Source organism: Homo sapiens, chromosome 18 (assembly GCF_000001405.40).
Source record: "Homo sapiens chromosome 18, GRCh38.p14 Primary Assembly".
NCBI classification, from domain to species: Eukaryota; Metazoa; Chordata; class Mammalia; order Primates; family Hominidae; genus Homo; species Homo sapiens.
In genome coordinates this window covers 8,993,279-9,064,147 of record NC_000018.10, presented here as the reverse complement: position 1 = coordinate 9,064,147, position 70,869 = coordinate 8,993,279, and the positions used below count along the sequence as shown (strand labels likewise).

Genomic DNA, 70,869 nt, shown 5'->3' with positions numbered 1-70,869 from the left:
TGCCAGGCTAGTCTTGAGCTGCCGACCTCAGGTTATCTGCCCATCTCGGCCTCCCAAAGTGCTGGGATTACAGGTGTGAGCCACAGCGCCTGGCCCGAGGCTATTATTTTTGATAAGAAAATGTTTTGTGATTTTGCATTTGCCTAGGAAGGCAATGACTGACACATCTGACACATTTATAATCACAAATTAAAACAAAAGCACCAGAACTCCCCAGGTCAGATAGGATGCTGGGTATGCCAAATTGGAGCATGCAGGATGTCAGACGACTTCTCTGAGGGCACTTATATTTCCTTATTTCTTTATTCGCATCTGGTTCTCCTTTGTTACTCTGTAATGCCCTATACTTCTCCAAATACAGCACTTACCCACTGTATTATAAGTACCTGTTGATTTGTCTCTCTCTCCCCCTTGAACTGCAATTGAAAAAAGTAAATGATAAATATGAGTAGAATTAATGAATTCAACAACAATTTATTAGATACCTAGTGTATGACAGACAGCTTTTAGGCATTGGGGTTTGGAGCACAGTGGCAAATAGAATCCCTGACTTCATGGAGTTTTTATTGTAGTCAGAGGAAACAGATCATAACAAGGAAATAGACATCTTCACTACCTCAGATAGTGATAAGTGCTATGGATAAAAATAACACAGGGGGCTGGGCATGGTGGCTCACGCCTGTAATCCCAGCACTTTGGGAGGCCTAGGTGGGAAGATTACTTGAGCTCAGGAGTTCGAGACCAGCCTGGGCAACATGGCGAAACCCCATCTCTACTAAAAATACAAAAATTAGCCAGGCACGGTGGTGGGCGCTTGTAATCCCAGCTACTAAGAAGCCTGAGGTGGGAGAATCGCTTGAACCCGGGAGGTGGAGGTTGTAGTGAGCCAAGATTGCATCATTGTACTCCAGCCTGGGCGACAGAGTGAGACTCTGTCTCAAAACAAACAAACAAATAAAGCAATGGGGAATGCTGGGGTAGGGGAGCCCTGAAGAAGCAGCAGGAATAAGCCCCGTGGACAGCTGGTGGAGGGGGCATCCGGGCGGAGGGAGGGGTTGTGCATATGCCAAGGGCCAGGCATGGGCATTTGTGTTCCAGGTATTGGGGGGTGGGGCATGGGGAGGCCGTGAGAGGACAGTAATCAGATCAAAGAGATGTAGGACCTTGCACGTCACTACAAGGAGTTAGCTTTCTTCTCTTCTTCCTCCTCCTCCTCCTCCTCCTCCTTCTTCTTTCTTTGGCTAAAGCTGTCCTCCCCTCAGCCTCTTGAGTAGCTGGGACTACAAGTGTTCACCACCACACCTGGCTGGCCTTCTATTCTGAATGAGTTAGGAGTCAATGGGAGGTTTTGAGTAGGAAGAGATATGATGTGGTTTTCCATTTGGAAAGGACCCTGTGGCTGCTGAATTGAGAATGGTGTGAGAAAGTAAAGACTGAAGCAGAAAAACAGTTTGGAGGCTACTGCAACAATCCAGGCAAGAAGTGATGGTGGCTTCATCATGGAGGAAGGGAGCCACTCAGGTTCTGGATAGCCTGGGAGGTTGAGCAAGCCATGAAATGGGAGAGAAAAAGAGGAATCAAGCCTGATTCCGAGACTGCTGGCAGGAGCGCCTGGAAGGATGATGGTTACCTTCTCTATGGAGGGGAAGGTATGGGAGAAGACAGCATGGTGTGTGAAGAAGTCCAGAAGTTTGGTTTTGGACATATTAAGTTTCAGTTGCTTAGTAGATATATCTTTCTTATTTATGTTGAATTCTCCATCCAACTTAGAGGGTAGACAGGGTTTCTTTTTCAGTATTACAATCTAACAGGAACTGAGAACTTACAGAACAGACCAGTAGGAACTGAAACAGTAGAAGGGTTGGGGAAGAGGGTTTTGAGTGTTTTTGTTTAAATATAAGGAGACAAATTTACATCCCACAATCCGTTTTCCTTCAGCAACTAGTAGTACTTTTCTCGCAGTCTTTAACAGCTAGCCAGGGCCACTAGCTCTCAGTGTTGTACTCCCTTGGACTAGGTAATTCTGAAGGAAAGATCAGAATAATGAGAAGTATGTGGGTCCTATTGGGAAAGGCAGCCCACCATGGACCCTGAAGGTCCCTGCCTGTTCTTGCTGAGTGTGCTGGATTTTTTTTTTTTTTTTTTTTTGAGACGGAGTCTCACTCACTCTGTCGCTCAGGCTGGAGTGCAGTGGCGTGATCTCAACTCACTGCAACCTCCGTTTTCTGGGTTCAAGCTATTCTCTTGCCTCAGCCTCCCGAGTAGCTGGGATTACAGGCATCCACCACCACGCCTGACTAATTTTTGTATTTTTAGTGGAGACATGTTGGCCAGGCTAGTTTTGAAACCCTGACCTCAGGTGATCCGCCCTCGTTGGCCTCCCAAAGTGCTGGCATTACAGGTGTGAGCCACTGCGTCCAGCCGAGTGTACTGGATTTTAAGACTGATCTGTCTCCTGATACTGAATGGTTTCTCTGGTTAGTCACACAGGCAATTAAGCAGGTCAAAGTGGAGAAAGACTGGCTTATTTGCTGCTTGCTCAAGGGCTGGGCCCTTAGCCCTGGGTTCCTCTCCTGTAATGCAACCCACTGCATGCGCAGGTATCATCTAGGACTATCATGTCATCCCTGTGTTGTGTATGGGGAAGGGAACTAGTGCAAATATGCTCATGTTGTTTGCTGTGCTGTGCTGTTAGTAATAAAATCCTTTGTCTCTGACCCAAGAGTCTTATGTCTTCTGCCAGCATCAATGAAACAGTTAACAGTGTAAGTTGGAGAAAGTTCCAGAGCTTTTACAGTTCTTGACAGGCCTCATCTCTCTCAAAGGAGTCTAAAGCTCCATCTGGGATTAAGGGGTAGCTTGGGGTGAAACATGATGGGGATCTGGCCAGATGCCCCAGGTCCAGCTAGGAAGGAATCCATTTTCTCTTGGGGACTTTGGTACTGAATGAAATATTTGGAGATGGGAGCAAAATGAAGGAAACAGATTATATGAAGTTTAAGGGATTAGGCTAATTTCCAATTTGTTGATACTCCTTGATTCAACATATAGTGGTAAACATGAGTCCTTTTGTAATCCCTTAGGCTTAAGTAGAAGATGGGGACAGGTGGAAAGTGCATTTTTAGAGTAAAGGTAGCAGATAATGATTGCTGAAACAAAAGAAATCCAAGTCCACTTTTGCCTAGGGAGGGACAGTTGGCCAGGCCACAAAAAAAAAAAAAAAAAAAAAAAAAAGAAAGAAAGAAAGAAAGAAAAAGAGCAGGGCCTGAATTTTTACAAAGAAAATCAGTTCGCCATTTCCTTTTAAGAAATTTTAGCCTGGCTAGACCACTGGTGTGCTGACTCTCCTCATTCACATTAATTACTATGGAGACCACCTCCCTTCTGTGTGGTGCTGATGCCCAGTGAGGGACCATCCAGCAGATGCCTATGGAAGTGCTGGGGGAAGTACAAGGCCTAGAAGAGTTTATTTATTGTCTATGGGAACACCAGAAGGAGATATCATTTCAGTAAGCATCACCTTTTAAAAATGGACAGTACTGGCTGGGCGCGGTGGCTCAGGCCTGTAATCCCAGCACTTTGGGAGGCCGAGGCGGGTGGATCACGAGGTCAGGAGATCGAGACCATCCTGGCTAAAACCGTGAAACCCTGTATCTACTAAAAACACACACACACACACACACACACACACACACACACACACACACACACTCACAAATTAGCCGGGCTTGGTGGTGGGTGCCTGTGGTCCCAGCTACTCAGCAGGCTGAGGCAGGAGAATGGCGCGAACCCGGGAGGCGGAGCTTGCAGTGAGCGGAGATCGCACCACTGCACTCCAGCCTGGGTGGCTGAGCAAGACTCCGTCTCAAAAAAAGAAAAAAAAAAGGACAGTTCTAATTTAGAAACGTGCTAAATACCTGAAGATCTGCAAATTTATTATTATTATCATTATCATTATTATTATTATTTTGAGACAGAGTCTTGCTCTGTTGCCCAGGCTGGAGTGCAGTGGTGCAATCTCGGCTCACTGCAACTTCTGCCTCCCAGGTTCAAGGGATTCTCCTGCCTCAGCCTCCCGAGTAGCTGAGATCACAGGCACGTGCCATCACACCTGGCTAATTTTTGTATTTTTAGCAGAGATAGGGTTTCACTGTCTTGGTCAGGCTGGTCTCGAACTCCTCAGCTCAAGCAATCTGCTCGCCTCGGCCTCCCAAAGTGCTGGGATTACAGGTGTGAGCCACCACACCTGGCCCCAAATTTATTGTTTATACTATATGCGGTGTAATCCTTCTTCCTTCTATTGGAGCCCATCTTTTTTGAGTTGATATCAATGATGAAAAAGGGAGAGAGTGCATGATGGCGCTTGTCTGGAACCATTGACACAAAAAGCACACGGATTAATCAATACTGCAGCAATAGGCTTGAGTGAGATACAGGGAAATCTCATTTTCCCACCAGTGATTTCATCAGTGGTTTATCCTGTGGCCCCTCTAGCTTCTTCAGCCCTCTGGCTTGCCAAGTCTGTTCCTAGAGGGATGAGGAGAGGGTTAGTTTGACACACTGTGACAAATGTTACATAAGTACCTGATGTTGATAGACATACTCTGTCTTTCCCTTGCCCCCTTAAGAAAGTAGAAGGGTCCCTGTGGCTCATGCCTGTAATCCCAGCACTTTGGGATGCTGAGGTGAGAAGATCACTTACGCCTGGGAGTTTGAGACCTGGGCAACAAAGTAAGATCCCATCTGCGGAAAAAAAAAAAAATTAGCCTGGCCTGGCATGGTGGTGCACGCCTGTGGTCCCAGCTCCTTGAGAGGCTGAAGTGGGAGGATTGCTTGAGACAGGAGGTTGAGGCTGCAGTAAGCCCTGATCATGCCACTGTACTCCAGCCTGGGTAACAGAGCAAGAACCTGTCTCAAAAAGAAAGTAGGAAATACTTAATTCCAATATTTTTTATCCCTTTGAACTACACTGCCATCCCCAATAGGAAAAGATAAGAAAATGGAAAGATGATGAAATTGAAAGATGCCAGAAGCCATTTTGATAAGAAGTAGGAAGCTCTGTACTTCTATACATATATAATACTCTTATTTCACAGAGTGTATTGGCTGAATTTTTAAAAATCTTTATCTTCCCCCATACAAAATAGCCTGTCTTATTTTAATGTGCAAAATTTCTTATTACTCCTCTTACTCACTGTTCCAAGCATTTCTATAAAAGGACAAACATGATATCTCAAACTGAAGTCTACATCACTGACTTCCAAATTAGATTCTCATTATTTCTATCCTCTTCTGCTCTCATGTCTTACAACAAAAAATGCATTAATTGCAGACAGTCTCTGAATCAGGCTCCTGCAATAGGGTTGGTGAATTAATGGAAGTTTCCGCATCATTTAAAAAACGAAGAGCACTAGTACAAATTCATTGTTTCTACAGCAGGGATTTTTGTGGGTAATCATTATCTGCCTGAGTCCAAAGACAGAGATATAATTACATTCTTCTCCGGGGAATGGTCTGTTGAGAAAAACACTTCCAGCTTTGTTGCTGAGAAGCAGCATTAGGGCTGGAAAAAAAAAAGAAAGAAAGAAATACCGATTATCATGTGTTCTGGAAGGGAGGGACTGATGGTCTGAGAAGGAGGCATGTACACTGCAGGTTTTTGAGTAGAGAAATGTTTCCTCTAGGTCCTGAGCTTTTTCTATGCATTCCAGACCATCCCTAGGTTGTGATACTGGGTAACCAAACAGGCCTATTTTTCAGGGTACCCGAACAGCCACGTATCAGCTCTCCAACTATAGGGTTGTCACTGTGCTGTCCACTACAGGACATAGGAACTTCCCACATCAGCCATGTGTTGTTTCCCATACAATGGGTGGGTTTGGTAGCTTGGTGAATGACAGTCCAATGACCAGAACCAAAGAGGATTGTTAACAAGGGGATTTTCTTACTTGCAACAGATAAGAACACCTGGTCCCAAAGCAGTACCTCCCGGGACTGGGAGCTGGATCTAGTTTTTATAAGCAAAGGGTAATGAGGCATGATCTCACTGGATCCTGCCATGGGGTGACGCCACAGCTAGATCTGATTGGATCCTGGATCCTGCCATGGGGTAACGCCACAGCTAGATTTGATTGGATCCTGGATCCTGCCATGGGGTGACGCCACAGCTAGATCTGATTGGATCCTGGATCCTGCCATGTGGTGTCCACTTCTTAATCCAGTCCCCTGCCCTCAGCCTGAGCACTTAGGTTCCCCCTGTGATTCTTGGTTCATCTGGGCATGCCCAGGTCACGTGACCCAAGGGTCCAGGGCAACTGAAAAACAACCCACAACTTTGTTACATAAAAGATGAATCAGATGGGTCTGGTGCTATAATGTGACTATGGAACCTGAAATATGGCTACTTTGAATTGGAATGTGTTGTAAATGTAAAATACATTTTGGATTTCTAAGACTTAGTACAAAAAATATATATAAACCATCTCATTAATTTTTACATTGATTACATGTTGAAATCAGAATATTTTGGATATATTTGGCTAAATAAAATATATAATTAAAATGAGCTTCACCCATGTCTTTTTGCTTTTAAAACTGTGGCTACTATAATTTTTTATTTTTTTGGGGGGACAGTCTCACTCTGTTGCCCAGGAGTGCAGTGGCACAATCTCAGTTCATTGCAACCTCCACCTCCTGGATTTGAGCGATTCTCCTGCCTTGGCTTCCTGAGTAGCTGGGACTACAGATGCTCACCCTCACGGCTGGCTAAGTTTTGTATTTTTAGTGGAGACAGGGTTTCGCCATGTTGGCCAGGCTGGTCTTGAACTCCTGACCTCGAGTGATCCCCCTGCCCTGGCCTCCCAAAGTGCTGGGGTTACAGGCATGAGCCACTGCGCCTGGCCTGGAAAATTTTAAGTTAAATGTATTTCTGTGGGAAAGCACTGCTCTAGAAATTCAGAACAATAGAATAATTGCATGTCAGGGAGAAGGAAAACAAGAAAAAAATAAGTATGCTGACTTTTCTTCCTCTTCTGGGTCCTGAGGGAATTAGAGAAGAAAAATATATCTTATATCTTAGAATTTTCGAGCTAGCAAAGCCATTAGAAATGACTGAGTCTGATACTTCTCAAAGCAGAGAACCTATCAGCTTCTGAAAATAATTCATAGATGGGGAGGAGTCCTCAGAACTCAGCTTGAGAAGCTATGGTGGCATCCAGCGAACTTACTTTGTAGATGAGGAAACCAAGACTCAGGGAGTCTAAGTGGCATAAGGGCAGCCTGCTAGTCAGTGGAGACCTACGACTAGAAACCAGGTCCTCCCTTCGCCCGCTCTCCTCTCTGGTACCCTATGAAAATGTTTACTTATTTATCTTCTTAATAAGAATAACAAATAACAAAAATTTCGTGCTTTTATTTTTAAAAACATATCAGTACTGCGCATATAGAAAAGTGATATTATCCAAATAAATGTCAAGTTCAGTTCACTTCCTTTCACTCAACTGCCATGACACTTCCATATTTCCCTTTTATTCCAAATATCTTAAGATCCCCTTCGGGGCTTTATATTCTATTTTCTGCCACCCTGATGAGCCTTAAAAAAACCTCATTTGGATAGCTGCTTCTCTGGATCTAGACAGGATTTGAGGGGATTATATTTCCTTTCCAGATTCTTCTCCTTTTCAAATTAATGTTTCCTCTTTAAAATATATACCCTCAACCTATTCAAAGTCTTTTCTTCAGGATGGCTGTTAATAAAACGTGTCTTGTAACAACAGTGTCTATGGCCTCCCTGCAGCCAACTCAGCTCACTGAGAGGCGGCCCTCTATAGTACACTCTGATAAACTTCTTTAGTTTCCTTCTATTGTAGTACCATATTTCCTTAAAAAAAAATCAGCCGGGCGCAGAGGCTCACGCCTGTAATCCCAGCACTTTGAGAGGCCGAGGCGGGCAGATGACCTGAGGTCAGGAGTTCGAGACCAGCCTGGCCAACATGGCAAAACCCTATCTCTACCAAAAATACGAAAATTAGCCGGGCGTGGTGGCGGGTGACTGTACACCCAGCTACTCAGGAGGCTGAGGCAGGAGAATTGCTTGATCCCAGGAAGGGGAGGTTGCAGTGAGCTGAGATTGTGCCACCGCACTCCAGTCTAGGTGACACAGCAAGACTCTGTTCTCACAAGAAAAAAAAAAAAAAAAAGAAAAGAAAAAGAAAGAACATTCCAGGAATGCTCCAATTGTGTTTTTGCTGTACTTTTTGTCTTGCTTGGTGTAGATGAAGCCCTGTAGTGGATACCTGGCAGGCTTTGCCATAGTGTTTCCTTGGTCTAAGGAAGTTCAGCCTTGCACTCAAGTTCTTCACCCCTGGGGCAATTGTGAAATTGACTTTAGTAATTAAAAGTTCTCTTTTATCTTTGTTTACTCTGAATGCTTTAGAATCATTAAATACAAATATTAGAACTGTCAGTGCTCTTTAAGATAATCTACTTAGCCCACCAGTACTTTCTCTTTCTGTCTACAATTGAAAGAAAAATGAGATTTTGGAGTCTCTGTGATTACTTTGCAGAAGAAAGCTATTATGAAGAAATAGTCTAAGGAACTAACTCATGCCAGGTAAGTCAGTGTTTCTGTTCATTTGGTGATGACTAATATTGGCATTCATCTGGCTGTTGTTAAGTGTAACGATTTAAAATTATTATATTGTGTAACCAAAAGATGGCAGTACTCCCTCTTCCTGTTTGGTTTTAGGACAAAATGGAAAGGTCATTTTGTTCTTACTACATTTTTCCCTTTACTCACCACAAAATGAAAATAATGAGTAAAAGTCACATAAGCAAATAAATAAAATATATTCCCAACCTCTTTAGTACAACCCTAATTACTTGATATAGCCATATCTATGCAAAAGAATGCAAGTCATTTTCTTTTCTTTTCTTCACTTGGTTTACTTTTCTAACAGTAGATGTTTGCTTCTATTTGGAACATTTAAAACGATGGCACCAGAAACCTCCATGATCCTTCTCAAAGGAGAGAGAACATGTCAGTTTCACTGAATGGTAGTTCATGTCCATACATGCCAAGAGAATATTGGACAAAAGCAAAATGCAGCAATAGTGATAGTTTATTTTCTGGTCATTACATTTCCCAAAATTATTACTCCACTCACCCTACCCCATCTTTTCTGAGGCATCTATATTGATTTATCCTTCAAATTCCAGCAATATTTTTATTTTATTTATTTATTTTCTTGTGAGATAGGCCACTAGACAAGTAATATTCTATCTAGAATATTACAGTTACACCTAGACCAAAGCTCTGTTTAAATAGAAAACCATACAATTTGGCATTGCAAATAAATAATTTGGCACCTGATGGCACTGAACTCCCTCAAAAATAATTATTCTAATTCATTCTCTTTCAGGTGGCTACATACAAAGCAAAGTTGTGGACATCTGTGTTGACACATTGTATGTTGTAGTCAGATGGGCTTGAATTCCTGCCTAGACCTTGCTAGGCACTGTGATTTGGAGCGAGATGTGCAACTTTGGGCAAGTTTCTGCCTAAGAAAAACGAGGATAAAATATCTAATTCTCAGGCTTGTTTTGAGAATAAGGTGAAAAGATATCTATACTGTGCCTAGCAAACAGTAGGCACTCAGTCAACCTAAGCCTACTTCTTTCCTATTAAGAAGACAAACATGTACATCCACTATTACTGTCAGCTGCTCAATAGAAGAAAATAAATAGGCTATATGTCTATAAATATTCTGTTCCTTTAGGAACAAATATTTAATTGGTTTACATGTTCCACATGGACTATTGTTGAAATCATTCATTCAGCAACTTCTATAGCAGTAACTAACATTTACTGTGTGCCAGGGCCTTTCTAAATGTCTTTACACATATTAACTCCTTTTCCTCGCAGCATCACCAAGAAAAGATGCTATCATCCCTATTTTACAGCAGGAGACTTGGAGTCACAGAGCCGTTAAGTCACTTGTCTGAGGTCACACAGCTAGATGAAAATCCTAGGATTCAAATCCAAGCAGACTGCCTCTGGAGTCTGGGTTCATAACCATTATGCCATTGCACATCTCTGAAACCACCTTTGCAAAAGTTATAATAGTGAGAATACTATGGCAGTGAAAGAGATCTGACTTAACCAACTCCATCTTGCCTGTAACCTCCATTCCTGGGTGTGGGCCAAGCTAACTTTGGGAGAAATCTATCCTTAAAGCAAGGATGATAATATCCCTCCCCAAATTAAACTGCCTTAGTAAAACTAATGAAAGGCCACAAGGTTAGGGTTATGAGAAGAATCTGAGTTCTGCAAAGATGTAGGTATAGTTAAAGAATAACCAGTCATTGTTCTGGTGGTCACAAGATTTGTAACTTCTCCAATTACTCCTATAAATAACCTCTACTATTGTAGAACCTAATATTGGCCTTTGGAGATATCTTTTCAGACTTTAGCTTTTCTGATGACCAAGATGACTCCATTTGGACTTATGACTCAATGGGTCCTGTGGCCCCCACCCAGAAGCAGACTCAGGGCATGAGGACCATTTTCCACATCCCTATGATTGCATCCCCAACCATCAGCAGCACCCATTCCCTAGCCCCCTGCCCACCAAACTATCTTGAAAAAACCCTAGCCTCTGAATGTTTGGAGAGGCTGATTTGAATAATAATAAAATTCTGCTCTCCTGTTTAGCTGGCCCTATGTATCTTGAACCCTTTCTCTATTGCAATTCCCTTGTCTTGATACATTGGTTTTATCTGGGCAGCAAGTGAGAAGAACCTGTTGGGCAGCTATAGCACCAGTTTCCCTGCTGAAAAAGAAGAGGAAAAGTACATTGAAAGGATGTTTTTTTCTCCTGATGTTTGGAGAATATGAGGGACCTTTACTGTTGAGATGTTAACTCAGCAGAGAAAAAGGGGGAGTGGACAAACAAGAATGTATCTAAAAATGGTGAGGGCAGCAAAGAATTATGTCAGAACTGTTGGGAATCCCAGTACTAGGAGATCTTCCATCCTGTGGCTGTGAGTTACCGTGGATATTTCTCTTTGTTCATTAAGACATTGTAGGGACATTTAGTATTCTTCAGAAGCCTCAGCTCTCCATTTTGCCATGGCAGTTATTAGTTCCATTAAAAGGTGAAGGCTTTCAGAGTGAATGAATTCTCCTTCCCTTACAGCCAGGGAATGAGCTTCTCAGGTATAAGATAATATGGCATTGTTCCATATTCCATTCCCAACCCTGAGCTAAAGCTAGTGAAGGTGGTAGACTTTCAAGGTCATTTAGACCCAAAACATTCACTGGGGCCCTAGTTTGCATAGTCACAGGTCATCGCTCTACCCCTTTTATTACTAACTTGTGGATATGAAGCCCACCATGTTTCACCATATTCTGCCACTGCCATCCAAAATCCCAATTTTCCTGGTCTTCCAGTCCCTCCTTCTCCCAGCCCCTACTGCTGTGCTTCCCCTTGTTGTCAACCTCCTGTCTTACACTTTCCAAAGTGTTTGCTGGACTTCCTATTCCACTGTAAAATCATCCTAGCCTGCCATTTGCCTTTTAGCATTAAAAAAATTGAAAAATGTTACTTAGTCAAATGTACTGAGTTATTTTCTCAGTCTTTCCTCCCATTGTTTTTATGGTTAAGAAGTTAGTAAACCACTTTTAAAACCTCATCACCCATCTTATAGAATAGTTTTCCCCACAATAGGTAGCTTGGGTGGTTTTAAGAGCCAATAGACACCAGAGTTGTGAAATTTGCAATTCATATTTAAATTTGACACTTAGGCACTTAAGTAGGTTTTAATATTTATATAGTAGGTCTAAATATTCATATAGCCTGGTTTACATATTATATAGCAGGTCTAAATATTCATATTTAACGAGAGCAAAACTCCATCTCAAAAAAAAAATCAGATATTGTGAGACTTACTCACTACCACGAGAACAGTATGGGGGGAATTGCCCTCATGATTCAATTCTCTCCCACTGGGTCCCTCCCACAACATGTGGGAATTATGGGAGCTACAATTCAAGATATTTGGGTGGGGACACAGCCATACCATATCATTCCATCCCTGGCCCCTCCCAAATCTCATGTCCTCACATCTGAAAACCAATCATGCCTTCCCAACAGTCCCCCAAAGTCTTTTTTTTTTTTTTTTTTTTTTTGAGACGGAGTCTCGCTGTGTCTCCCAGGTTGGAGTGCAGTGGCGCGATCTCGGCTCACTGCAAGCTCCGCCTCCCAGGTTCATGCCATTCTCCTGCCTCAGCCTCCCAAGTAGCTGGGACTACAGGCGCCCGCCAACACGCCCGGCTAATTTTTTGTATTTTTAGTAGAAACGGGGTTTCACCGTGTTAGCCAAGATGGTCTCGATCTCCTGACCTCGTGATCCGCCCGTCTCGGCCTCCCAAAGTGCTAGGATTACAGGCGTGAGCCACCGCGCCCGGCCTCCCCCAAAGTCTTAACTCATTTTAGCATTAATTCAAAAGTCCACAGTCCAAAATCTCATCTGAGACAAGGCAAGTCCCTTCTGCCCATGAACCTGTAAAATCAAAAGCAAGTTAGTTACTTCCTAGATACAATGGGAGTGCAGGCATCGATAAATACACCCATACTGAATGGGAGAAATTGGCCAAAATGAAGGTGCTAAAGGCCCCATGCAAGTCTGAAATCCAGTGGGGCAGTCAAATCTTAAAGCTCTAAAATGATCTCCTTTGAATTCATGGCTCACATCCAGGTCACACTGATGCAAGAGGTGGGTTTCCATAGTCTTAGGCAGCTCCATCTCTGCAGTTATGCAGGGTACGGCCTCCCTCCCAGCTGCTTTCACAGGCTGGTGTTGAGTGTCTGTGGCTTTTCCAGGCACATAGTGCAAGTTATTGGTGGATCTATTATTCTGGGGTCTGGAGGATGGTGGCCCTCTCCTCACAGCTCCATTAGGCAGTGCTTCAGTGGGGACTCTGTGTGGGGGCTTCAACCCCACTTTTCCCTTCTGCACTGCCCTAACAGAGGTTCTCCTTGAGAGCCCCACCCCTGCAGCAAACTTCTGCCTGGACATCCAGGCATTTCCATAAATCCTCTGAAATCTAGGCAGAGGTTCCCAAACCTCCATTCTTGACTTCTACGCACCTGCAGGCTCAACACCACATGGAAGCTGCCAAGGCTTGGGGATTATACCCTCTGAAGCCATGGCCCAAGCTGTACATTGGCCTCTTTTAGCCAAGGTCAGAGCAGCTGGGATGCAGGGCACAAAGTCCCTAGGCTGCACACAGCAGGGAGGCCCTGAACCTGGCCCCAGAAAACATTTTTTCCTCCTAGGCCTCTGGGTCTGTGATGGGGGCACTGCCTCAAAGGTCTCTGACATGCCCTGGAGATATTTTCCCCATTATCCTGGAGATTAACATTTGGCTTCTTGTTACTTATGCAAATTTCTGCAGCTGGCTTGAATTTTTCCTCAGAAAATAGGAATTTGCATCATCAGGGTGCAATTTTCAAACTTTTATGCTCTGTTTCCCTTTTAAAACTGAATGCTTTTAGCAGCACCCACATCACCTCTTGAATGCTTTGCTGCTTAGAAATTTCCTCTGCTAGATACCATAAATCATCTCCCTCAAGTTCAAAGTTCCACAAATCTCTAGAGCAGGGGCAAAATGCTGCCAGTCTCTTTGCTAAAACATAGCAAGAGTCAGCTTTACTCCAGTTCCCAACAAGTTCCTCATCTCTATCTGAGACCACCTCAGCCTGGATTTCATTGTCCATATCATTATCAGAATTTTGGTCAAAGCCATTCAGCCAGTCTCTAGGAAGTTCCAAACTTTCCCACATTTTTTTGTCTTCTTCTGAGCCCTTCAAACTGTTCCAACTTCTGTCTGTTATCCAGTTCCAAAATTGCTTCCACATTTTTGGGTACCTTTATAGCAGCGCCCCACTCTACTGGTACTAATTTACTGTATTACTCCATGTTCACGCTGCTGGTAAAGACATACCCAAGATGGGTAATTTATAAAGAAAAAGAATTTTAATGGACTCAGAAGAGTTCCACATGGCTGGGAGGCCTCACAATCATGGTGGAAGGCAAAGGGCACATCTTACATGGTTGCCAATGAAAGCAAATGAGAGCCAAGCAAAAGGGGAAACCCTTTATATAAACATCAGATCTCGTGAGACTTATTCACCACCAAGAGAACAGTATGAAGGAAACTGCCCCCATGATTTAATTATCTCCCACCACGTCCCTTCCAAACACTTGGGAATTATGGGAGCTACAATTCAAGATGAGATTTGGGTGGGGACACAGCCCAACGATATCACTTATCATAAATGCTCTTCTGGAAACTTGCCATTTCCTCATCAAGAGGTGGAATGTGTCACTACTGGAAGACAATTCTCCATGGGTCCCTCACATTTCTGAATGTCTTGTGAGCATAAGTATTGGTGGCTTTTCTTCTGGATTATCTTTTCAAGGATCTTGGAAGATAGCACAGAGGGCAGGGTTGTTTGCTGTCCAGTATAATAAAGATAATGCCTCACCCTGGGGCAAAGGTCAAATAGCTTTGCTTGCAGTTTAGGGTTCCTCAGATGTGATGTAAACCCACTGTGGGCATAACATCTATTTGGGTCCATGCAAGTTGCCCCTGTGGGACTTGGTGGGCAAGGGGAACTGACACAAACCTGAAGCTCCAGCTTCCTGTTATGCTATGAGTAATAAAGTCCTTTTTCTCTGACTCAGGAGTCTCGTGTCTTCTGCTGGCACCCATGAAATAGTAACAGGCTAACTTGTTAACTTGTACAATCAGTGCAAAATCTCAGACTCTTCCCACTTCTTGCAGTTCTGGTGATGAAAATATGATTCAGAAAGAGTCATGGCTTTCTGGAAGGGGAATGAAAAAGGTCCCTGGTTAGGATAGGTGACATGAGAATAATTCCTGGGATTTGATTGTGAATGCTCTTGCCCAAGTGGTAGTGGGTAGGCAGTAAGATCTCCCACTTCTTAGCTCTTAATGAATGGTTTAGAGGCTATATGGCAAGAATTGAAACAAGTACCTTCCAAATGGTGCTTTAGTTGTTGCTCACTCTCCTCCAGGCAGGAGGAAGTGCTGGGTCACATACACCTTTCTAAGTGCACTGGGGAACTTAGGTGATGGGGTGGAGGGTAGTTAGTCAAACTTTTACGGCCGTGTTGAATACAGATACCAAGGTGATTATCATATCCAGTTCTGTAGGGGGAGGGGCATAAGTATTCACCTGATGGGGTTTGGGCAGGCTTCTCACTGGAAAAAGAAACCTAACAGGAACTTGTGGATGGTGCACTTTGTACCAAGTCAGTGTACTGTTGTTGGATCCAATTTGAGCTGAATTCTTTTCAGTGTCCCCGTGCACTCAGATAGACCATACGGTTTGTGCATCTACCAGGTAAAAGGTGTTGGGAAACCTGCAGACTTTTGAGGTCCTACAATCCTAGTGACCTCTTTGAGCTACAAGTCTCTGTGACTGACCGATTTTGCCAATTCAAATTTCTTGCAAGGAGAATCAAAGGGAGACTAACCCTGAAGAGTCAGAAGAGCTCCATAATTTCCTGTGGGGTCAACTGAGGCCTCTATCGCAAATAAATTGTAACTGGACTTCTCTGTCTGCCCAATCCTGCTTCCTCTTCCTTCTTACAAATGGTGTTCTCCAACAACCTCCAACGTAAAAATCTCAGCCTCAGGATGTGGCTTCAGCAGAGGAGGGTGGGAGGGGTTGCGAGGTTGTAGGAGTGGTGAGATGAGAGATCAGAGGAAACTGGACCTTTAGCATCAGGTGCATAACTGCAGTGTCTAAGCTCCTACCCATCGTTCTTTACTGCTTCCATTCTCCAAATACTGGCCTTAGTTTCAATAACTGGGGAACAATACCTTCAGATTACAAACTTGAAGGAATCTCTGCCCAGGATTATATTTTAAGACACAAAAGGCCTGGCATTATTAGTCATTGGCTCATTGCCTGATAAATCACTATCTTCTACATGGCAGAATGGGGAGGAGAACTGAGCTAAATTTTCAACTTTGTTGAGTAAAGAGTTGGTTGTGGATAGAGAGGAACAGAGAGGAAGTCATACTGAAGTTTCATGAAATTGAAATCAATGTTTTAGAAGCATTTTGGATGCAACTTTAATGAGGGAGATGCCAACGAGGGCAAAATAACCATGCGGCTGCTCTCCTTCACAGCGGGTGGCTGATCTTCCCTTGAGAGCCATCTAGCGATCATGTAGCTATGCCAGCAGGGGTAGCCCTTCACAGCAGACTCCAAATAACAACACACTCCTCTGAATCTCATGCATTTCATTTTTAACATAGTGTTTTGTTTTGTTTTTTGAGACAGAATCTCGCTTTGTTGCCCAGGCTGGAATGCAGTGGCGCAATCTCGGCTCACTGAAACCTCCGCCTCTCAGATTCAAGTGATTATCCTGCCTTGGCCTCCTGAGTAGCTGGGATTACAGGCACGTGCCACCGAGTCTGGCTACCTTTTTTTGTATTTTTAGTAGAGATGGCCAACCATGTTGGCCAGGCTGGTCTCGAACTCCTGACTTCAAGTGTTCTGCCTGCCTCGGTCTCCCACAGTGCTAGGATTACAGGTGTGAGCCACTATGCCCGGCCTTAACATAGTGTTTTGAAATAAGCTTTTGAAGTAAAATATTCAGGGCTGGTAGCCTTAAAGCCCTTTCTTGTATCCTTTCTACATATGTAAAACCAATACTTCAATACTTGCAATTTGCATAGAATTTTTAAAAGAGGGCTTTATGTAGCTGTGGCCAAATAATTAGGTGAACATTACTTTGTCACAAATATTGAAAAGCTGCTTAACTGCTGGCACAATTGTGAAATTGGATTTCTATTGGGACTTCAATGAAAAGACATCAATTTGTTTATTACAGTGTTACATATCTTATTTCTCCCCTCATTATTAATACTTTTTCAATAAATTTTTTTAGCTAACTATTTTGCTTGAATAAATTATCTCAAGTCAGAAAGTGGGAGAAATTGAAATGATGCTACATCAATGCAATTTGCTATCTGGGTCTTGTTTGGATAGGCAGATCCATAGTGAAGGTGCCTTTAACTTTTCTAGTAGCGGACAATAGTAGTAATGCAGTAATTACCATTCACTGAGGACTTACTCTGTTTCAGGTACTTTGCTAAGTACTTTTATATAAAAATTTAGTTTAATCCTCAATTTAACTTTATTAGGTTGGTGTTAAATTTCCATTTTACACATGCAAATATAGCAGATACAGCATCTTCGCTAGGGTGATGTGAAAACGTTTATGTAACACAATATCTACCTAGTTTATGATCAGAGCTGCATTTGTTTTCATTTTCTCTGGTGAGGAAGCAACCTACAGAGGTTTGACATTTTAAGCAACAGATCTTTGAAGAGGGTGGATGTATTTAGGGTTCAGATTGATGTTTCTCTCTAACTATAGGTATGTGAGATGCTCATTTCTTTGAACTAGAATTTAAAGTGAATACAAGTCAGCAGACATTTATTTAGCACCCAGAGTTCCAGGCATGGGGCATACAATCTCAGGATGGTGCTTTACCCTAAACCTTTTAGCTCTCACCCTCCTGATGGCCCATCCAGCCCCAGCCAGAAGTAACCACGAATCTACTTTCCGTCCCTATAGATTTGCTGAATCTGGACATTTATATAAATGGAATTATACAATATGTGCTATTTTGTGTCTGGCTTTCTTCACTTAGCATAATGTTTTCAAGGTTGGTCCATGTCATAGTGTATCAACATTTCATCCTTTTTTATGGCAGACAGTTATGGCTATACTACATTTTGTTTATTCATTTGTCTGTCGTTGGACATTTGGGTTTCAATCTTTTGGCTGAATAGTGTTTTTAAAAACATTTATGTACCAGTGCTTGTGTAGACGTATGTTTTCATTTGTCTTGGGTATCTATCTAGGAGTGGACTTGCTGGATCATATGCTAACTCTATCTTTAATTTTTTTTTTTCTTTTTGAGACAGAGCCCTACTCTGTTGCCCATACTGGAGGGCAGTGGGAGGATCTCAGTTCACTGAAGCCTCCACCCCCTAGGCTCAAGTGATCCTCTCACCTCAGCCTCCTAAGTAGCTGGTACTAAAGGTGTGTGCCACCACGCCCAGCTAATTTTTGTATTTTTTGTAGAGATGGGGTCTTACCATGTTGCCCAGGCTGGTCTCAAAATCCTGGGGTCAAGGGATCCACCGGGCTCAGCCTCCTAGAGTTCTAGGATTACAGGTGGGAGCCACCACGCCTGGCTCTTTAATTTTTTGAGGAACTGCCAAACTGTCTTCCACAATGGCTGCACCATTTTACATTTTCACCAGCAACATGTGAGGGTTCTAATTTCTCTATATCCTTGCCAACATTTGTTATTTCCTTTTTCTTTCTTTTTTTTTTTTTTTTGAGACGGAGTCTCACTCTGTTGCCCAGGCTGGAGTGCAGTAGCGCGATCTTGGCTCACTGCAAGCTCCGCCTCCTGGGTTCACGCCATTCTCCTGCCTCAGCCTCCCAAGTAGCTGCGACTACAGGCACCTGCCACCACGCCTAGCTAACTTTTTTGTATTTTTAGTAGAGACAGGGTTTCTCTGTGTTAGCCAGGATGGTCTCGATCTCCTGACCTTGTGATCCGCCTGCCTCGGCCTCCCAAAGTGTTGGGATTACAGGCGTGAGACACCATGCCTGGCCAACATTTGTCATTTTCCGTTTTTAAATTCTAGCCATCCTAGTTGGTGTGAAGTGGCATCTCATGGTTTTGATTTGCATTTCTCTTATGGCAAATGATGTTGAACATCTTTTCATGGGCTTTGCACATTTTTAAATCAGGATTTTTGTTTTGTTTTGTTTTGCAGTTGAGTTGTAGGAGTTCTGATATATTCTGGATACTAACTCCTCATAAGATAGATAATTTACCAGTGTTTTCTCTCTTTCCATGCGTTGTCTCTTCAGTCTGTTGTGTCCTTGGATGCACAGAAGTTTTAAATTTTGATGTAGTTTAATATATCTATTTTTGTTGTTGTTGTTGCTCTTGTCTATGTTTTTGGCAGGAAAGTATTGTCAAATCCAATGTCATGAAAATTTTCCCTATGTTTTCTTCTAAGAATTTTACAGTTTTAGGTCTTAAATTTAGGTCTTGAGTCCATTTTGAATTAATTTTTCTATATGACATGAGGTAAGGGTCCAACTTCATTCTTTTGCATATAGATATCCAGTTATTCCCAAGATTATTTGTTGACATACAATTCTTTCCCCCACTGAATAATCTTGGCACCTTTGTTAAAATTCAATTGACCACTGATGTATGGGTTTACTTCTGAACTCTCTATTCTATTTCATTGGTCTATATGTCTATCTTTGTGCCAGTACCACACCATCTTGGTTATCATTGCTTTGTAGTAAGTTTTGAAATCAGGAAGTGTGTCTTCCAACTTTGTTCTTCTTCAAGGTTGTTTTGGCTAGTTGGGGTCCCTTGCATATCATATGAGTTTGATGTATTCTTATTTTCCCCTGCAGTGACATTTCTACTGGTCCAATTTGATTAAGAGAGCTCTTTGCCAGAGCCACAAGGATACTGTTCTTTTAATTCACACTCATGTGCTACGGTCATTCTGCAAATACAGCACCCAAGCCTAAGTCACCTCCCTCAGGACCTTCAAGAAAGAGTCCTTTATGTTCTTTCTTGCTGACATTCATCATTTGGAATGCCTTCAACCTATTAGAGCTGTTCTAACATTGAACTCAAAAGAGAAAGGCCCAGAACCTTTCCTCCCAGGAGACTCCATAGTCTCTATGCAAATGTATCCACTGCCACCCCAGTGTCCAACTTGTTAGATAAGTTGGTCTAATGAAAAGGTATAGAAGTCACCAAAGTGATTTTGTCTATAATAGTAAACATTTTCTCTAGAGTGACTTACAGCCTTCACCTCTAAGAGGAGATACAGGCTGGGTGTGGTGGCTTACGCCCGTAATCCCAGTACTTCAGGAGGCGAAGGCAGGTGGATCACGAGGTCAAGGGATCGAGACCGTCCTGGCCAACATGGTGAAACCCCGTCTGTACTAAAAATACAAAAATTAGGTGGGCATGGGGGTGCGCGCCTGTAGTCCCAGCTATTCGGGAGGCTGAGGCAGGAGAATCGCTTGAACCTGGGAGGCAGAGGTTGCAGTGAGCCAAGATTGCCCTCCAGCCTGGCAACAGAGTGAGACTCCATCTCAAAAAAAAAATAATAATAATAAAAAAATAAAAATAAATAAATAGATAAATAAATGAGATACAACTAGCATCATTTGTAAAATTGGCTGTGTCAGCACCTTGCTACACAGGAGTGAGTCTTCCCATTCCAGAGCAAAGCATAACTTTTGTTTTAAGTCCTTCATTAAAGAGGAACTTTAATAGGATTCCTCCAGCTGTGTGCTAGAGCAGTGGTCCCCAACCTTTTTGGCACCAGGGACTGGTTTTATGGAAGACAATTTTTTCCATGGATGGGGGTTGGGGGATGGTTTCAGAATGATTCAAGTGCATTACATTTATTGTGCATTTTATTTGTATTATTATTACATTGTAGTACATAATGAAATAATTATACAACTCACCATAATGTAGAATCAGTGGGAGTCCTGAGCTTGTTTTCCTGCAATTAGGCAGTCCCATCTGGGGGTGATGGGAGGCAGTGACAGATCATCAAGCATTAGATTCTCATAAGGAGCATGCAACCTAGATCCCTCAAATGCACAGTTCACAATAGGGTTTGTGCTTCTATGAGAATCTAATGCTGCCACTGATCTTATGACTGGAGGCTGGGCTCAGGTGGTAATGCAAGCAATGGGGAGTGGCTGGAAATACAGATGAAGCCTCACTCACTCGTTTTGCCCTCTGCTCATCTCCTGCTGTGCAGCCCAGTTCCTAACAGGCCACGGACCACTACTAGTTCGTGGCCTGGGGTTAGGGACCCCTGTGCTAGAGGAAGGAAGAAGAGAGGGTGGGAGGCAGTTGTGATTCCATGAGGGGGCAGAATGGCCGCCTCCCCAGGTCTCTTACTAAGGATCTCAGATTTCACAGAATCTTGGGGGTGTTTAGTGGCAGGCAACCTTAGGAATCACCCCATCCATATTATTTCCATGTGACACTTTTCACAAACATGTGCTTCCTTTTGAGAGGCTGGGGACTTTTTGTGGAGCTGAAACTGTGTCTCCCTATAAGCCATGTTCGATTGTCTAGACAACACAGACCAGGGCAAGGGAAGGTAGGCTTAGTGAGGACAACAGCTAGTACCTAATGAGTGCTTATTAATGCTAAGCACCGTGCTATGCATTTTAAATAGTTTTTTCTTCTAATGCAACAAAATCTTACCAGTAAGTCCAGTACTACGATTATTGTCTGGATTTTACAGCAGAAGCTGTTTCCAAAAGTCACTAATAAGTTGTGGCACTTGTCTTCACCTCCATGAAGTCTCTGTGATGGTGGCTAGAGTTCCTGCTCTTACCCCAAGGGATGCTGTCCCTTAGGACACTGGGACGCTCATATTGCTCCTGGGATAGGTGTCCAAAAGGAGGAGGAAAGGACCTGAAACTTTTTTGCTTCCTCTCCCAGTTTTGCCTGGGACTTGATCTGAGGTTGTGGCAGCCTTTGGATTTCCTGATTTACCAAATATCAAAAGGTGAGGATTAAAGATAAATTAAATCCCCAGGTGAATGGAGTGAGTAGCTTCATAGACTTGAAATTTCAGAGCTCTAGTGAGTAGAACCATCTTCATGCTGAAGTTCCTTTTGGTCCTGGTGATATTGATATTTGTGCTGAGGTCTGCACCAATGCAACAAAGATTTTTAAAGTCTCAGGTGAGGTTGAGCACAGTGGCTCACACCTGCAATTCAAGCACTTTGGGAGTCCGAGGCAGGTGGATCACTTGAGTCCCGGAGTTTGAGACCAGCCTGGGCAAGGGGACAAAACCCCGTGTCTATGAAACATACAAAAATTTGCTGGGCAAGGTGGTGCATTGCCTGTGGTCCCAGCTACTCAGAAGGCTGAGGTGGGAGGATTGCTTGCACCTGGGAGGTTGAAGCGGCAGTGGGCCATAATCATACTACTGCACTCCAGCCTGGGTGACAGTGAGATCTTGTCTCAAAAAAAAAAAAAAAGTCTCAGGTGAAATATCCGGATAGGGAGGTAAAAACAGCTGTTGTTCCAAGACAGTCTAAGCTGTGCTATTTGCCAGGCATGATTTTCTGTATGCGTGTTGTCTGCCCTTTCCCGATAGATGTATTTGAATCCTTGCCCCTTTCTCTGTTTGTGTTACTTTTCTTCCCTGTGATGTTTCTCTATAACTGGTCTTTGTTGTTTGTTTGTTTGTTTTTTTGTTTTTGAGACGGAGTCTTGCTCTGTCGCCCAGGCTGGAGTGCAGTGGCGCAATCTCGGCTCACTGCCAACCTCTGCCTCCCGGGTTCAAGTGATTCTTCTGCCTCAGCCTCCCAAGTAGCTGGGATTACAGGCGTGTGCCACCACGCCTGGCTAATTTCTGTATTTTTACCAGAGACAGCGTTTCACCATGTTGGCCAGGTTGGTCTCGAACACCTGACCTCGGGTGATCCACCCACCTTGGCCTCCCAAAGTGCTGGGATTACAGACGTGAGCCACCGCACCCAGCCCCTCTATAACTGGTCTTAATATAAAAACAAAACATATTTTAATTTATATAATCATTTACTATGTATATTTCTTGCTATTAATATAAAAGGCAGGCAAGTAGAAGATTTTAAACTTTTTCTTTTAAAAATAAAACTTCTTTTTAAAAAGAAGCAGAAAAACAAAACCAGGTGGCTTGTAACTTTTTCTCTTTCTCTTCCTGTGGATTAATAATTGTTGATTTTAAAAAAAGTTCTCCAGCCCTACTTTAAGAGACAATTAGGCCTAAGTTGTTTTCTTCTTTCACGTCATACCTGAGAGAAGCACTGAGGGGGAGATTGTTAGTACCTGTTAATTAGTCTCAATATTTAGAATAATACTTTTTTTGTTGTTTTTTTCAGACGGAGTCTTGCTCTGTTGCCCAGGCTGGAGTGCAGTGGCGCGATCTTGGCTCACTGCAAACTCCACCTCCCGGGTTTAGGCGATTCTCCTGCCTCAGCCCCCCGAGCAGCTGGGATTACAGACACTTGCCACCTTGCCCAGCTAATTTTTGTATTTTTGTTAGAGAGGGGGTTTCACCATGTTGGCTAGGCTGGTCTTGAACTCTTGACCTCAAGTGTTCCACCCGCCTCGGCCTTCCAAAGTGCTGGGATTACAGGCGTTAGCCTCTGTGCCCGGAAGAATAATTCTTAAACAGAATATCTGAAAACAAAACCCCCAGATAGTGAAAAAGCTTTTAAATATACAAACTTGAGGAGTCTACAATTCTACTTGATTAAGAGAAAAAAATAACCATTAAAAAAAATTTAGGAACATGCATTATTCGATTTTATTAATACAATTAATAGCTGTCCTATCTGATTTAGCTCCTACATAGAATAAGTTATATATTTTTTTCTGAGTGTTTCACTACTCAGCATTCACTATTGAGACTTTTCCTATTGAATTTGGAATAAAAAGTCTAGAACATTTGGATGTACACAAATGTTGTTTCCAAGTACTTCGAAGTGTATCCTACTCTGTTTTCTGTCTCTGTCGTTTAAAAAAAATTATGTTTATTTTACTGTGGTAAGAACACCTAATATGAGAGCTGCCATTTTAATAGTTTTTTTTTCTTTTTTTGAGACAGAGTCTCGCTCTGTCGCCAGGCTGGAGTGCAGTGGCGCGATCTTGGCTCACTGCAACCTCTGCCTCCCGGGTTCAAGTGATTCTGCCGCAGCCTCCCAAGTAGCTGGGACTACAGGCACCCAACACCACGCCCAGCTAATTTTTGTATTTTTAGTAGAGATGGGGTTTCACCATGTTGGCCAGGATGATCTCGATCTCTTGACCTCGTGATCCACCCACCTCAGCCTCCCAAAGTGCTGGGATTACAGGCGTGAGCTACCACGCCTGGCCAGTTTTTTCTTTTACTGTGGTGTCTGTCTCATTTTGGCATCAAGATAATGCTGGCTTCATAAAATGAGTTTGGAAGTGTTTTCTATTGTCCATCATTTTGTTGTTAACCTTTCTAATTTAGTATATACAAGAAGAACAATGCAAAAAATCGTACTGATGCTGAAAGTTACTAAGTAAAACCTGCTAAAATGGCACCTGGGTACTGTTGCCATGGGGACAGGCTAGGAGAGGAATGAATGTAGCTTGAATTCTTAGAAAGACAATATTGAGTTGCTCTTCAGTAAACTTGTGATGAAAATACCTTAAATGTGGGCACTTGGTTGCTATTTTTTAACAAAAACAAACAAAAAGTGGCAGCAGCATTAACAAGGACAAAGAACATCACCAAAATCCTAAATCAAATAACTTCAGCTCAGTTGACCTTTGATTTGTGTGCACTTGTTCCTTATGATAATTACCTAAGTTCTTCTGCAAAGCAGTGAGCCTGGGGGCCATGACATCTAACGTGGTTGCAAATTAAACCCTCACTCCCAACCCAGCCTCCTCAGCTTCTGTCTCTGAAGAAAATACGGGATTTACCTAACATCTCTTCAAATAGTGTATATTGAACTGGAAGACAAAAAAGGAATTTTGCATGTTAAGCTGCAGCTGGCATAAGAAACACATTCATTCTATCAGAAAATTGGGTAATCTGGATTATAGTCCTGGCTTTGGCACTGCCATTGGCATAGCAATGTATTTGTGTGTGTGTGTGTGTGTGTGTGTGTGGCGGGGCGGGGGGGCAATTTATAAGTATCTGCAGTTCTCAGCCTCCACCTTCCAAGGAGGAAGGGTGCTTTGTACAGACTGGAGTTGTATTATGCATATCCCTGAAAGGATGAAGTTGAGAGAGTTGGATGGAGCTGAAAATGCCAAAACAATTTACATTTGAAAGAAACAAATACAATATTCCTCAGAGAGGACCGGTTCTGAACAGATGAAAGGAGGAATAAAAAAAGAAACCAAACCAAATGAAGCTGATTTGGAGAGATGGAAAAGTATAGGGAAGAAAGGACTTTTTTTCTTTTTCTTTTCTTTTCTTTTCTTTTTTTTTTTTAAAGACAGGGGCTTGCTCTGTTGCCCAAGCTGGAGTGCAGTGGCATGATCTTGGCTCATTGCAACCTCCGCCTTCTGGGCTCAAGTGATCCTTCCACCTCAGCCTCCTGAGTACCTGGGATTACAGGCGCAGGCCACTAGGCCCGGCTAATTTTTGCATTTTTATAGGACAGGGTTTCGTCATGTTGCCCAGGCTGGTCTCAAACTCCTGGGCTCAAACATTCACCCGCCTTGGCCTCTGAAAGTGCTGGGATTACAGGCATGAGCCACTGCTCCTGGTGGAGAATTTCTTTAAGTTTACATACAGTGGAATGCACCCATTATAAATGTACTATCTGATGAGTTTTGACAATCGTACTGTTAAAATCATGGGAGGCCACTATTTTAGTCTGAACTCCTGTGCTAGGCCCCAACAGACCAGACCAAACCAAAATAGAGTCACTTATGCTAAATGCCACATAATCAAACTGAAACTTCAAGGAAGCAAGCAGATAGATCCCCAAACAGACCAGTTTTTCCTGAGAACAGGAGATTCCAGTCTACCTGAGTCAGCATAATAAGGCAGTCTCTCTGCTTTAACCTTTAGAAAAAAAGTAATGTGATATTAATCAGTGCTATTGTTCTGTTTCCTTGTTTTCATCTTACAAACCCCAGTGTTCTTCCTTAGCTCGGTGGGAGCTCTCATCCTATTTTGTAGAACGGAGGCTGTCCCAATTCACAAGTTTTGAACAAAGCTAAACAGCTTTATAACCAAATTTGTTATAATTTTGTCTGTTGACAGTATACAGCTATGTAATTACTACTGTGACTAAGATGAGCATTTCTGTCACTTCACAAAAGTTCCCTTCTGCCCAGTCTTCTTTCTGTCACTAAAGGTTAGATTTGTCTTTTCTCATTTCATATTAATAGAATCACACAGTATGTACTATTTTGTGGCTTCTTTTGCTCATTGTAATATTTTTGAGATTCATCTGTGTATCAGTAATTTGGTCCTTTTCATTGCTGATGTGTTTATTGCAGGGATATATACAACTTGTTTATCTATTCATCTACTGATAAACATTTGAGTTGTTTTCTGTTTGGGACTATTATGGCTAACGCTATGATCATTAGTATACAGATTCTTGGACATCAATTTTTATTTCTCTTAAAGAAAATACTTAAAACTGCAATAGGGCTGGGCGTGGTGGCTCACGCCTGTAATCTCAGCACTTTAGGAGGCTGAGGCGGGTGATCACCTGAGGTCAGGAGTTCAAGACCAGTCTGTCCAACAAGATGAAACCCCGTCTCTACTAAAAATACAAAAAATTACCCAGGCATGGTGGTGGGCGCCTGTAGTGCCAGCTACTTGGTAGGCTGAGGCAGGAGAATTGCTTGAACCAGGGAGGCGGAGGTTGCAGTGAGCTGAGATTGCGCCACTGCTCTCCAGCCTGGGTAATAAGAGTGAAACTCCATCTCAAAAAAACAAAACAAAACAATACTGCAATAGCTAGGTTACATGGTAAGTGTATGTTTGACTTTATAAGAAATTGCCAAGCTATTTTCCTGAGTGGTTATACTGCTTTGCATACTCCCCAGCAATGTATAAAAGTTTTGATTGCCTTAAAGCCTCTTCAATACTTGGTATTTTCAAGCTTCTTTTTATTGTTCTTGTTTTGTGAGAGGGAGTCTCGCTCTGCTGCCCAGGCTGGAGGGCAGTGTCGTGATCTTGGCTCACTGCAACCTCCGCCTCCTGGGTTTAAGCGATTCTCCTGCCTCAGCCTCCCAAGTAGCTGGGACTACAGGTGCGCACCACCACGCCTGGCTAATTTTTGTATTTTTAGTAGAGACAGGGTTTCACCATTTTGGCCAGGTTGGTCTCAAACTCCTGACCTCAAGTGATCTGCCCGCCTTGACCTCCCAAAGTGCTGGAATTACAGGTATAAGCTACCGCGCCCGGCCCTCAAGCTTCTAATTTTAGACATTCCAGTGGGTGTATAGAGGTATCTCCTGTGGTTTCAATTTGCTTTCCCTAAGGATTAATGACTTTGTGCACCACTGCCTGTGCTTATTTGATATTTGTATAGCTTCTTTGTTGAAATGTTTTTTTTTACCCATTTTAAATTGGGTTATTTATTATTTTATTATTAAGTTGTAAGAATTATTCATATATTTTCAATATTAGTCTGTCAGATACTGCAAATATTTCCTCTCAGTCTATGGCTGGCTTTTGCATTTTCTTATTTGTGTTTCTTAAAGAGCAGAAAAGTTTAATTTTGAAGTCTATTTGTCATTTTTTTCTTTAATGATCTATGTTTTGGTGTCTTTTTGTTTATTGCAGGGACAGAATCTCACTCTGTCGGTCAGGCTGGAGTGCAGTGGTGCAATCACTGCTTACTGCAGCCTTGACTTCCTGGGCTCAAGCCATTCTCCCATCTCAGCCTCCCAAGTAGCTGGAACTACAGGTGCATGCCACCATGCCAGGCTAATTTTTATATTTTTTGTAGAGACATTGACCAGGCTGGTCTCAATCTTCTGGGCTCAAGTGATCCACCACCCACCTCGGCCTCCCAAAGTGTTGGAATTACAGGCGTGAGCCACTGCTCCTGGCCGGTATCTTAAAAAATCTTTCCCTTTGGGAGGCCGAGGCGGGCGGATCACGAGGTCAGGAGATCGAGACCATCCCGGCTAAAACGGTGAAACCCCGTCTCTACTAAAAATACAAAAAATTAGCCGGGCGTAGTGGCGGGCGCCTGTAGTCCCAGCTACTCGGGAGGCTGAGGCAGGAGAATGGCGTGAACCCGGGAGGCGGAGCTTGCAGTGAGCCGAGATCCCGCCACTGCACTCCAGCCTGGGCGACAGAGCGAGACTCCGTCTCAAAAAAAAAAAAAAAAAAAAAAAAAAAAAAAAAAAAATCTTTCCCTACCCCAAGATTGCAAAGATTTTCTCATCTTTTTTTCCTAGAAGTTTCATTCATGTCAGGTTCATTAGACTGTATGGTATGAGGTAAAAATCAAGGTTCATTTTTATCCTAATATATTCCCAGTTGTTTAAAGAACATTTGTTTAAAAGTCTATTCTTTCCCCGTTAAATTACCTTGGCACCTTTAAAAAAGTTCAATTAATCACACACACACACACATATATATATATATATATATATATACACACATATATATATGTGCATCTACTTTTAGTGTATTAAAATGCAACTGATTTTTGAGTGTTGATTTTGTATTCTACAGCTTCAGTAAATTTGTTTATTAGTTCTAACAGAGTTTTTTTTAGATTTTTTTTTTTTGAACAGGGTCTCACTCTGTTGCCCAGGCTGGAGTATAATGGCAAGATCATAGCTCACTGCAGCCTTGAGCTCCCAGGCTCAAGTGATCCTCCCACCTCAGCCTCCCAAGTAGTTGAGACTGTAGGCACATGCCACCATGGCCAGCTAATTTTTAAAAAAATATATAGAAATGAGGTCTTTCTATATTTCCCAGGCTGGTCTCAAACTCCTGGGCTCAAGTGAACTTCCCACCTTGGCCTCCTAAAGTGCTGAGATTATAGGTGTAAGCCACTGCACCTGGACTTTTTAGACATTTTAGGGTTTTCTACATATGTCATCAGCAGACAGGGATAATTTTATCATTTTCCAGTTTCTATGCCTTTTATTTTTTAAATTAAACTTATTTTAATTGACAAATTAAAATTGTACATATTTATCATGTGCAACATGATTTTTGAATTATGTATATATTGCAGAATAGGTAAATCAAGCTAATTAACATGTATTACCTCACCTACTTATCCTTTTTGTGGTGAGAAAACTTGAAATCTACTCTTTTAGCACTTTTCAAGAATAAAATACACTGTTATTAGTTAGAGTCACCATGTTGTACAATAGAGCTCTTGAACTTATTCCTCATATGTAACTGGCCAACATCTCAAACCTCTACTGCTCTATTTCTTTTTCTTGTCTAATTTCTCTGGCTAGAACTTCCAGTACTATCTTGAATAGTAGCGATGATAGTGGGCATCTTTGCCTTATTCCTGGTCTTAGATGAGCATGTGATTGAGCATATTAATCACTTGGAAGGCATTACAAATTCTATGAGATTCTCCTCTTGATATTTGCTTTTTAGCAAGTCATTACATTGTAGACAGTCCCTTCAAATGTCTTACGTGGAAGCTCAGTTGCACAGTTAAAAGGTTTTTGAAAGATGTAAATTTCCTTTATACTTGCATTGAGGTCTACCACATACTGCTGGGACTGTAGTTTGAACTTGAATAATATATCCAGTACAAAATTGTGTCAGGATGAAGATCTCACTTCTTATTTTAGCTTTTGTTAGCACTAGAAGTAGATAAAGCAGACTGACATTACTTATGATTCAAACATTAGTTGTGGTCAAAATGACTGTCTTAGTCTATTTGTGCTGCCATAACAAAATATCATAGAGTGGGTAATGTATAAAGAAGAGAAATTTGACTGGGTGCAGTGGCTCACGCCTGTAATCTCAGCACCTTGGGAGGCTGAGGCAGGTGGATTACCTGAGGTCAGGAGTCAAGACCAGCCTGGCTAACATGGTGAAACCCCATCTCTACTAAAAATACAAAAATTAGCCAGGCATGGTGGTGGGTGCCTGTAATCCTAGCTATTCAGGAGGCTGAGGCAGGAGAATCGCTTGAACCCGGGAGGCAGAGGTTGCACTGAGCCAAGATTGCACCACTGCACTCCAGCCTGGGTGATGCGAGCGAAACTCTGTCTCAAAAAAAAAAAAAAAAAAAAAAAAAGATAAATTTATTTCTTACGCTTCTGAAGGCTAAGTCCAAAATTAAGGAACCAGCATTTGGTGCCTGGTGAGGCCTGCTGTCTGCCTCCAAGATGGTGCCTTGTTGCTGTGCTCTCACCTGGTGGAAGGGCAAAAAGGGATTAAGCTGATTCCCTCAGCCCTTTTATAAGGCAATACTCTATTTATGATGGTGGAGCCCTCATGACTTAATCACTTTCCCAAAGGCCCCACCTCTTAATAACATTATAATGGGGATTGCATTTCAATATGAATTTGGGAGGAGACACAAACGTTCAAACAGTAGCAGTCCACCCCGGGCCCTTTAAATTCGTGTTTTTCTCATATTCAAAATATATTCATTCCACCCCAATAGCCCCCAAAAGTCTTAATCATTCTAGTATCTACTTTAAAATCTAAGTCAAAAGTCTCATCTAAATATCATCTAAATCAGATATGGATAAGACTCAGGGTGAAACTCAAAATATGACTCATTTTGAGAAAAATTTATCTCTAACTGTGAGCTTGTGAAATCAAACAAGTTATATACTTCCAAAATAGAATAATGGGACAGGCATGGCGTAGACATTCCCATTCTTAAAGGGGAGAAAAAGGCAAGAAACAAGGGGTAATAAATCCCAAGTTAGTCCGGAACCCAGTGAGGCAAACAACATTATATCTTGAGGCTCGAGAATAATCTCTGACTCCACATCTTAGCTTCCAGACGCACTGGAGTGGGGATTGGGTCCCCATTCCCCCAGGAGACCCCACTACCATGGCTTTGCTGGATGAAGCCCACACTGCAGCTCTCAGGAATTGGAGTTGGATACTTATGGCTCTTCCTGGCTGGCACTGCCCGCTGGCTGGCACTGCAGGCTCTACAGGTTTGGGGCTTTTAGGGGTGGCTGTCTTGCATGGCCTCACTAAGCATTGCCCTATTGGGGGCTCCCTGCAGTGGTCTTGACCCTGTAGCTCTGCTGGGCATGGCCGTAGTGGGGACTCTCTGCCACACCCTGCCTTGTGGCAGTTCAGAGCTTTGAGACTGAGGTTGTGAGGCACCCTTTGAAATCTAGGTGGAGGTAGCCATGCTTCCACTGTTCTTGCATTCTGCATGCCTGGAGAGTTAGCCCCACATGTATGCCACCAAGGTTTACATACTGTGCCTTCCGGATTGTTGACCCAAGTTGCATCTTGGCCCCCTGAGCCACAGCTGGGGTGGTCAAGGAGTACTGCACCAGAATTCAGGGAACCGAAGCTTGGGGTGCCCCTGGGCAGTGAGCCCCAAAGTCCCATGGGTGCCCTGGGATCTCCTTTGAAACGTTCTTCCCTCAAGGCCCTAGCACTCCGGGCCTGTGACGAGAGTGGCAGCCTCAAAGATCTCTGAAGTGCCTTTGGAGTCATTCTCCCATTGTCTTGATGAGTAGCATCTGGCTTCCTTCTGTCCATACTAATCTCCTTAGCAAGGGTGTTCGGTCACACCCTTGACGTTCTTGCTCAAACACACTTTTTCATTTTTAACAACACGGCTAGGCTGAGAATTTTCCTTATCTTCAACCAGGCTTGAGTGCAGTGGCACAATCTCGGTTCAACTGCAGCCTTGATCTCCCAGTCTTGAGTGATCCTCCCACCTCAGTCTCCCAAGTAGCTGGGACTACATGTATGCACCACCATGCCCAGCTAATTTTTGTCTATTTTTTGTAGAGATGAGGTCTCATTATGTTGCCTAAGCCGGTCTCAAACTCCTGGGCTTGAGTGATCCTTCTGCCTTGGCCTCCCAAAGTGCTGGGATTATAGACATGAGCCACTGCACCCAGCCCTTTGCTCCCCTTTTGATATAAATTCCATCTTTAATTCATTTTTCTCTTTCTGAATTTCATTATAAACAGTCAAGAGAAGCCATGCAGCACCCTGAAACACTTTGCTTAGAGATTTTTTCTATCGAATATCCTAGTTCATCACTCCTAAGTTCTGATTTCCACAAAGTACTAACACGGACACAATTCACAACACGGACACAAGATCTTATTGGAAGCTGGAGGAAAGGCCATCTTTGCTACAAACTAGCAAAGGATTTCCGCCAAGTTCCTTTGCTAGTTTGTAGCAAAGATGGCCTTTCCTCCAGCTTCCAAAAAGATCTTCCTTATTTTCATTTAAGTTCTCATTAGAACGGACTTTACTGTTCACATCTCTACCAGCATTCTGATTGCAACCACTTAGATAATCTCTAAGAAGACCGAGGCTCTCTACAGCGTTCCTCTTCTTCTGAGCCCTCGCCAGAACTGCCTTTAATGCTCCATTCATGGCCATCTAGGGTGTTTCTAGCATGCAGCTCAAAACTGATCCAGCCTCTACCCATTACCCAGATCCAAAACTGCTTCCACATTTTTAGGTGTTTGTTATAGCACCACCTCATTTTCAGCACTAAAATCTGCATTCGTTAGGGTTCTCCAGAGACCAGAACCAATAGGATATAGATGTAGATACAAATATATAAAAGGAGATTTATTGGGGGAATTGGCTTATGAGATTATGGAGGCTGAGAAGTCGAACGATAGGCAACATGCAACCTGGAGAACCAAGGAAGCTGGTAGCATGGCCCAATCCAGGTCAGAAGGCCTCAGGACTAAGGAAGCTGATGTGTAATTCTCAGTCCAAATCCAAAGGCCTGAGAAGCAGGGGCGCTGCTGATGCAAGTCCTGGAATCCAAAGGCTGGAGAACCTGGAGTTCTGATGTCCAAGGGCAGAAGTGTGTCCTAGCTCCAGAATAGAGAGACAGAGAGAGAGAGAGAGAGAGCACAAGAGAGTGCACAAATTTCCTTTTCCTCTGCCTTTTTGTTCTATCTAGGCCCTCAGCCGATTGGATGTTGCCTGGTCATATTGGATGAGAGCAGATCTTCCTTATTCAGTCCACTGATTCAAATGCCAACCTCTTCTGGAAACACCTTCACAGACATACCCAGAAAAAATGCTTTATAAGCTATCTGGGTATTCCTTAACCCACTTAAAAGGTTGACAACTAAAATTAACCATTAAAATGACTTTACCATAGTGTAACATTTGCATTGAAGTGCTGTTTTGCCTTGTAATTTTAGCTTAACTTAATGAAGACACATCGTCAAATCTGCAGCAAAAACTAATTTTCTTGTTTTGAGACAGAGTCTCACTCTGTCACCCTGGCTGGGGTGCAGTTGCACAAACCTGGTTCACTGCAGCCTTGATCTCCCTCGCTCAAGTGATCCTCCTGCCTCAGCCCCACAAATAGCTGGGAATACAGGCAAATGCCACCATGCAACCATGCCTGGCTAATTTTTATGTATCTATATCTATATCTATCTATATATATTTTTTGTAGAGACAGGGTTTTGCCATGTTGCCCAGGCTGGTCTCTCTAACTCCTGAGCTCAAGCAATCCACCTGCGTCAGCCTCCCAAAGTGCTGGGATTACAGGCATGAGCCACTGCACCTGGCCAACAAAAAGTAATTTCTAAATCCATTCAGTATATAATAATGATAGGGACAGGAGGCAGGGAAATTCTGGGCAGAATTCTGGGCAGAATAATGATAGCAACAGGAGGCAGGGAAATTCTGGGCCCTTGCTAGGGCCCCACCCTCAAGGCGAAGAGCCTAAAACTGTGGCCCAAAACGAGGACTTTCATCCCTGTTTTCCCGCTCTAATGTTGCCTTTTCCAAAACCACCCTTGGGTCACCCCATCCCCTATCCTGTGCCCATAAAAACCTGAGAACTCAGCCAGCAGAGAGGAGAAGCAGCTGGACGTCAGAGACTACAGTTGGACATCAGAGAGAAGTGTCTTGACTTCAGAGGGACAGTTTGACAGCGTAGCTTCAGAGAGGAGTCTGGCCAGGGATGGCTGGACTCCAGGGGAAATCCGCCTTCCAGTTTTGTCCCCTTTTCAGCTCCCCTTCCCACTGAGAGTCACTTTCATGGGCAATAAAATCCCCCACATTTACTATCTCCAATTCGTTCACACGACCTCTTCCTCCTTGATGCCAGACAAGAACTCGGGTACAAAAGGTTGTCACATTGACCCTCCACTGAGCTGTAAACAGTTAAGCTGTCCTCACATGGCAAAACTGAAAGGGCACCGTAGTACTCCTTCTGGGGCTTCAGGGGTCGCGGGGTAGATGCTCCCACAGGGCCCACAAGGAGTGCTGCTCTGCTCCTGCTGGCACCCAAAGTACTCACCCCGGCTCCTGCAGCCACTCACCTGCACTCCCCCTCCAGTGAGCAGTGGAACACAGCGGGACCCAGTGAGTGGAGTCCACCCTTGCCGGCACCAAAGTGACCAGCTAGTTCTAGCACCCATGCATTCCAGTTCCCGCCCACGAAGGGGTCAGGGAAATATCCTGCTTCAATAACAGTAGTTGAAAGTGATTCTTCTCATTCAGAAAACATTCAGTCAGGCTGGGCGTGGTGGCTCACACCTGTAATCCCAGCACTTTGGGAGGCCAAGGTGGGCAGATCATGAGGTCAGGAGTTCGAGACCAGCCTGGCCAACATGGCGAAACCCCGTCCCTACTAAAAATACAAAAATTAGCCAGGCTTGGTGGCAGGCACCTGTAATCCCAGCTACTTGGGAGGCTGAGGCAGGAAAATCGCTTGAACCCGGGTGGTGGAGGTTGTTATGTCATCTAGCTGCTGTGTAGTAGGGAAAGTTACAGATTGCAATGAATCTAGATCATTTTAGGAGTATTGCCATCTTATTAATAAGTCTTCTGGTTGGCTGTGGTGGCTTGTGCCTGCAATCCTAGCACTTTGGGAGGCCTAGGCAAGAGAATCGCTTGATGTCAGAAGTTTAAGACGAGACTGAACAATACAGTGAGAGAATCCATCTCTACAAAAAGTAAAAAATTAGCAGGGTGTGGTGTTGCATGCCTGTGGTTATTGCTAGTTGGGAGGTGGGAGGATCACTTGAGCCTGAAAGTTGGAGGTTGCAGTGAGCTATGACAGCCTGGGTGATAGAGCAAGGCTTTGTTTCCAAAAAAAGAGAAAAGAAATATTTTCCAATCCATTAATATGGGTTATCTTTACAAGTGCTTAGGCCTTCATTAATTTCTTTAATCAATGTTTTGTAGTTTTCAGAGTACAAATCTTACATCTCTATGGTAAATTGATATCTGAATATTTTATTCTTCTTGATGTTATTGTAAATGGAATTGTTTTCTTAATTGCCTTTCATGTTGTTCATTGCTAGCATATGCAAATATAACATTTTTGTATGTTGATCTCATATCCTGCCATTTTGCTGAATTTATTACTTATAATACTGTTTTAAAATAATTTTTAGGATTTTCAATATATAAAATCATTTCATCTGCAAATAGAGATCATTTACTTCTTCCTTTCCAATCTGGAAAGGAAGATTGTCTCACCTAATTGCAGTGGCTATAATTTCCAGACTATAATTCAATAGTGTTGAATAGAAGTGGCAAAAGTGGGCATCTTTGTCTTGTTCCTAATCTTAGGAGAAAACTTTCAGTTTTTCACCATTATTATTCATTTTTGAGTGAAATGTTCCTAAGTTCTATGAACTTTTCTAGGAAATTACTGAACCTTGGAGGAGGTCATGGGAACTCCTGATTTGTAGCTAGCAGTCAGAAATACAGATGCAGTGTGGGACTTGCAATTGGTGTCTGATGTGGGGAAAGTCTTATGGGACTGAGCCCTTTAACTTGTGAGATCTGATGCTAACTCCGGGTATATAGTATCAGAATTTGATTGAATTGTAGGACACCCAGTGGGTGTCTGCAGATAATCGAAGAACTGCTTGGTGTAGAAAAACCATACACATACTTATCCACATTTGGTATGAGGAGAAAAATAGTTTTTTCTTACAAGTCCATACCCACTCTCACTTTGTCTCCTATCGCAAAGATTGACAACTCTCTCTTGCTGTCCTGAAGATGGGAGGCAAATAATAGGTCCATTGCTCCACAGGTTCCCCCTTTTTCAAAGTAGTTCACTGTACTTAGAGCACTTGGGACTTCTGCAGTTGAATGATTAATGGACAAGTGTCTTAAACTCTAGTGTCTTTAGCCTGGTATTATGATTTTCATTTATGCAAGACAAATTCATCCTCCAATCATATGAAGAATGCCCCATATGAAGAAAAAATTTCATTAAAATCTTAAACCACTTCATTGAAAATTAATATGTTATCAATAAACAGAGGGTCCTAATTTTTATAGAATGGGAAATGGCCATGGTCTAGTACAGTTACCCTTTAGCAGAGGTCTAGGTACTCAAGGAACAGTTCTTGATCTCTGAAGAATTAGAAAAAAACATGTACAAATTTCACAGAAATTCTCAAGTTTGCCTTATAAAATTGACTTTATAAAAGCAGCAATCCAGTGCTGGTCAGAAGGTCACCATTTCTCTCTTCAGAGCCTCAGTTTTGTGTGTGTGTGTGTGTGTGTGTGTGTGTGTGTGTGTATTTTTTGTAGAGATGGGATCACACTATGTTGCCCAGGCTGATCCTGAATTCCTGGACTCAAGCCATCTTCCAGTCTTGGCCTCCCAAAGTTTTGGGATTATAGGCATGAGCCACCATGCCCTAGAGCCTCAGTTTTAACTCACACATCTAAAGCTGGAAATGTATTGATGACTAAACATGATAGGCCGTGCCAGAAGTTAATATGGAAATATGCTTAAAATATGGACCCTATCAAGAGAGAAAAGCATTCAAGGAGAAGAGAGTAGTGCAGCCAAGTACTCTGTGTGGACCATGATCAGGAGATCTGGGAATTGAAATATTACTGATCTTTGCAAGCATAAGGGGCACTGGTGGAAGCATGAGGAATATTATGGAGGGATAAATGTGAGGGAGGATGTAGATTAAAGTGTTTGAAAAATCTGGATTAAATATTAAGAGAGATGGGGTACAGATGGACAGGGCACAGGATTTTTTTTTTTTTTTTTTTTTTTGAGACAGAGTCTCGCTCTGTCACCCAGGTTGGAGTGCAGTGGCATGATCTTGGCTTACTGCAACCTCAGCCTCCTGGGTTCAAGCGATTCTCCCTGCCTCAGCCTCTCAAGTAGTTGGGATTACAGGCATCTGCCACCTAATGCCTGGCTAATTTTTGTATTTTTAGTACAGTTGGGGTTTCGCCATGTTGCTCAGGCTGGTCTCAAACTCCTGACCTCAGGTGATCCGCCCGCCTTGGTCTCTCAAAGTGCTGGGATTACAGGGGTGAGCCACCAGCCCGGCCCAGGGCACAGGATTAAGGGATATTTCTGGGACAAGGGAACTTGTTTACAAGCTGAATAGATAAATTAGTGGTCAAGGAGAGTTGACAATCTGAGAGCAAGGGAACAGTTGTTGGAAAAACATCTTGGAGGGGTTGGAAAAATAGACTAGTGCCTGAGTTTAGGAAATTGCCTTTATTGAGGAAGGACACTTCATCCTCCAAGACTCAGGGGAAGTTCAGGTGGAAATAGATATGCTGTGAATATATGACAAGAAAGCTGTGAAATAATTGTATCTTTTTGGGGGAGGGCTCGTCTACTTCTTTTTCTTGTATTCTTTTCTTCCTCTATTCTAGTTTTTACTTTGTCTACTGTTTCATTTAATTTTTCTTGCACAGTGTACTGGTAACTGAAGATAACCACAGAAAGATTTTTTTCCTCCTGCCTGTAAGTCTAATAATTTTAGAATGTCTATGACTTGTCATTTTCTCTATTTTCCCAAGAGAAGCTTTCATAAAAGGGAAAGAGGGAGCAGATCTATTTCACTGGCATCTCGCTTTTCTCTTTGAGGGCGGAGGGATGATGTTGTGTGCTGGCAGTAAGCACAGGGACTAGGGACTTGATGATTGGGGAAGATTTGGAATAAGTGGTGAGGAGGATGGGAAAGGAAATTGGCCAAAGCCAGGTAAAAGGGCTGAGAAATAGCCATAGAGGGTTGGGGTCTAACTTGGAGTTTCACAAATCTGCCCAGTTGTGCAGCTTTCTTTAGCCAGTTGGATATAGAAGTCTATGTTGTTGCATTCCAGTGGCCTAATGAGTAACATGCTTAAAGTCAAAAAAATAAGGCAAAGGAAGGCCAAAATACTACCTTCATTATGGATAAAACTGATAGTTGAAGATGTGGCTTATATAATCAAGTGGACTTCCAAATACTGATCCCTAGAATTAGACTCACCCATCAGCCATAGGCATTGCTGGGGCACCTCAGGGCCCCCACTCCCCACTCCCCCTCTGTAACAGGGAGGGTGTGGGGAGCAGGGGCCACATGGATCCAAGAGAAAGATGCCCCATGGTCATGAGAGTCTTCTCCCCAGGACCATAAAGATAGAAAGGACTCATCAGTGTGCAGTCACTGATCCTTTGTTCACAATACCTAAAGAAATGCCTCCTCTCCTGTTTTAGAAGTACCTGGCATTAAGTGCTCCATTCTATTAAAAGACACAGAAAATTAAAGTGCACCCTTTTAAACCAATACACATGCCCCATGAAGGATGTCTTTGAAATGTGGATGACAAATGGTTCCAGGCACCTGTTTGTTTGACCAAGGCTTAGCTGATCACAGATGCCTCTTCGGGCTCCAGGGTGATTCACCACCTAATTCTGCCATAAAACTACCCTTATAAGCTTTCTAGAGTTGGAGGCTACCCAGCAATGAATCAATGGGCTGAGATGCCTTATTGTCATCAGAAGTGTTCAAGCACTGGATGAACAACCCACTGTTTTAGATGTTACAAAGGAGATTCCTATGAGCACAAGAGCTTTAGAACCATAACCACCAACGAATTTTAAAATTCCAACACCCTATGGTTTAAAGGAACTGTAGTTTTTGTGAATTGAAGCATAAAGCTCATATCATAATCTCTCATCATGATGTACGCTGCTAATGCTTTCATGAACAGTCCATGGAGCAAAATGATAAAGTCTGTTCATGAATTTACTGGTTAATCTAGCATATGCAATCTAGTTAGTGTGGGCAGTCAGATGAAGAAAAATGATTATGATGAAAAGACCCCAGGGAAAGGATTTTTCTGCTTGAATAGATCAATGTTAAAATTAAATTACTTCCACTGGGAAAAGCATATCAAATTCAAGATGGAAGGAACTGCACACTAAGAAATGGTGACTAGCCCCAGCATAACGTTTCTTCAATTTTTTAAAAACCACAATCCAAAATACACTTAATATCATGATGCAGCACGCGTGTGTGTGCACATACACACACTTCTAACTATAACAAAAGTTTCACAAAACAACACTTACCCTTATTATGGGCAATGCATTCTGACATCTTCTATTATATTTGGGTTTTTAATAATTAATTCTGTTATTGAAGCATAGCAAATAGGCAGAAAAGTACATGATTATAAGTGTAGATCTTGATAAATTTTCACACAATAAACACATCTATGCAACCTATATTTTATTCCACTTCTTTTTATTTTTTATTGTAAAATATTTATATCATAAAAAGAACCATGTTAATTTTTAAGTGTATGCTTCTGTGCATTAATTACACTCACACTGCTGTGCAGCCATCACCACTATCCATCTCCAGCACATTTTTTATCTTCCTAATCCAAAACTCCATACCTATTAAACAGTAATTCCCTATCTCCCCTCCTTTGCCTCTGGTAACCTCCATTCTACTTCTGCATCTGAGCTTAACTACTCTAGGTACCTCATATAAGAGGAATCATATTTGTCCTTTAGTGACTGGCTTCTTTCATTTGGCATAATGTCCTCAAGGTTCTCCATGTTATAGCATGTGTCCAAATTTCTTTCCTTTTTAAGGCTGAGTAATATTCCACTGGATGCACACATAATCTAGATAGATAGATAGATAATAACATTTTGTTTATCCTTTCATTCATCGATGGACATTGCATTGCTTCCACTTTCTGGCTATTATGAATAATGTTGCTATGAACATGAGTGTACAAATATGATTTTTAAAAATACCAGCCGCCCCGTCCGGGAGGGAGGTGGGGGGATCAGCCCCCAGCCCGGCCAGCCGACCCGTCCGGGAGGTGAGGGGCGCCTCTGCCGGGCCGCCCCTACTGGGAAGTGAGGAGCCCGTCTGCCCGGCCACCACCCCGTCTGGGAGGTGTACCCAGCAGCTCATTGAGAACGGGCCATGATGACAATGGCGGTTTTGTGGAGTAGAAAGGGGGGAAAGGTGGGGAAAAGATTGAGAAATCGGATGGTTGCCGTGTCTGTGTAGAGAGAGGTAGACATGGGAGACTTTTCATTTTGCTCTGTACTAAGAAAAATTCTTATCCTGTTGATCTGTGACCTTACCCCCAACCCTGTGCTCTCTGAAACATGTGCTGTGTCCACTCAGGGTTAAATGGATTAAGGGCGGTGCAAGATGTGCTTTGTTAAACAGATGCTTGAAGGCAGCATGCTCGTTAAGAGTCATCACCACTCCCTAATCTCAAGTACCCAGGGACACAAACACTGCGGAAGGCTGCAGGGTCCTCTGCCTAGGAAAACCAGAGACCTTTGTTCACTTGTTTATCTGCTGACCTTCCCTCCACTATTGTCCTATGATCCTGCCAAATCCCCCTCTGCGAGAAACACCCAAGAATGAACAATAAAAAAAAAAAAAAAAAAATTCAGGCCAGGTGCAGTGGCTCATGCCTGTAATCCCAGCACTTTGGAGGACTGAGGTGGGCGGATCACCTGAGGTCAGGAGTTCGAGACCAGCCTGGCCAACATGGTGAAACCCTGTCTTTACTAAAAATACAAAAAAAACTGGCTGAGTATGGCGCACACCTATATTCCCAGCTACTCCGGAGGCTGAAGCACGAGAATTGCTTGAAGCTGGGAGGTGGAGGTTGCAGTGAGCTAAGATCACCCCACTGCACTCCAGCCTGGGTGACAGAGTGAGGTTCCATCTCTAAATAAATAAATAAATAAATAAATAAATGCTACAACAACAACAACAACAAAAAGAAAAAATAAAATAAAAAAATAAAAATACTAGTTGCAACACATTAAATTGATTTTCTTGATGTTGAAAACTCTGGTATACTAGTTCAAAAATGGAAATCAAACATATTTTTTCCTTTGAGCCTGATTAAGCTAAACAGGCCACTTTCAGACTCTTCATTTTCCTGATTTTTTGAACTCAGAAGAGCCTTAATGTGTGTCAGAAGGGATGCTGTAGGAGTGGATTTCCTTCCCTTTTGGAAGCTGCCCAGCAGTGAAACGCAATGCCTCACAGTGGGTGGGGGCGGGGGTGGGGACCCCTTCACCTAGCCACCCTCTGACACACACTCAGCCTTCCGTTGTCTCTTTGTGAAAGTGAGATAGTTTGGTAAGTCAGCCAGGTTTTGGGCGTGCTCAGGGTTGAGGTATGGATCCATAGTTCCTACACTCCCTGCTAAACAAGATGAGCTGAATTGGACTTGCTCAGAAAATTTCTGACAGTCCACAGGCTACTCTGAAAGTTATTTACCTGCTGTGACTAACATACTGTATATCTTTTCAAATAAGTTTTGTGAAGAGAAACTACTTCCCTGAGGCATGGGTTTTCTATTGCTGCATAATAAAGCACCTCAAAACTTTCAACAACAGCAGGCCTCTGGGTTGATGACTGGGCTGGGCTTGGCTCGGGGTTCCTGCTGTCTGGCCTGGGGTCACTTCCATGTCATCCACAGGCTCCAGTGGGGCTGGATGGTCCATGACGGCCTTCCCACTTGTGCTGGCTGCTGGCTCTCTGACTCTCTGGCTCTGTCATCCTGGTGGAGGCACCCAGGCTTCTCATGGAGGACTCAGGGTTCAGAAGGAGACAGAGGGAGCCGCAAGGCCTTTTCTCGAGGCTCCAGCATGGAGGTCCTATAATATCACTTTCTCCACATTCTATTAGCCAAAGCCAGTCACTAGCCAGCCCAGATTCCAGGAGTCAGGAAGTCAACTTAACCTTTGATTAATGGGTACAAATATATACGAGAGAGAAGATATAAGACCTGATGTTTGATAGATCAGTAGGGTGACTATAGTTAACATTAATTGATTATATATTTCCAAATAGCTTGAAGAGAATAATTTGAATGTTCTTAGCGTCAAGAAAAGAAAATTATTTAGAGTGATGGATATTGGCCGGGCGCAGTGGCTCACATCCATAATCCCAGCACTCTGGGAGGCCAAGGCAGGTGGATTGCTTGAGCCTAGGAGTTTGAGACCAGCCTGGGCAACATGGTGAAACCCTTTCTCTACAAGAAATACAAAAAATTAGCCAGGTGTGGTGGTGCAAGCCTGTAGTCCCAGCTACTGGGGAGGCTGAAGTGGGAGGGTCGCTTGAGCCTGAGAGGTCCAGGCTGCAATGAGCCTAAGCATGCCACCACACTCCAGCCTGGGCGACAGAGAGAGACCCTGTTTCAAAAAAAAAAAAAAGTGATGGATATCCCAATTACCTGATTTGATTATATGAATGTATCAAATTATCACATGTACTCTGAAAATATGTACATCTAACATGTGTCAATAAAAATAAATGTGTAAATAAATAAACTTGACCTCTTGATGATAGGAGCGACAAAGTCACAGTGAACCGGAGCACACACAGAGACGGGACTGTAGCCATCTTTGCCAGAGTCTACCACTCTCCACCACAATCTACCAACAATCTATAACATCCTATTATTGCTTCTTTTTTCTTTCCTGCAAATAAGCTCATGCAAATCTTGCTTCTAAAGAGTAGGGTTTTGACCCAACATCCTTACTTCTGATAATTTACTTACAGATCTACCTGCACAACACAAAATGATATATGTACAAGATTACCCACTGTAGCACACTTCATAATTAAAAACAACCCACGTATCCATTAATAGAGGGCTGCCTAAATAAACTGTGGTACACCAACAGGAGAGGACATTGTACAACTATAAAAGAAAAAAAGAGGCCCTTGCGTATTGACACAAAAACCCTAGGATATATTGTTCACTGACAAAAATCAAAGTGCTGAGCAATATCCACTGTATCCCAAAAGTCTTACTGCAGTTCGAAACTTTTATAACGTTAGAAGTACAAGTACTATAAACACAGAAGAAACATGATTTGAAAACTTAATTGTATACATTTCTTTCTTTTTTAGATTAATCATGCCATATGATTATTATTTTAATTAATTTTTGAGACGGAGTCTCACTCTGACACCCAGGGTGGAGTGCAGTGGTGCAATCTTGGCTCACTGCAACCTCCGCCTGCCGGGTTCAAGTGATTCTCCTGCCTCAGCCTCCCGAGTAGCTGGGATTAGAGGCACGAGCCACCATGCCTGGCTAATTTTTGTATTTTTAGTAGAGAAGGGGTTTTGCCATGTTGGCCAGGCTGGTCTCAAACTCCTGACCTCAGGTGATCCACCCTGCCTTGGCCTCCCGAAGTGTTGGGATTACAGGCTTGAGCCACCGCGCCTGGCCCATATTATATTTACTTACTTACAAAGATCTAACATGTCACCCAGAGACCATTTCATCCACTGGTCTGTTTGGCCACCAGTCTCTTGTCTGTCTCTTCAGCAATGGTGAGGCGCATTACCTTTCCTTGGGGAAGAGAAATCCAGGGTTTGTTGATGTTGCTGTTGGCATCTTTCCCATGAACCACATCAAAAGAACCAGGGTGCCTCTCTCTGTTGGTGATCACACCAATTCTTCCCAGGTTAGCACCTCCAGTCACCATACACAGGTTCTCAGTGTTGAACTTGATGAAACCAGTAATCTTGCCATTCTCCAAATCAACCTGAATGGTGTCATTCACCTTGATGAGGGGATCAGGGTAGCAGATGGTATGAGCATCATGAGTCAGCAGATGAGGGATTCCTTTTGTGTCCACAAATATTTTTCTCACTTTGCACAACCTGTACTTGGCCTCCTCAGGTGCAATACGATGTACAGCAAAGGGAGCCTTGGTGTCACAGATCAGATGGAAATTCTCTCCCGTCTTGTCAGTGCTCATGACGTCCATGAATCCAGCAGGGTAGGTTACATTAGTTCAGACCTTGCCATTGATCTTAATGAAACTGTGCATGCAAATCTTCTTTACTTCATCTCATGTCCGACATTCTTAAGTCTGTTCTTTATGAAAAGATGAGGGAGAGACACTCTCTTAGCTTGTGGGGATGGGTGGATCGATGAGGAGCAAACACGCGGGTCAATTTATCCAGCATCAAATGCTATGGAGCTGCTGCCCATTTCAGATGCTTCTTGGGACCACAACCATGACAGCATTAGGCATGGAAAGAGCTTTTTATTTTATTTTATTTTATTGTTTTTTGAGACAGGGTCTCACTCTGTTTCCCAGGCTGGAGTGCAGTAGTGCCACCACCGCTCACTGCAGCCTCAACTTCCTGGGCTGAAGCGACCCTCCTACCTCAGTCTCTGAAGTAGCTGGGACCACAGGCATGTACTACCACACCTGGCTAATTTTCTTTTTTTTGGGTAGAGACAGGTTTTTGTCATGTTGCTAGGCTGGTCTCAAACTCCTGAGCTCAAACAATCCACCTACCTCAGTCCCCCAAAGGGCTGGGATTACAGGCATGAGCCAACATGCTCAGCCTTGTATACATTTCTTATTCACTTATTTAGTCTTGTGAACTTGGAATAATAAATTTTAAACTTAATGTTTTTGTTTCACTATTGTTTTCTATCTTCGATCAGAGATACTGAAACAAAAAATAAAATGTACTATTTAAAATTCACAAAACTAAATAAGTGTAAAAGAGATTTATATAATACAACTTCCAAGTGATGTTGTTTGTAGCATTTATAATTCTGAAGTTATTCATGCCTAAAGTTCCGCCAAGGCTTTTGGGTTACCCTATACAGGGTATGCTAACTTTCATTTAAGAAAAAAGTGGATTCCATATCTTTGCTATTGTGAACAGTGGAAATATGGTACATACACACCGTGGAGTACTATGCAGCCATAAAAAGAAAGAGATCGTGTCTTTTTGGGAACATGGATGGAACTGGAAGCCATTATCTTTAGCAAACTAATGCAGAAACAGAAAACCAAATACTATGTATTCCCATGTATAAGTGGGAGCTAAATAATGAGAACACGTGGACACAAAGAGGGGAACAACACACACTGGGGCCTACTTGAAGGCAGAGGGTGGAAGGAGGGAAAGGATCAGAAAAAATAACTACTGGGTATTAGGCTTAGTACCTGGGTGATGAAATAATCTGTACAACAAACCCCCATATCATGAGTTTACCTATATAACAAACCTGCACATGCATCCCTGAACCTAAAATAACAGTTTTAAAAAAAGAAAAAGGTGGAAATAGTTGTGTTCATTTCCTGTGGTTTCTGTAACAAACTACTATTAATTTAGTGGTTTAAAATAGCACACATTTATTCACTGCTAGTTCTGGAGGTCAGAAGTCTAAGGAACACTGCCTTCCTGGAGGCTCTAGGAAACAATCCATTTCCTTGCCTTGTTAGCTTCTTGAGGCTGCATGCATTCCTTGGTTCATGGCCCCTTCCTCCATCTTCAAAACCAACAGTATAGCATCTTCCAAGCTCTCTTTTTTTCGGACTCTGACCCTTCTGCCTCCCCCTTAGAAGGTCACCTGTGGTTACATTGGGCCCACTGGGGTCATCCAGAATAATCTCCAATCTCAAGATCCTCAGTTCAATCACATCTGCAAAGTCCTTATTCCACATAAAGTAACAAATTAATAGGTTCTGGGGATTAGCACATGGACATTTTTGGGAGGCCATTATTCTGACAACCACAGAAGTATATTAATTTTTGTTTATATTTGCATAATGATACACTGGAAGGATGTATTAAAAAGCAGTAAAAGTGGTTGCTTATGGGGGCAGAGAGGAATGAGAACAGCATGGAAGTGAGAATTCTTAATGTATATCATTTTATGAGGATTTGATATCTGAATATATGAGTGAATTATCTATTCAAAAATAAAATGAATAGTAAGTAGGGCCTGTTTAGTTTCAGGTATCTCTAGCTAGGGACACTTAGATTTTTATAAATTCAGATGTCATGGACATAACACTAAAATGGCTGAATTGATCCTATAGATTCGGAACCACATGAGTTTACTTACATGCAATGAACTATACATTCTACACACAGCAAGTTCTGGAATCTGTCTTCAGTTCCTTCTCACGAAGGAAATGTGAAGTCAGTGTGACTAACCAGTGGCTCCGGTTCACCCTGGGACATCTTAGTATGGTTCAGGCTGCCCAGCTCTTCCTGTGGGCACGGTGTTCCCTGACTTCAGGATTTTAGGATAAGCTGCAGCCAGGTCGTGGTCTTTGCTGTGCACTCACTTACGCTGGGGTGATTTGCATTTTCAGCCTCTCCCTGTCAAATGAACTGCACTGGGCCAGGTTTCAGGAACTCTGCGCCCACCTCACTGAGATAGGGGGAGGGAGGATAGGTCCTCGTGTCCTTAAAGCACTTTAGTCCCTGAGGCTGCTGCTTGGTGTTTGTGTGTGAGCCAGCTCTGACTCACCAAATCGAGAAGAAAAAACTTCCACCGAGGACAATGTGCCAAGGAAATGTGCTCAGGCCCACGCGGCAGTGAGTCCAGCAGTTGGGACGGAACCTGAGAGGAGGCAGTTGGGGAAATAAACAGAGCGCCAACTCAACAGTCAGCGCCCCTGTGCATCGCAGCGCAACCTGCGATGGGAGAGGTTTCTCTGCCTTCGTGGCCGCTTCCTTAACAGATTCATGATTGGCAGGTGGCCTGCGAGCTCTCACATGCGTGCGGTGGGCGCCCCAGGGACTGCCCCTCCTTTGGCAGGAGCCTGGTTTGTGTTTATTTTTGGTTGTGCCAGAGGGAAACTGCACTTTGAGGAAGAAAAACAATTGCTGGTTGTTTAGGAGGAGCAGTCTAATCCGAGACGGCCTTGTCTTCTGCAGAAAACAAGCGGGGCGCAAATCAACCCAGGCGCAGCCAAGGGGCCGCGGTCGCGCTGAGTCACAGCCCGCTCAGAGCTCAGCGTGACTCAGGGCTGGCCGCCTCCCTGAGGCATCTGTGAGTGATCCCAGCCGCAGGAGGCGGCATCTCTTTCGTCTACGGCTCCTCCAGACTCATTTCCTTCCTCTGGAGGTTCAGGTGTCCCTGTGGGGCGTGGTTGGGGGTACGAGGCACCTCTGCGTGCAGTTCCCAGAGAGCGCCCACCCGGCAGGGCCCTGGGCCTCACGGCCTGGCTGAGGGGCTAGGCCTGCCTGGCCCCGCCTCCGCCACAGGCTGTGCCCTCAGACCTTGCCAGCATCTTTCCAACACACCCATTAGTCTCAAGGTCAAGTCGGGTGAGAGGGCCTGGAGGGATTATAACAATAGAAATGTAAGACAAAGTAGCAAATGTAAGAAGCCACGTGCCTCCTTTCTGCCTGCAGTAGAATTTCACAAAGCCCCAGACCCCTGGCAACTTGCAGCTCTGGGGAAAGACGCTTTGAGGACAAAACAGGCTACAGCACACGACCCCCAACTCTCTTGCCTGAGTCACTATATTCCTTAAAACATAAATGAGGCCAGGAGCAGTGGCTCACGCCTGTAATCCCAGCACTTTGGGACTCCGAGGCCGGATGATTACTTGAGCCCACGAGTTTAAGACCAATCAGCCTGGGTGACAAAGTGAGATCCCTGCTCCAATCTCTATGAAAAATTAGCCAGCCACGGTGGCCCATACCTGTGGTTCCAGCTACTCGGGAGGCTGAGGCAAGAGGATCGCTTGAGCCCAGGAGGTTGAGGCTGCAGTGAGATATGTTTGTGCCACCGCACTCCAGCCTGGGCAACAGAGCAAGACTGTCTCAAAAAAAAAAAAAAAGAAAAAAAAAAAAAAAAAGATAAACGGCCCCAGTCCTTGCCTTTTCCTATACATAAGATCATGTTTGGCAAGTTAGTGATTATGCCTATGTAATCTATAACCAGGTGCACTTTACGCCCAGTGTAACTTCTGAGCAAGTTTGATGAGATTTTGCAGATACTAAACCTCCACACCTGTATATAAGCATAGAGCTGAAACACGGTGTAGTCTCATGGAACCTCTCTAGAGGTCTGCTTCTGGGCTGTAGGCCTCAGTGAGACTTCTGAATAAAACTAACTTTAATTCTTTAAAAGCTTGATCTTTTTTCCTTCAGTCGACAGAAGTAATTGTAGCGTTTAGTGATCAACTCCTGCAGGCCCAAAACAATTATGTTAAATTATAATTCTTACCAACCACTCTCCCTTCTCCCCTCCTAAGGAGATGTGATTCTCTGCGGGGTTACACACCCAGCCTCTCTTGGAGGTGGGTGGGAAGGGGTCATTCCAATGAGAAATGTGTATGATAAAGGGAGAGCCAGAGCTGGAGCCAGGTAACGAAAGTTAAAAGGTGAGCAGCTCTGGTTTAGTGTGAGAAAGGATGCGAAGGGAGGGTTTTGAGGTACTGGAGGGACCAGAGGGAAATTTGAGCAGCTGTACTGGAGGGTGGGGCTTTGGGGAAAAGTCATATCAAAATGAGAGTTTTAGGAAAGTTTTCCATGTGGTTAGTGGGGCAAATTCCTCTCTCTTTGCATGGTTCAAAAACACTTCCAATTGCTTGGAATCTGGCTTGTGTTATTTATTTATTTTTATACTTTTTAGAATTTAGAGATGAGATCTCACTATGTTGTACAGGCTGGTCTCAAACTCCTGGGCTCAAGCAATCTTCCTGCCTTGGCCTCCCAAAGTGCTGGGATTACAGGCATGAGCCACCCCTCTCAGCCTGATGTTTATTTATCTATTTAGAGATGGGGGTCTTGATCTGTCACCCAGGCTGGAGTGCGGTGGCGTGATCACAGCTCACTGCAGCCTCGAACTCCTTCCCTTAAGTGATCCTCCCACCTTGGCCTCCCAAAGTGCTGGGCTTACAGGCATGAGCCACCCCTCTCAGCCTGTTATTTATTTATCTATTTAGAGATGGGGGTCTTGATCTGTCACCCAGGCTGGAGTGCGGTGGCGTGATCACAGCTCACTGCAGCCTCGAACTCCTTCCCTTAAGTGATCCTCCCACCTTGGCCTCCCAAAGTGCTGGGATTACAGGCATGAGCCACCGCGCCCGATCAAATCTGGCTTGTGTTTATATGCACATCTGTAACACACAGACTGGCCCAGGGAGGCCATCAGCCCAGTGGAGTGTATGGTGACCCAGGCTCCCCAGCCCACAGCACTAATGTACTGGGCTGGCGGGAGGTGGGCAATCCCAGAGCACCAAGGTGAGGGGCGAGGGCTGTGAGGTGGGAAGGAGGGAACACAGATAAGAGGTGGTGTAAGAAAAAGCTGGTGACCATCTCACAAGGACATGAACCTCTGGAGAGGCTGCATGGAGCCATTGCTCTTGGAATGGCGCAAGAAGCCATGGGAAGCTTGAATGAGCCATTTATCTGTCAGCTTCTCCCATCTCCCAACTCTCACTGGTCCATGTTCCTTCCTTGGGGTGTTATCTCCCCCATGTTTCTGAGTGTGTTACTCTGTGTTCCTCTGGGCAGCCCCCCGGGGCAGTCAAAGCCCGTGGGGGTCTGCTTGACTCCCACCTGGGTGCTGGGGCTGTAGCTACAGAGGACGTAATGGTGGTCATGTTCCTCTGCCAGGGGAGGCTGAGTGCTGGGTGGTGGTGTGGCAACTGCACCTGCTCCTGGAATAAGCAGCAGAGGCACAGACATCAGGTGGGGACAAGCAGATCTCAGAGGTGCACCTGCTGGTATGGTGCAGTACTTTTATGCTAATGGACAACGGGATATCTTCCTTAGGAAATTGTATTTGTATTTGTTGGGAAATTACTACCATATACTGATTTTTGGTAGTACAAGATATGTTGCTTCCATATGCCAGGAAACTGTCACGATAAATACACATGACATGCCTACAATGTGAAAAGTCCCCTTAGGTGTAATGTCCTTGTGCAGTATTCAACAATGTACAACTGTCCATGGCCTTGAACTGGCCTCATGGGCCCAGTATAAGAGTAGGCTGCCATAGAAAGGTCTCTCCACAAAGTTCATTCACATTTCAATGGAGAGTTGACTTGTTGAAACTGAACACAAAGCTCTTCAGGTTTGCCCCAGAATTCTGGAAGGTGAATCTCCAAGTGGGAATAGATAATGAATGAATGAATAAAATAGTCCAGTCACAGAGATGCCTTCTTTTTCTCATTCCTCTCTATCACCCAAGAACAAAGTAAAGAATTGTTTCCTAGTGTTCCCTGGACGCATGAAACTTGACAACAATGCGGCAAGGTGGTAGGCCTTATTTTTCATGTTTTTTTTTTGTTTGTTTTGTTTTTTTTGTTCTTGAGACAGGGTCTCCCTCTGTCACCCAAGCTGGAGTGCAGTGGTGCGATCTCGGCTCACTGCAACTTCCACCTTCCAGGTTCAAGTGATTCTCCTGCCTCAGCCTCCCAAGTAGCTGGGATTACAGGTGTCTGCCATCATGCCTGGCTAATTTTTGTATTTTTGTAGAGATGAGGTTTCACCATGTTGGCCAGGCTGGTCTTTAACTCCTGACCTCAGGTAATCCTCCTGTCTCGGCCTCCCAAATTGCTGGGATTACAGTCGTGAGCCACCTCGCCCGGTGTAGGTATTATTTTCCATGTTTTTTTTTTTTTTTTTTGTGAGACAGGGTCTTGCTCTGTCACCCAGGGTGGAGTGCAGTGGAGCCATCACAGCTCACTGCAGCCTAGACCTCCTGGACTCAAGTGATCCTCCCACTTCAGCCTCCCAGGTAGCTGGGACTACAGGTGTGCACCACCATGTTGGCTAATTTATGTATTTTTTTTTTTGTAGAGACAGGTTTTGCCATGTTTCCCACTCTGGTCTTGAATTTCTCAGTTCAAGCAATTTACTTGCCTCAGCCTCCCAAAGTGCTAAGATTACAGGCGTGAGCCGCTGTGCCTGGCCATTTTTCATGATTTTACACATGAGGAAACTGAGGCCCAGAAATGTTAATCTGGCAAGTGTGTGATCGTAGCCAAGATCAGAAAAGGCAGGTCTTCTGATCTGAATTCAAGTAGTGTGAGTTACACTAAATCAACTTTTCTCTTGATAAAACAGCTAAAAGCTCAGTCACTTACCCTGGATCATTCATATCATCTCTATAGTGTCATCTCCCTACTTAAAGGCCATCTTAGCAATCATTATGTCAGATTGTCAAGATTCCCTAGTTTTCACTCATTCATTCATTCCTTCATTCCTTTATTCACTTCATATGTGCTATGGTTTGGATACGGTTTGTTTGGCCCCACCAAATCTCATGTTGAAATTTAATCCCCAGTGGAGGTGGGGCCTGGTGGAAGGTGTTTGGATTGTGGGGGAGGATCCCTCATGGATGGGTTGGTGCCTGTCTGGTGGGAGTGAGCGAGCTCTCACTCTTAATTCCCAAGATAATCGGTTGTTGAAAAGAGCCTGGCACCTTCTCCTCTCTGTCTGTCTGTCTCTCTTTCTCTCGCTTCTTCTCTCACCATGTCGTCTGTACATGCCAGCTTGCCTTTGCCTTCCACCATGTGTGGAAGCAGCCTGAAGCCTCACTAGAAGCAGATGCTGGCACTATGTTTTCTGTACAGCCTGCAGGACCATGAGACAAATAAACCTCTTTTCTTTATGAATTACCCAGCTTCAGGTATTTTTTTAAATAGCAACACAAATGGACTAAGACAAGTATTTACTGAATTTCTGCTACTATGTGCCAGACTCTGTTCTCTAGATAAGTAAATAAATATGATTTTCATTGCTTTTATGACAGAAATAATGTGGAAATCATGTAGGCAATTCTTCTTAGCCAATGAGAGAAAGAATAGACTCATAAGATTACAGTGGAAGTACTCCATCGGTGGTCCCGTTTCCATCAGTTTTCTAGGTTGGAGAGAGGCAGAAGACATGAATTTTCTGGAAATGTTATAGAGACAGAGGCAATAGACAGAGACAGGACAGGAAGCTTAATGAGGGTCTTAAAAAAACCAGAACAGGCCAGGTGCGGTGGCTCACGCCTGTAATCCCAGCACTTTGGGAGGCTGAGGCGGGCGGATCATGAGGTCAGGAGTTTGAGACCAGCTTGACCAACGTGGTGAAACCCTGTCTCTACTAAAAATACAAAAATTAGCCAGGCGTGGTGGTGTGTGCCTGTAATCCCAGCTACTCAGGAGGCTGAGGCAGAATTGCTTGAACCTAGGAGGTGGAGGTTGCAGTGAGCCGAGATTGCGCCACTGCACTCCAGCCTGGGCAACAGAGTGAGACTCTGTCTCAAAAAAAACACAAAAAACAAAAAACAAAACACAAAACAAAACAAAACAAAACCCAACCTAGGACAGAATGACACAGCGTGTACAAAAAGGAACTGATATGCCAACTGTTGATCCAGTCTTTCCCCTGGATCAATAATTGGTGCTTTTGTATCCCTGCCCCACCCCCTGACTGCCATCTCCTATAATCTGTGAACCTGGTCCTGTCCTGCCTCTGCTTTGATCCCTCTGTCTGCTGTAGCCTTTAGGAAAAGCCTGGACAAAATCCAGACTCCCTAGAATGGCACACAAGGTCTTTTATAATCTGACCATTCTCTACTTCTCCATTGCATCTCTTGCTCCCCCATCACGGCCTTCTTCATTCCCTCCATCTGGCACGTGTCATTTCTCCCAACATGCAATGTTTCTTGCTCCTGTGACACCCTCTGGAAGCTCCAACACCCACTCCCACCACAGCCCTGCCTTCCCAGCTGTATGTGCGTGTTTATGCATTTGTCACACTCGATGGGGAGTTCCTCACAGGTAGCTAACTCTCCTTCGGTCCCCATAGCACAGTGGTTTTCAATCTGTGCTCCCAGGAGCTGAGGGAGGGGCTTTCTCTCCCGCTATCCTCCCCCTGCCATCTCCCTCACTTCACCTCAATGGGCTCCACCTTTATCATTTGTATATTGAAATTCAGTGTAATATTTCATTTTTTAAAAAGAGTCCCCTGATTCAAAAATATAAATTTAAAAATCATTTGGCCCCTAGCAGGCACTCAATAAACATCTGTCACTTATGAGGTTGGCTTAGGTTAGTGTGGACAGAACACGGGGGCAGCCTTGGGTGGTTTGTGGAGGGCGCATCTACTGGAGGCGAGGCAGGGTTGTCCACTTTTCTTCACTGCAAGCCATGTGGAGCTTACAACGAGTGCAGAGAAATTTTACTTCTGGGGACTCTTCTTTTTTAAACGTGCTATGACTTTCTTTCTTTAATAAATATCCTTTGGCTCAAAGTTGAGGACAGAGATCAGGAGGCAACTCTTCAGCACCAATAGGGAAAGAGTAGACATAAAAATACCGTGATGGAGGAATCTCAATGTGTTCCCAGGAGTTCTGGAAGTACAAGGTAGCCCCCCTCCCTCCCTCCCCACCAAATGAGGGGATTTTGGAATCAGTTAGGTGAGCGTTAGCTCTCAGGTTGGGAGTATCTGTTCAATTCTTGGATCTGTAATTATTCCTGGGTCCAGAAGAAAAAAGATACAAAGTAGTCAAAATAAAATAGACTCTTAATGGATCCATGACTGTTAATAGCCAGGGTGACTCTGTGATTTTTCCATGCCAGAGACCTGTTCCATCAAGTCCGTGTTAAACGCAGGAAGAAAGACAGTATTAACTTCGAAACCCTGGGACACGAAACTACCTCAATTTATAAGTTGAAAAAATGTATTTATCTCTCTTTCTTATGTCAAAAAGAACTTAAGGTGGCTTACTGAGATCCAAGAGTACAGCGAGGAGGAATAAAATTAAAGTGGAAGAGAAAAGGAAAGGAAAAACAAGAATGAAGATATTAAATGAAGCTTGCAGTTAATTTTAAAAAGTGCACAGATAGGCCATAATGCTGATACTTCATTTTTCTTTCTCTGCTAGACGAGAGAAACCTGATAAATTTGCACAGGGACAGATGCTCAGGGGAAAGGAAAGAGCTCTGCCTTGCACTTGTACAGAAAGGAAACAAGGCAGCAGAGGCAAGACCAATGGAGAGTACGGCAGCAAGACAGAAAGGGGCAGAAGGCGACAGAACATGCACGCTGGGGACATGGAAATTTCTAGAAAGAAGGCGCAAGCAGGCACGATTTCGGCCAATCCTAGTTGGTCTGCTGTGGTAGTGGGATGACTTACTGGATATGAAAGATTGGAGGAAAAGACACCAAAATGGTCTTGTCTGACCTCAATACCACCCTATATTTTTATTTTACTGTATGGTTTATAGAATGTTTCACACATATTCTTATTACAGACTTGATTTTTCACATTTAAGTAGCCAACACTACAAAATATTGTCAAGCCTTTTTTTTTTTTTTTTTTTTTTTTTTTGGCTGGGCAGCTTTATTGTAGGCATGCATATTATTTGTAATAAGGTTCATGAATTATTGAAGGGTAGGGGGGTGCAGTGTGGTCTCTTAGAAAAGGCATTGTTTTGGAGTCTGAAGAACCTGGATTTAAAATTTAGCTCTTCAACTTGATAGATGAGTATGAGTGACTTTAATTTATCTAGAAAATGAAGATGTAACCCACATATCTCTTATCCAGGATATGCTTCATAAATGCTAGCTATTGCTGAAAATGGTTTATAATATCCCCATTACTTACTTTTTTTTTTTTAGACAGAGTTTCACTCTTGTTGCCCAGGTTGGAGTGCAATGGCACGATCTCGGCTCACTGCAACCTCTGCCTCCCAGGTTCAAGCGATTCTCCTGCCTTAGCCTCTTGACTAGCTGGGATTACAGGCGTGCGCTATCACACCAGCTAATTTTTTGTATTTTCTTAGTAGAGACAGGGTTTCGCCTTGTTGGTCAGGCTGGTCTTGAACACCTGACCTCAGGTGATCTGCCCACTTTGGTCTCTCAAAGTGCTGGGATTACAGGCATGAGCCACCATGCCCCGCCCCCCGTTACTTCTTTTTAGGACCCAAGGTTGGGGACCATTAGTCTATGTGCAGTCGTGCCTTGTTATCTGTGGGGGACTGGTTCCAGGAACTGTTGGTATAATGCCTACGTGACATAGCTGAATTTCTCCTTTGCTCTAACTCTGCTTATCTTTAAGAAACAGGACACCGGCGATAAAAAGTTCCCTTTGTAACCAGACCAGCTGAGACCAGTTACAAAGCCTACCCCAGGTATCCGACCAGATGACTTCAAAAAGACCTCAGGCTTCATTATAATCTAATTTCCATGCTAAATGACACTTCCACCAGTGTCATGACGGTTGCCAGTCCCCGTGACAATGACCAGAAGGAGCCATAAAAGGACAAAAACAAGGGAGCCCCTCATTCCAAGAAGTGTACCGCCCAGTTCCAGAAAAGACATGGATATTCCTCCTCTTGCTTTTAATGTCCAGCCATCATTAAGGAAACCCTATATGATAACCCCCTCACCCCTCACTAATTGAGAAGTTGATTTGTGAGCCAAGCTCCCGCTTCTCAATTCCATGGCCATCGAATAAAGCCTGCACCACTTGACACTCACTTTCGGTGTTGTGTATTGGTTTCACTGCACCAAACAGGGAAAGACCCCATTTTTGTGGGGGACCAGCTCTGTTGGTAACAGAACCCCCACCGTGAATATCAAAATCTGAGAATCTGAGGATGCTCAAGTCCCTGATATAAAGTAGTATAGCATTTACATGGAACCTATGCACACCTTCCATGCACTTTAAATTATCTTTGGATGACTTATAATACCTAGCATAATGTAAAGGCTTTGTAGAGAGTTGTTGTACTTTATTGTTTAGGCGATAATGATGAGCACAAAACGCCTGCATGTGTTCAGTACAGACACAACCAACAAGTTTTTTTTTTTTTTTAAATACTTTCAGTCTATGGTTGGTGGAATCCACAAATGGGGACCCCACCGGCATGGAGGGCTGACTGTATTTCCTCCTGTACAGACAAGCTACTTCTAGCTGGTGGAGAGGAAATTATTCACTCATAGTGATGTGGTCTAATTTAGTTCTCAAGTTTTTTGACCATGACCTACAATAGGAAATGCATTTACGTTGCTACCCTGTACACACATACTTACCTATAACTGAAAAGAAAAAGTCCTGAAACAGAGTTTTTTTCCATTCTTTTTGTTTGTTTGTTGTTTTTTTTTATTATACTTTAAGTTCTAGGGTACAAGTGCACAATGTGCAGGTTAGTTGCATATGTATACATGTGCCATGCTGGTGTGCTGCACCCATTAACTTGTCATTTACATTAGGTATTTCTCCTAATGCTACCCTTCCCCCTTCCCCCACCCCATGACAGTCCCTGGTGTGTGATGTTCCCCACCCTGTGTCCAAGTGTTCTCATTGTTCAATTCCCACCTATGAGTGAGAACATGGTGGTGTTTGGTTTTCTGTCCTTGCGATAGTTTGCCCAGAATGATGGTTTCCAGCTTCATCCATGTCCCTACAAAGGACATGAACTCATCCTTTTTTATGGCTGCATAGTATTCCATGGTGTATATGTGCCACATTTTCTTAATCCAGTCTATCATTGATGGACATTTGGGTTGGTTCCAAGTCTTTGCTATTGTGAATAGTGCTGCAATAAACGTACGTGTGCATGTGTCTTTATACCAGCATGATTTATAATCCTTTGGGTATATACCCAGTAATGAGATGTCTGGGTCAAATGGTATTTCTAGTTCTAGATCCTTGAGGAATCGCCACACTGTCTTCCACAATGGTTGAACTAGTTTATAGTCCCACGAACAGTGTAAAAGCATTTCTGGCCAGGCACGGTGGCTCACGCCTGTAATTCCAGCACTTTGGGAGGCCAAGGCGGGCAGATCACGAGGTCAGGAGATCGAGACCGTCCTGGCTAACACAGTGAAACCCTGTCTCTACTAAAAATACAAAAAATTAGCCAGATGTGGTTGCAGGTGCCTGTAGTCCCAGCTACTGAGAAGGCTGAGGCAGGAGAATGGCTTGAACCTGGGAGCCGGAGCTTGCAGTGAGCCAAGATCTGCACCACTGCGCTCCAGCCTGGGCGACAGAGTGAGACTCCATCTCAAAAAAAAAAAAAAAAAAAAAAAAAAAAAAAGCGTTGCTATTTCTCCACATCCTCTCCAGCACCTGTTGTTTCCTGACTTTTTAATGATCGCCATTCTAACAGGTGTGAGATGGTATCTCATTGTGGTTTTGATTTGCATTTCTCTGATGGCCAGTGATGATGAGCATTTTTTCATGTGTCTTTTGGCTGCATAAATGTCTTCTTTTGAGAAGTGTCTATTCATATCATTTGCCCACTTTTTGACGGGGTTGTTTGATTTTTTCTTGTAAATTTGTTTAAGTTCTTTGTAGATTCTGGCTGGATATTAGCCCTTTGTCAGATGGGTAGATTGTAAAAATTTTCTCCCATTCTGTAGGTTGCCTGTTCACTCTGATAATAGTTTCTTTTGTGGTGCAGAAGCTCTTTTTTTTTTTTTTTCCATTCTATTTAATGAAAAATGGCTGGTCAAGACTCACTAAATTAATTTCATGACCTACTAGTGGATCTCAGTCTACAGCTTGAAAAATACCTGGTCTAAGCCAGGTGCAGTGGTGTGTGCCTGTAATCCCAGCTGCTACTGGGAGGCTAAGGTGGGAGGATTGCTTGAACCCAGGAGTTTGAGGCTATAGTGCACCATAATCACTCCTGTGAGTAGCCACTGCACTCTAGCCTGGGCAACACAGTGAGAACCCATCTCTGAAAATAAATAATTAATAAATAAAAATTTTAAATAAATTAAACTGAAAACAAAAAGAAACAAAAAACCCACTGATCTAAATAGCCTTGTTCTGTAAATATGTGTGGTGTATATGGATTTAGTTCCATCACAACTTTCAGACCAAGAGTTAATGAGTTATTTCATTTTTAAAAATCAAAGTAAATTAACCCCCAAGTGCCCACTCTCTAGAGATTATTTAAAAAAATATTGGTCAGCATTGTGGTTCTTTCCTGTCACCTTCTTGGGGTCCTGCACCAGTCACAGGGTCTCATGCAACCTGGAATTTTGGGGATGGCCTTTAGTTCTTGGATCTGATTTCTTTTCTTTTTAAGAGACAGGGCCTCCCTCTGTTGCCCATGCTGGAGTGCAGTGGCATGGTCATAGCCCACTGCAGCCTTGAACTCCTGGGTTCAAACAGTCCTCCCACTTCAGCCTCCTGAGCAGCTGGGACTCCATGCCATCATGCCTGGTTAATTTTTAGATTCTGTTGTAGAGACGGGGGTCTCACTATGTTGTCCAGGCTGGTCTTGAGCTCCTGCCCTCAAGCAATCCTCCTGCCTCAGCCTCCCAAAGCTCTAGGATTATAGGTGTGTGCCTGGATGGATCTGGTTTATTGTGGGTTTTAAGAGATAGAGGACAACACTACTCCCATAACAAGCTGGCCCAGACAGGCTTGCTGAGGTGGGACCCAGACCCAGGACACAGCCCCCTAGGTGTAGCATGCAGGCCAGTCCCTGAGATACTGCCCCCACATGGGGTCTGCAGTGCAGCAGGTCCCTCCTTTCCTGGGATTCACTCCTTACTCCCTTCCAGAAATAGGAGAATTTTCTTCTAAGCTACTCTTATTTGCCAAGCAAGTGTGAGAGCATCTTCCCTATCCGGACTATGACTCACTGCTTCTTATCTCTGTCCTGCAGCCCTGGAAGCCCCAGGTCTCCTGGGATCCAATCCTTATATGCCTTGAATGCCCATAGCCAGGGAATAGATGGTTCATGGGCCCATTGTTCCACCTGAATGTGCCATGGAAAGCACAGTCAGCACCCCTGGCTGCTCTCCATAACCAGAGTGGAGAAAAAGGGATCACTGGCGGGCATGGTGGCTCATGCCTGTAATCCCAGCACTTTGGGAGGCTGAGGCAGGCGGATCACTTGAGGTCAGGAGTTCGAGACAAGCCTGGACAACATGGTGAAACCCTGTCTCTATTAAGAAAAATTACAAAAATTAGCCAGGCATGGTGGTGCGTGCCTGTAATCCCAGCTACTCTAGAGACTGAGGCAGGAGAATTGCTTGAATCCAGGAGGTGGAAATTGCAGTGAGCCAAGATGGTGCCACTGCACTCCAGCCTGGGTGACAGAGTGAGACTCTGTCTCAAAAAAAAGAGATCACTGAATGGAGTCACATTCGACCTCACTGCAGAGAACATGCAAATTTTCCTCCATCCATGTGGAATTAACTATGTTTAGTTTTGATCTCATGTGCTTGACAAAAAGCAAAAAGCAATGCTGCTTTCTAAGGCGTGAGCTTAAGGAGTAAATAGATGTAGTGATTTTTCCCCCATCTCTGTATTTATATTTTTAAGGGAGTTGAGAATGAAAAAATTTTCCTTCAACCCTTTCCTCTGTTCTCCAGATCTCTCTTGCCCACTGCTTATACCTAAGAGGCCCATTCTGGAGGTGTGCACGGGAGCATGATGGCAGTACCACCTTCCCCAGAATCCACAAGGGGTTTTGGGATGCATAGACCAATATACAAAATATGTACTCATGTGAGAATTGGGAGCTTACTGATTGGCCACCAGGTTGCCCTAGGCCTAAGCTACAGATAACGTAAAATCAAGATAGACTTGGATGGTGAAAATGGTGACAATGAAGTGTTTAGCTTTCTATGCCTTCTGTACTTTATATTTATAGTTTATAAAGTGGGAATTTCTTGCCCTAATTCTTCTTTTTTTCTTTCTTTCTCTCTGTTTTTTTTTTTTTTTTTTTTTTTTTTTTGAGAAAGAATCTTGCTCTGTTGCCCAGGCTGGAGTGCAGTGGCGTAAGCTTGGCTCACTGCAACCTCTGCCTCTTGGGTTCAAGTGATTCTCCTGCCTCAGCCTCCAGAGTAGTTGGAATTACAGGCATGTGCCACCATGCCTGTCTAATTTTTGTAGTTTTAATAGAGATGGTGGTCTCACCATGTTGGCCAGGCTGGTCTTGAACTCCTGACCTCAAGTGATCCACCCGCCTTGGCCCAGAGTGCTGGGATTATAGGCATGAGCTTCTCTTTTCTTTATATGAATTCTATTATTGCAATCATTTATGCCTTTATCTAAATTAATATACCGGGAAAATTCTACTAAAGTTATGTTCTTTTATGCTTTTATAATGATGCCTTGTGTATATCTTTATTGATGTAATTATAATACAATTGTGTTAAATCTATCAATCAATGAGCGGGTATGTGCCAACTTAATTTCATAATCAAATTGCTTAAAACCAATAATAATAACAATAAATCTTATAAGCAGAGAGAGGTAAAAGGCATATTACATACATAATAATAAAGACAATAATGACAGGCAACTAGTTTTTCATCCGTAAAAACTACAAGCCAGAGTTGGAGCACCATCTAACGGATTTTGTAAATGGAATTTGAGAGTCTCTGTATTTTAGTAGACAAATATAATCCATTTACATTTATATTGCTTACTGATATGTTGAGTTTTTTTGCTATCATTTATTCTGGGTTTCTCATTTACCATGTTTCCCCACAACCCCTCCCTGACTTTCATTGACTTGATTGGGTTTTTCATTATTTTCCTTTACCTACCTGTATTAGTCTGTTCTCACACTGCTAATAAAGACATACCTGAGTCTGGGTTATTTATAAAGGAAAGAGGTTTAATGGACTCACAGTTCCACATGGCTTCTGGAGGACCTCACAATCATGGCAGAAGACCAAGGTAGAGCAAAGGGATGTTTTACACGGTGGCAGGCAAAGAGAGCTTGTGCAGGGGAACTCCCCTTTATAAAACCATCAGATCTCCTGAGACTTATTCACTACCATGAGAACAGCATGGGAAAGACCCGCCCCCATGATCCAGTTACCTCCCACTTGGTCCTTCCCATGACACAGGAATTATGGCAACTACAATTCACGATGAGATTTGGTTGAGGACACAGCCAAACCATATCACTGCCCACATTATCAAATTAACAAATTATCTATTTGATGTTCTCAATTTTTAACACAGATATTTACTTAGATTTTAAGGTCACTTAATATTTCCGTTCTTCACCTTAACAATAGAAAGACCTTAGAATTCTTCAAAATCGACCTTCTATCTCCTGTGTTATCATTTTCTGGTACTTTAATTCTTGTTTTTACCCCTGACCGTCACCTCATTTTTCAGTACTATTATTATTTATAGCAAACACTCATTTAGATTTACCAGTGTATTTACCACATGCTTCTTGTATACCACTCAAATTAATTCTTCCTATAGTATATTTTAAATCAGTTGTTTCAGGTAAGTCGGAATAGTAAACTTGCTTGTCTGAAAACACTTTTATTTTGCTTTCACTCTTGAATGACAGTGTAATTGGGTCTAGAATTCTAGAGAGACAGTTATTGTTTTTCTCAGAACTTTGAAATATTATTTCACTGTTGTTTGATTTCTGTTGTTGAAAAGTCTTCTCTAGTATAATTGCCATTCTTTGAAAAATAACCTGGTAGTTTTTAAGGCTTTTTTTTGTTTGTTTTTGTTGATTTGCTCTTTCATTACAATGTGTTTAGATGTGATTTTGTTTTTATTTTTCTTGCTCAGGTCCTGATAGGTTTCTTTAATCTGAAGACAATTTCCTTCTCCCATTCAGGAAAATTTTCAGGCTTTACATTTATCTCCCTCGCGCTCTCTTTTTTTTCCCTCAACCTCCTGGGCTCAAGTGATCCTCCTACCTCAGCCACTCTAGTAGCTGGTTCTACAAGCACGTGTCACCATGCCTGGCTAATTTAAAAAAAAATTTTAGTAAAGGTAAAGTCTTGCTGTGTTGTCCAGACTGTTCTCAAACTCCCAGTCTCAAACAGTCCTCCTGCCTTGGCCTTCAAAGTGTGGGATTATAGGCATGAGATGCCGCACCCAGCCAAGCCTGTACATATAAAACCCTTCCTTGCCCCTTCTAGGTTCTTCTGGTGTTTCCTTTTGTAATTGTTAATATCCATATTTTGGTATTTCTCATTCTATCTTTCATGTATCTTTGCCTTTCTTTGGTATTTTCATCTAGATGCTACAGACTCTTTTTTAGATTTGTATTTCAATTCACTAAGTTTCTATTCAGCTGGGTCTAGTATACTGTTTTCCCATTCATTGCATTTTTAATTTCAGTAACTGTATTTTTTATTTTCACAATTTATATTCAATTTTCTTTAAAAAACATATTCCTTTCTCATATTACTCTGTACTTATAATTTCTATACCTTCTTTCATGTCTAAATATTTTAAAGAAACATTTTATAATATGTTTTAGCTTATTCTATTACCTGTAGTTTTGGGGAGTGCAAATTTCCCTGTTCATTATTCCTTGTGACTTTCCCTTTCTTCGTGAAGTCTAGAAATTTTTCTTGTGAATTTACCTTCAGTGAGGGTACCTAGGCTGCCATGTATTCTAGGATGTCTTAGTTTGCTAGGGCTGTTATAACAAAATACCATGGAATGGTGGCTTAAGCAAAAGACATTTCTTTTCCTTTTTTTGGAAGAGTCTCACTTTGTCACCCAGGCTGAGTGCAGTGGCGTGATCATAGCTCACTGCAACCTCGAACTCCAGGGCTCAAGTGATTTTCCCACCTCAGCCTACCCAGTAGCTGAAACTACAGGCACACACCACCCCACCTAGCTAATTATTTGTATTTTTAGTAGAGACGGGGTTTCGCCATGTTGTCCAGGCTGGTCTGGAACTCCTGAGCTCAAGTGATCTGCCTGCCTTGTCCTCCCAAAGTGCTGGGATTACAGGTGTAATTATAATTAATAAAAGACGTTTATTTTCTCACAGTTATGGAGGATTGGAAGCCCAAGATCAAGGTGCTTGGTTGCTTTCTCCTGAGGCCTCTGTCCTTGGCTTGCAGAGGGCTGCCTTTTTGCTACGTGTTTACATGGCTTTTCTTCTGTGTGCGTACATCCCTGGTATTTCTTCCCTTATAAGGACACCAGTCATTATGATCTCATTTAACCTGAATTTCCTTCATAAAAGCCCTGCCTCTAAATACAGTCATCTTGGGGGTTAAGGCTTCAACATATGAAGTTTGAGGGGACACAAATCAGTTCATAACAGGGGTAAAGAAATATCTCTATAGGACAGTTTTGCATGTGCCTCTGCTGTGTTTCTAGTGGTTTCACCCATTCCAGAAGAATTTTATATTAATTTCTGATCTTGGGGGTTTTCTCACCATACCCAACTTATAAATTCAGATCTCACACCTCCATTTTGATTTATGGCGGGTGGCTCTTTTTTCCAGGGACCAGAGTAGACAGCAATCTTCTCGTTCTTCCTCAGGCAAGTGGGAAGAGTTTTTCAACTCATAGGTTCATGAAAGGAATGGAATCTGAGACTCAACGTTATGCAAGAGCCTCCCTTCCCATGGCCCTGAGCCTAACTCTCCTGTCTCAGTCCACGTGTTAAAACTCCAACTCCCAGCCAGTAAGACCTTCATCTGGGGATGGTCCCCTGTGGGCCATGCTGCTGCAGCTCTTAATTGCCTCTCTGGCTTTGCTCTCTTTTTTATTTTGGATCCGTTTCCTAAAACTTGTAAGCTGGGCTCTGCATTTCAATCTATTTTTAGGGGGTTCTATTTTATCTTGAATGTTTATGTGTTTAGAGAAAGATGGTGTGAGAGGGCAGTAAATCTCTTTCATGTCTATATAATTCACTATATTAACCAAAATTCATGCTGGAAAGCTTGTCTGTCTTCAGTGGTCCCAGGCAGCGGCGGACAGCAGTCTTTCAGTGTCAAAGCTCATGTCCTCTATGGGACATCCCACTATTTTCCTGCTTCCTGAGAGACATCTTTAAATCTTAGTTTATACAGCAGAAATTATTGCTGGATGCACAATTAGGTTCTTCATGGCTATAATGTTACTTTCTATCCCCTAGTCCTCCTTGGAGGATTTATCAGGTTCTTTTCTGCTCTTGCCTTCCCTGGATAAATGTTTTTTTTTTTTTTTTACATCAATTATCTTAAAACGACAAACTCAACAAAAATAACTGGCACCAGGGGAAAAAATTTTGTTTTCTCTATGGCCATTAAAATGTGGCTGGTCATGTTCCTGGGGAAAAAAAGCGTGAAAAAGACACCAAAACCTGGGCGTCCTGCCTGAGATGTTTTTGTAGGTCAGAGTCCTGAAATCTTTAGGTTAAGCATAGCTCCAGTGGGCACGGCAACAGTCACTGCTAGCAAGACTCCTCAAGCTCACATTTCCTTTCTTTTCCACTAGATTCTCAGGGAGGCCTCCCGGGAGCTCTATGCTGACAGCACCAATGAGCTGATCGTGATGGAAAAGCAGCCCCCGATGGGGTTCGCATAATAGAGACTTCACAATGCATAAAGCAATAACAATAATTACAAAATGGGGGAAAATGCAAAGAGCTAATGGATTTTTGAGCTCTATTTTTTTTTTTTTCCTTGAGACGGAGTTTCGCTCTTGTTGCCCAGGCTGGAGTGCAATGGCGCGATCTTGGCTCACGGCAACCTCCGCCCCCCGGGTTCAAGCGATTCTCCTGCCTCAGCCTCCCGAGTAGCTGGGACTTATAGGCATGCACCACCATGCCCGGCTAATTTTATATTTTTAGTAGAGATGAGGTTTCGCCATGTTGGCCAGGCTACTCTCAAACTCCTGACCTCAAGTGATCCACCTGCCTCGGCTTCCCAAAGTGCTGGGACTACAGGCATGAGTCACCGCATCTGGCCTCTCTATTTTCAACAATACAGGTAGAATTATGTTTTTAGAAATTTGATTCTGTGCAATTTAAAGGTCTCCTGCTGATTTCAACATTTGGGGTTTCCTGTAGTTGTTCTGTCTAATCAATTCCTTCTGAAGAAAAAAAATAAAAGATGACATTTCCCCCTCTGCAAATTACTTAACCTGGAAAGGTTTCCCTTAGAAGCTAAGAAATGTTCTATTACTTAATTACTTACCATGACAAACATCCTTTCCTTCAAATGGAAATCTATTGGACAATAACTGCTTTAAAGGCATCCTAATCGTAGCTAAAAGTGACAAAAATGCTGCAGATGAACTTAAATATGAACATAGACTGTGCTTTTATGACATTCTGGATGCTTAAGTTTTATTCTTAGGTCAGCTGTTTGCACAAAAGAACTGGAGAGAGTGAGTGTTCCCCATTGTCCTGAATCTCTAAATTGACCTGTGCTGTTCCACCACCCTGCCACAGAATGACGATAAGATTAATGAGTGCTTTTGATGACAAGGATAGATGGCAAAAGTCCTAGCTCTATCTCAGATCTCCTGTGTTACCTTACTTACCCTCTCCAAGTTTATTTGCTTGTCTGTAAAGAGTCTGACAAAAAAATATGAGGCAACCACATTCCAATCCAAAGCGCTAATGGTAGAAAAAAAAAAATCAGCACCAAACAAGATTAAAGAGGCAGAATTCACTGGGGGCTGAAAGCACCCAACGTCAACAGAGGCAGAGGAGCCATCCCAGTGGATTAGTGGCTGTGAGGTTTAGGGGGCTAGTCACTAATCCGGGATTCTAGAAACTAGGGCTGCAACTAAAAGATAATACATGTTTTGCTCTATACTAGTTAAAATGCTTTTAAGCAGCACAAATATAGAGGCATCTGCAAAATGAGGGCATCCAACCATCTGTTACCATTCCTGATCACCTGAACACAACCTTCCTCTCAGCTCCCTTGAAGCTAGGCAGTCCTGCAGGCTGCAAAAAGAGGAAAGGCTGGGGGAAAGAAGAGATCAAAGAAGAGATGGTTTCTAGAGTGGTCTGGATACATTTGTGCACATACAATAAATATTTTTGGTAACTTCTGTATGAGACAAATTAATACTGTGCTTCATTTTCCTGGAAGAAGGAGGACAAATATGGTATTGGTCTGGATATACTTTATCTACCTTTACCCAAATGTCACTTACTCCTTTATTGATCTACTCATCTATCCATTCAATCAATATTTATTGAACACATTATATGCCATGTTCCATTCTAGGTGCTGGGGAGGCAGATACAGATGTAAAAGATACTCAAATAAAATGCTGTGAAGAAAAAAAAACAAGATAAAGGGGATAGTAAGTGACAGGGGAGATATCGCAGGGTAAGGAAGTGATTTTATTTGAAGAAATGTAATATAGATAATGGATTTGCATAGTAGCTGATAGGGAAAGACTTTGTGTTTTTAAATAACACTCAACTTTTTGTGTTTTTATTCCAATAATCATTCTATAAAAGAACCAGTTTCCCCTATGAAAAAACATAATAAATTATTTTTAAGAGTAATACATTTATGTGTAGAGGTATATAGATATTATATCAATTACAAGTTGAGGAATTAATTTCCAGGATGTCACAGGTTAAGTATTCTAGAAAAAGATGCTAGGTTGAAATTTGATGGGCACCGTGTTTGTTAGAGATCGACACCTATGGAAAGGAGACGAAGGAAGCAGGGTTTCTTTAGGGGAGTGGTCGAACTACAATGCAGCTCAGCAATGCTACCCTGTGGAGAGCTCGGGAGTGTCAATGGCTTGCCAGAGCAGGACCATGGTGGGCTGAAATGGCTGGACCTTTATACCCTACAACAATTGATCAATGGATATGGGTCACAGGAAGAGCATACTCTTGGGCAAGGCAGCTCTCTGCAACTGAGGCAAGAGACAGCTGCCACAAATCTTCCTTGAAAGGGTTGCAGGCAGTACATCTTCATGTCCCCCACATAAGGATATCTATGTGGCAAGCTAGGAGAAATACTTGCAACATAGTAACAGGTAGATATAAGATGTTAAAAGCCAAATAGACCTTAGGAATCAAGGAATGAAAAAAATTAACACTACAATTTAATATATATATATACACACACACACAGCATTTGATTGAGAGTCACAAAACAGATAATAAATATATGAAAAACGTTCAACCTCATTGAACTTTAAAACTATATAAATCAGAGTAATAAGATACCATTTTCTATCAGAAAGAATAAAGAATATCAGAAAGAATAAATTAAAAATGTAGCACTTAACAAGAGGAAGGACTGAGAACATGAGCACTCTTATGCAACTCTTCGTGGGAGTGTAAATTGGCATAACATTTCAGGAAGGCAATTTTGCAATCTGTATGAAAAGTCTTAAACTACACATGCCTGATAAGCCAGCTGTATTAGTTATCTATTACTGTGTAACAAATTAACCAAAGCTTAATTGCTTAAAACATAAGCATGTATTATTTCACAGTTTCTGTGGAATTTGAGAATAGCTTAGCTGGGTTGTCCTAGCTGAGGGTTTCTCATGAGGTTGCAGTTGAGCAGTCAGCTGGGGCTGCAGTCATCTGAAGGCTTGACAGGGGCAGGAGATCTACTTCATGATGGTGCACTCATGGCTATTAGCAAAGGGCCTCAGTTCCTCAGTTCCTCGATGGCTATTGGTGGGAGGATGCTGTTTTGGGCCCCTCCATAGGGCCACTTGAGTGTCATTGAGACATGGCAGCTGACTTCCTTTAGACAAGTGATCAAAGAGCAAACTGGAAGTCACAATGTCTTTTATGACCTACCCTCAGAAGTCATGTTCTGTCAGGCTGGGCCTGGTGGCTCATATCTGTAATCCCAGGACTTTGGGAGGCTGGAGTGGCAGGATCACTTGAGTCCAGGAGTCAAGACCATCCTGGTCAACACTGTGAAACTCCTGTTTCTACAGAAAATACAAAAATTGTCTGGATATGGTGGTGTGTGCCTGTAATCCCAGCTGCTTGGGAGGCTGAGGTGAGAGGATCGCTTGAGCCCAGGAGGTTGAAGCCGAGTGAGCTGTGCTTGCACCATGGCACTCCAGTCTGGGCCACAGAGTGAGACCCTGTCTCAAAAAAAGAAAGAAAGAAAGAAAGAAAGAAAGAAAGAAAGAAAGAAGTCATGCTCTATCATTTATGCCACATTCTATTCCTTAGTAATGAGTCACCGGGTGACTCACTCAAGCGGAGGGGAATTAGCTCCACAGAAGGGAGGGGTGTCAAAGAATTATTGAAAACCCCTCTGTTTGCCCACTGACCCAAAATTATTTATATTCCCTTCCACATACAAAAATACACTCACCCTATCCTAAGACTTCTCAAAATCTCATTTCTAAACAGCATGCAGTCAAAATAGGACATTGATATCTTAATTCATTCCAGGTGCAGATGAGGCTCCTCAGTGATGGTGAAGGAAATACAGCTTCTCCAGCATAGTTGTTCTTGGTCTGAGGACATGTGATGTACCGAGCCAAGCTCTATTTCTGGTAATTTATTCTGTCAAAGCATAATTTTCAAAAAGTTAAAAACATGACTCTCATACAAATATACAATTAGCACATGTCAAATATTTGTTCATTAATGAGAGATTCAGTAAGGTGGTAAAACTGGTTGGGAAAGCATTTTGAGGAACTGGGCATTTATAGGAATTTTTTTTTTTTTAACTGAGACGGGGTTTCATCATGTTGCCCAGGTTGGTCTTGAACTCCTGAGCTCAAGTGATCCACCTGCTTCGGCCTCCCAAAATGCTGGGTTATAGTAATATTTTTAAAAGAATGTTCAAATAGGCCAGGTGTGGTGGCTCACGCCTGTAATGCCCGCACTTTGGGAGGCCAAAGAAGGTGGATCACTTGAGCTCAGGAGTTCGAGACTAGCTTGGGCAACATGGCGAGACCCTGTCTCTATTTATAAAATTATTTCTTTAAAGAAATAAAGAAAAATTTTTTAAAAAAGGATGTTTAAATAACATTGCTAGGTTATATACACAATTGCATCATATGGTGCAGGACAATGGGACCATAACCTTTGTAATAAGATCTTCTACTGGATGGAAATATGTAAGTCCACAGAGAACTCCATAGTGTCTGAGTTATATTCAAATAGTAAATACTAAAGGCAAACACAGGGACGCTCTGTTAGAGAATTAAATAATCTTCAGTGGGCTTTTTAGACAATGCTCCAGCATGTTGTTGAAAGGACATGCACACTCCCTATTAATTTCCTTATAATAAAACAATTTTAGGGAAATTATTTTGCTGACACACATTAATTCAGTGTTTAAGGATGTTCATCGTAGTGCTCTTTGCAAAGCATAGTCTGGAAACTGGCACCTAGGAAAAGGAGACTTTTTCTAGTGTGCTAGCTCGAGTCCTTACCATCTTTACTCCCTGGAACCCTTTCATCTAACCATCTAGTCTCACCAAGCTATTTTCTTATTTTTGCTTCTATCATTTCTATGAAAAGGAAGTGGATATGGGCTGAATGGTGAGCACTTTTGTTCTTTAGATTTTCTTTCGAAGGTCTTCTTTCAACCCTGAAGAAGCGTGGATACTTTTGGATATTATCCCATCCATACCTGAGAGAGTTGCTCTCACCGTTTTTTAGAGAAAGAAAGGCTAAGATGTATTTATTCTGTAAAGATGTATTTATTCTGTAACTATGTGTTAACTCAACTTGACGTTGGTCACCTTATAAGTGTTGGAGATACAAAGATGACTAAGAAGGTCTCAAGTCCAATACCAGGAAGACTAATGATAGCAACACACACAATGACTCACATTCTTGCCACCAAAGTGTGGTTCCTGGACCAGCAGCATGGATGTCACCTGGGACATGGGAGCTTGCTAGACATGCAGAATTACTGGACTTGTTCCAAATATACTGAATCAGAATCTTCATTTTTAATAAGATCCCAGGTGATTTGTATACACATTTGCTATAGTTTGGATCTGTGTCCCACCCAAATCTCATGTCAAAATGTAATCCCCAATCTTGGAGGTGGGGCCTGGTGGGAAGTGATTGGATCTTAGGGGTGGATATCTCTGTTTAGTGCTGTTTCTGTTCTCATAATAATGAGTGAGTTCTCACAAGATCTGGTTGTTTAAAAGCGTGTGGCACCTCCCCACTCTCTCTCTTCCTCCTGTTCCAGCCACGTAAAACATGCCTGCTTCCCTTTCACCTTCTGCCATAATTGTAGGTTTCCTGAGGTCTCGCCTGATGCTGAGCAGATGCTGCCATGCTTCCTGTACAGCCTGCAGAACTTTCAGCCAATTAAACCTCTTTTCTTTATAAATTACCCAGTCTTAGGTATGTCATTACAGCAGCGTGAGAATGGACTAATACAACATTCAAATTTGAAAAGCCCTGTTAGTCCATTCTGAACCTACTTGTGTTTTCTACTTATCACCTCTTATTTAAAGTGCAGACATGAATCCACTTGTTTTTCAATAGCTGGCTTGCAGAGCCCCCACCACCACTGGTCTACAATTTTAAAGCTTATATTTTGACATGGTAGTACTAGAATGTCTTACCAGCATATGAAAATAAGAACTTTCCCTCTCCTTTCCCAAGTTAGTTTCTTGGACCTATAGAATACACAGAGAGACTGGGAAGAGAGCAGTAACCAAAATGTAGTAACAGTTATTCTCTTAAGCTTAATTTCCTACAAAGTCTTTTATTAAAGGGTGGTTAATTTAAAAAAAATACATTTATTTTTAATAGACTTTATTTTATAGAGAAGTTTTAGGTTCGCAGCAAAATTGAGAGGATGGTACAGAGATTTCCCATACACTGCTACCCCACACACCCACAGCCTCCCCACTTGTCAACATACCCTACTAGAATGGTACATTTGCTACAATTGATGAAACTATATCGAGATATCATTACTCAAAGTTGATACTTTACACTACGCTTCACTCTTGGTGTTAAACATTCTATGGGTTTGGACAATTATATAATGACACGTATCCACCATTACAGTCTCATAGGGAATATTTTCACTGTCCTAAACATCCTCTGTGCCCCACCTGTTCATCCTTCCCTCCCTGCTAACCCCTGGCAACCTCTGATTCTTTTTCTGTCTCCACAGTTTTGCCTTTTCCAGAATATCATATAGTTGGAACCATAGCGTATGTAGATGTTCAGATTGTCTTCCTTCACATACTAATATGCATTTAAAGTTCCTCCATATCTTTTCATGGCTTGATAGCTCATTTCTTTTTAGCAATAAATAATATTCCATTGTCTAGATGTAACACAGTTTATCCATTCACCTAA

The 70,869-nt window shown here is 42.8% G+C and overlaps 1 long non-coding RNA gene and 1 pseudogene across 1 annotated transcript in view, besides 10 other annotated features; one reads left to right on the top strand and one right to left on the bottom strand.

Annotated features, from left to right (window-relative positions):
• Nucleotides 1-2,717, top strand: part of LOC124904243 (uncharacterized) — a 4,361-nt gene extending 1,644 nt beyond the window's left edge. The window contains exon 2 of the long non-coding RNA XR_007066278.1: nt 1,390-2,717. This is a non-coding gene — a long non-coding RNA (uncharacterized LOC124904243). The remainder of the gene's footprint in view (nt 1-1,389) is intronic.
• Nucleotides 8,569-8,678: a silencer, noted in NCBI's record as "silent region_9276". NCBI's record gives its function as "represses an Ori minimal core promoter by ATAC-STARR-seq in GM12878 lymphoblastoid cells {active_cell/tissue: GM12878}" and the evidence as "EXISTENCE:reporter gene assay evidence [ECO:0000049][PMID:35858748]".
• Nucleotides 26,905-27,052: a silencer, noted in NCBI's record as "fragment chr18:9037094-9037241 (GRCh37/hg19 assembly coordinates)". NCBI's record gives its function as "represses an EF-1alpha promoter that drives an FKBP-Casp9 reporter gene in an ReSE screen in HepG2 liver carcinoma cells {active_cell/tissue: HepG2}" and the evidence as "EXISTENCE:reporter gene assay evidence [ECO:0000049][PMID:32094911]".
• Nucleotides 41,401-42,076: an enhancer, noted in NCBI's record as "H3K4me1 hESC enhancer chr18:9022070-9022745 (GRCh37/hg19 assembly coordinates)". NCBI's record gives its function as "activates a minimal SCP1, AML or CMV promoter by ChIP-STARR-seq in naive H9 embryonic stem cells {active_cell/tissue: H9 hESC(naive)}" and the evidence as "EXISTENCE:reporter gene assay evidence [ECO:0000049][PMID:30033119]".
• Nucleotides 43,322-44,150, bottom strand: RPS4XP19 (ribosomal protein S4X pseudogene 19; annotated as a pseudogene).
• Nucleotides 45,883-47,082: an enhancer, noted in NCBI's record as "P300/CBP strongly-dependent group 1 enhancer chr18:9017064-9018263 (GRCh37/hg19 assembly coordinates)". NCBI's record gives its function as "activates an origin of replication core promoter dependent on BRD2, BRD4, P300/CBP, MED14 and CDK7 cofactors, with strong dependence on P300/CBP, by STARR-seq in HCT116 cells {active_cell/tissue: HCT116}" and the evidence as "EXISTENCE:reporter gene assay evidence [ECO:0000049][PMID:35650434]".
• Nucleotides 45,883-47,631: a biological region, named in NCBI's record as "P300/CBP strongly-dependent group 1 enhancer GRCh37_chr18:9017064-9018263".
• Nucleotides 46,323-46,432: an enhancer, noted in NCBI's record as "active region_13065". NCBI's record gives its function as "activates an Ori minimal core promoter by ATAC-STARR-seq in GM12878 lymphoblastoid cells {active_cell/tissue: GM12878}" and the evidence as "EXISTENCE:reporter gene assay evidence [ECO:0000049][PMID:35858748]".
• Nucleotides 46,593-46,662: an enhancer, noted in NCBI's record as "active region_13064". NCBI's record gives its function as "activates an Ori minimal core promoter by ATAC-STARR-seq in GM12878 lymphoblastoid cells {active_cell/tissue: GM12878}" and the evidence as "EXISTENCE:reporter gene assay evidence [ECO:0000049][PMID:35858748]".
• Nucleotides 46,807-47,631: an enhancer, noted in NCBI's record as "H3K27ac-H3K4me1 hESC enhancer chr18:9016515-9017339 (GRCh37/hg19 assembly coordinates)". NCBI's record gives its function as "activates a minimal SCP1, AML or CMV promoter by ChIP-STARR-seq in naive H9 embryonic stem cells {active_cell/tissue: H9 hESC(naive)}" and the evidence as "EXISTENCE:reporter gene assay evidence [ECO:0000049][PMID:30033119]".
• Nucleotides 47,113-47,212: a silencer, noted in NCBI's record as "silent region_9275". NCBI's record gives its function as "represses an Ori minimal core promoter by ATAC-STARR-seq in GM12878 lymphoblastoid cells {active_cell/tissue: GM12878}" and the evidence as "EXISTENCE:reporter gene assay evidence [ECO:0000049][PMID:35858748]".
• Nucleotides 66,094-66,595: an enhancer, noted in NCBI's record as "NANOG hESC enhancer chr18:8997551-8998052 (GRCh37/hg19 assembly coordinates)". NCBI's record gives its function as "activates a minimal SCP1, AML or CMV promoter by ChIP-STARR-seq in primed H9 embryonic stem cells {active_cell/tissue: H9 hESC(primed)}" and the evidence as "EXISTENCE:reporter gene assay evidence [ECO:0000049][PMID:30033119]".